This window comes from Dryobates pubescens, chromosome 11 (assembly GCF_014839835.1).
Source record: "Dryobates pubescens isolate bDryPub1 chromosome 11, bDryPub1.pri, whole genome shotgun sequence".
Taxonomy (NCBI): domain Eukaryota; kingdom Metazoa; phylum Chordata; class Aves; order Piciformes; family Picidae; genus Dryobates; species Dryobates pubescens.
The window spans coordinates 23032996-23105084 of record NC_071622.1 but is presented as its reverse complement, the minus strand read 5'-3'; the positions used below and the strand labels follow the sequence as shown (position 1 = coordinate 23105084).

The 72089-nt window shown below is 39.1% G+C and overlaps 1 protein-coding gene across 1 annotated transcript; it reads left to right on the top strand.

The window, feature by feature from the left end:
* Positions 1 to 13121: 13121 nt before the first annotated feature.
* OLFM3 (olfactomedin 3) lies at positions 13122 to 60823 on the top strand. The gene is made up of 6 exons (XM_054165529.1): positions 13122 to 13412; positions 46352 to 46498; positions 48409 to 48564; positions 52697 to 52916; positions 58248 to 58354; positions 59449 to 60823. Exons 1-6 carry the CDS (start codon positions 13344 to 13346, stop codon positions 60124 to 60126), a joined length of 1377 nt encoding a protein of 458 aa, XP_054021504.1. The 5' UTR covers positions 13122 to 13343; the 3' UTR covers positions 60127 to 60823.
* Positions 60824 to 72089: the final 11266 nt, after the last annotated feature.

Genomic DNA, 72089 nt, shown 5'->3' with positions numbered 1-72089 from the left:
ATTACAAACTAACATTTTTCAATGCATGCTTTAAAATATAAAATCAGATAGTTCCTTAGCAGAGTGGAGTGTTAAAACTATTCTGCACATTGAATACTGTAAGGGAATCATCAATTATAGTGAGAAAGATTTTATGAGGAGCACTTTACTGCCTTCTACTTCCCAAACACTGAGAAAATAGTAATTATAAAGAGGCTTTTAAAAAATTATCTCTGAGGAGGATCTATATTGTGAAGTGGTTTTATTGAGATTGCAAATAATAAAACATATATTTAACTGAAATGATACTCCAGCTCAGAAGACATTTGGTCTGCACGTGGTATCAAAAGAAAAATATTGCTACAAATACAAGCAGCAAAGCCAGTGCTTCACTGAATAGTGTGAACAATATTAATAAGAACTTGATACTGACCTTGAACACAAAAATATCCAGTGCTGTATGTCAGTGCAGACTAGTGGGGTGATGCTGACATTAACATTTGATGACCTTTTGGCACTGTTTTTAAGCTGAGCCAAGGTAACATTCAGGCACTAATAATTACTTTATTGTCCTTGTTTAAAATAGAGACATCCAGGTGACAGTCAGATGAAGGAAACAGAAATTAAATAAACAACAAAATGTACTTCAGTTTAGACTGAAAAGGTATGTTAAATATTCATCATGAAGTACTTACATCATAGAATTGTCAGGGTTGGAAGGGACAACAAGGATCCTCTAGTTCCAGCCTCCCTGCCATGGGCAGGGACACTTTCCACTGGATCAAGTTGCCCAGAGCCACATCCAGCCTGGCCTTTAAAAAGTCCAGGGATGGGGCTTCCACCACCTCCCTGGGCAACCTGTTCCAGTGTGTTACCACCCTTATGGTGATGAACTTCTTCCTAACATCCAATCTGAATCTACTCACTTCTAGTTTTGCTCCATTCCCCCTAATCCTATCACTACCCAACACCCTAAAAAGTTCTTCACCAGCTTTTTGTAGGCCCCCTTCAGATACTGGAATGCCACAATAAGGTCTCCTTGGAGCCTTCTCTTCTCCAAACTGAACAACCCCAACTCTCTCAGCCTGTCCTCATAGGAGAGGAGCTCCAACCCTGTGATCATCCTCATGACCCTCCTCTGGACACATTTCACCATGTCCATATATTTTTTTTGTACTAGGGGCTCCTTATCTTTATAATAATAGCACGTTTTTCTATTCTCAGCTGCTGTGATCTTTTGTTACATAAAATGTTAGTTACATAAGGTTCTTATTAAAATCTTTACCAAGTAGCTATTTTCTATACTCTCTGTAGCTAATACTAGAAGGTGGAGGTAGTACAAATCATTTCAAAGACATATATATATAGTTTCAGGATTTCTTAGTAAATTACCTCCTTCTAAGGCATAACATTTTGGATTCTGAAGTATCTTTAACTGGTTTAGTAAATTAACAAATTACTTCATACCTAGCATGACAACTACCTTGTTGCTAGACTGTCAAGAAAGTGAAGAGCTTCAAGTAGCCAGAAGTTGATGTTCTCAGAAGGTCAGAGGCTTAATTTAAGGAAAAGAGGGAGTCTAGTGAGCACAATCTGTCCACTGTCATACTCTGAGCCTAATGCTTCCCTCAGCCTTCACCCAACTGTCAACAGCCAAAAACTGTGGTCTGGAGGCTTCTCTTCCTGCCACTGAGCTTCTCGACAAGTAACCATATAATTCTAGATTCAGAAAACAAATAAACAAAACCTCAAGAAGCAAATCAAGTAATAGTTACTAGGCAAAGTATATCCAAAGTATATCCTAATCTAAACCCCAAAATACTCAACACTTGGCTTCAGCAACCAGTTATCATCTCCCCTGTTCTTTTAGAACAGCTTTAGCCCCTTTGGTGTTGAAACCATTTATGTCCTGCTACAGTTAGGCCTGCTTATTTAGGAGATATATAGCTCCAGTGCAAGAGAGTGAACTCCATCTATAAATGATACTTTACAAGCCTTTTAAAGGCTGTGTACGGAAGAAAAAAGAACAAATTCTTACAGTGAGATACTGTGTTGTACAAGTGGAAGAGACAGTTTGAAATTAATGTTATTACATCCATAAATACATGAGGAACTACAATACCAAAGCTTTATAACGCTTCTGTGACTACTGAAGAAAACCACTTGCCACACTACCATAAACATATAAACATAATTGGAAGACTTTTTCATTTTTTATTCTAAAATTAATTTCATGAGCAAATGGCATAGAGGAAATGTAAAACTACCTTCGAGTACCAAAGACTTGCAGTCTTTGTTAGTGAAAGAGGAAAGAAGGCAGGAGACAAGAAGAGACAGGGGAGAGAAGAGGAAAAGAATGGGTTTATGCTACACTAAATAAACTTTTACACACAATAACTTAAACTGATAGCTGTGAAATTTAAATATAGGCAGAAAAATTGCTTAGAGCCCTGTGACCAGCTTCCAGCTACAGTGACATAGATATGAAAAACTTACTCAGAGAAAGAAAATTTCCCTGTAAGGACAGACCTATTACATAGCAAACTTTCCTTAACAGTCCTGGAAATAATAAAACAGTAGTCCTTAAATTACTGGGAAGCAAAAATGAACATTTCTGCGCTTTGTAACTGTACATTTGCACATGTAACTATCTCAAAGCTAATTCTTTGTTTTAGTCTAGTTTTGAAATTTGGACCAAGCAGCTCTTTTTCTCTAAGTCGGAGTTTATGTTTCTGTATGAAGCTTTCTCAGCTGGTCTTTACTACCTATGATACCACAATCCCCTAATTAGTCTTGAACTAGATTGTGGCAGATTAAACAACTGTAATAAAGCAGTGTTACCTCTTATAAGACTGAAAACTACTTCTTCCAAGCAGATCTTGGAGAAAATGACCTTGCCTTTACCAGGTATTCCTTGCTTTCACATTTACCACAGTTGCTGTGCTTGTTCAACAATGTCACCAGAGCTGAGCAAGAGATAAAAACAGTAGGCAGCAGGTAAGGAAACAGATTGACTATGCTAAATAGCTCTGAACTGCTCACAAAACCACAGGCCATAGGTTGTAGGAGACTTTTCTATGAACGCCGATGAAATTTCTCAGTCTTCCAGAGAATTCTGATAACTAATCATAGTAGGAACATTAGCCTCCAGAAATAGTTTTCTTTGAAACTGTATGACAAAGAGTGGTTAAATGCTATTTCAGGGCAACCATACTACTAATCTCAAGATCACACAACTCTTTCATTCCACAGCAAACTCGAAGGGTAAGATCAGAAGAAAGAATGTCTTCAAAATACCATGGGGCCTTCAAATAATGAGTGATTTAAATGACATCCTTGTAACAAAGTTTGGGAATCAGTGGCAATATAGTTCTAACCCAATTAACAATAAGTCAATATTGTAAAGCAAAGGATAGCCTTGCTGTATGAAAAAGCCTACCATATGTTCTTCAAAAATGCACCCAAGGGAAGGAATAAAATTGTTTCACCAAGCAGAAAGATTCAAAAGCTTCACAGCTAGCTAATGGCAATCATTCCCGGATTTTCAAATCCAAGGTCAAATACAAATTTAACCTTTCATTTTCTTCATAAACTTTATTTTCTACAAATTCTGACCATTAGTAAAACACCAAACATGAAAGCTCTGGATCCGTGTCAGTACCACAACATTCCAGCTTGCTAGAAATGATGACAAGCAGACACGGAATGTTGCCTACAATTCTTTAGGGAGGCAAAACAGGGTGCCCTGTTTCTGCTTTCATTAACATCCTTCAGGGGTCAAAGCTGTATGGGGTTCCCCTCTACATCAGATTAGCAATTTTTCCTCATTATCCTTAAGACAGTGAAGCATGAGTAGCAGCCCTTCAATTAACTTACCGTATCCTGAAGAGCCTACAAGGCTCATTTAGTACCCACTTTTATCTTCATGTAGCACAATAAAGTTACAATCTTTGAACTTTACTACAGTACTAGAATTGTTATAGGGAGTTGCTTCAGGGCATGCAGCATAAGTGTCCTTTACATCTTTTTAAACTAGTCCTTAAATCATGCCTGTGTCTTCAATTTTGAGCACTGGAACTGATACTCCCCACAAACATGCTTACTTCTAGTCCTGTGTGCCTACCAACCACAAAGACATTACTGAATACAATAAAAACAGTGATGTACGATTTTATCCTATCTGTCTTGTCAGGTTAGATGAGGCTTTAAGCAGCTTGATCTACTGGAAGGTGTCCCTGCCCATGGCAGACTTTATACTCTATATATAGGAGTGGTGTACAAACCAGTAAAGGGTCATCTCCCTCTGAAGCTGCTCCAGAGCTAGCACAAAGAATGTTCCTTCAGCAAATAGCCTTGGCCTTAAGTCTGGTTTTGTATCTTACAAGCTGCCACTGTAAATGACTCAACAAGGATCCAGGGACATGGTGGGATGAGAAACAAGAGCAGACAGGGAACCTGGAGCTGATGAAAAACTACAACCCAGGTACTAGCAAGCAGGAGAGATGGGGTAAACCAAGAAGACTGACCCAGGAATGGACACATGTGGATAACAGTCAAGGAAAGAGAATAAATAGAACAAATAGTGGGTGACTATTCTGGAACAACAGAGAAAGCCTTGGAAAGAGCTCACACGCAAGAGTGTGCAAATCACTTAGACTGTTGCATGGCAAATAACTTCATATTTTTATATTCTGGGTATCTACATGCTCTGTCTTGAGATATGCAGAAGCGCTGAATTCCAGCAGCTGCAATTGAAATTAATGGGAGTTATGATTTAAGCAGACTAAGTGGTCATGTAATAAGAAATCTGAAAAATAAGACTTTAGACATTCAATCAGGTACCCAGAGCGAGTGCAAATTCTTTACTTTCAAATTTTTGTATTTTCTCTCTCTCTGTACTTGTACAAAAATTAGGTTAATGGTGCTGCCCTATTCTGCAAGCACAGAAATGCGCAGATTTTGTGAAGTACTCATGTTTTAGTTATGAACATCATTTAGAAACTCATAAATAAATTGCTAAGAAAAAGTGCCATGTTTAAGTGTTGTGTGTCTATGTATGTGGAGGAAAAGAGATGCCAGAAATAGCAGAGAAAAGACTACAGTGAGTACTGTTCCTCTTGCACCTTGAGCACGGAATATGCTCTGTGGCTGAGGAAAGGACCATAATGGGCAGGTATCTGCTCAGGTTTGGCCATTTGTGTTCAGCTGGTCAGGTAGCTGGACTTTTCCCAACTTCTGAATACTAAAGAGTTGAAATCTCAGCCTTCTTTAATGTAATTTCTGGGGTGTGTCTGCACAAATAATTTACATTACACATTGTTTCTTCCTTAAAGTGGTGTTACACCATCCTGAAGTTCTGTGCAGGTTCTTTTTTCCATTAGTAGGGTTGCGGATTTTTTTCTGATCTATCATCTGCTGGTCTACTTGAAGTCTGACTAGAAACTGATAGTTTCTTCACTGTCTCAAGCAGAGTTCATGAACAGAAGGTAGAAAGCAGTGCTATAAGGTCTGCTACATGAGGTATGTTAGAACAGAGTAACAATTGGCCATCAGGGGCACACAGAGCTAAAAATCAACTGTAGTGGCAGCTTGGGTATCTTTTGTAGCTAGATTGTTCAATGTGCTACAAGGCCCTGATACCTAAGTTTGACCAAGGGATCACACGTCAGATTACATGAATAGATTTTTCTCACTCTTGGCAAAAATAAGAGTATTGTGGGAAGATCCTTAGGATTCATAACGAGAGAGTTCTCATCACAGGAGGCAATCAAAGATATCTTCTCTATTATTTCTTTCTTCTGTCTGTCATGAATGTCAAGCATTAAGAGAACCACAATATCCTACAGAGAAGGCAGCTAGTGTGTTAATTACACTAGCTTCTACACTCAGTGCCTCTTGACCCTTTCAGAGATCACATGCAGTGGTTTCTTCATTACTACTGTTGTTGGTTTAAAGCAACCTGTCACTATAATCTCCTCCTTACTTCAACCTGAAAGTGTTACTGCCCGCATCAGCTCTGTGGAATGGATGTATTTCTACACATAGATTGTATGTGCACTCAGCGACATGCTTCAGATACATCTCCTTGCAGCCATGCAGAATGACTTTTTCCAAAAAAACATAGCACAAGCACTTTTAAACTTCTCAACAGATTATCACAGAGCTGATTTATATCTGGGTATTCAAATAAATAAAGGAGGTCTTGCACTTTGAGGAATACCTTTAATGATAATGTGCTTCTTCCATCTTTCCAGGATGTTCCGTCTTTGCTTGTGAGCTTTTTGTTTCTGCACAAAAAGAGGGACGGGAACGAAGGAAGCAACATGATTCTATTTAAATAGCTGCTTGGACAAAACAGTGCTCATGTTTACAGAAGTAAGACCAAGGGGATTTTTTGAATAATGAAGTTACTCAATTAAAAATAAGTTAATGTGCTGGATTAGCAGGGTGTGGGGAAAAGCCTGAAACAGTTACCTGGCAATTGACCAAGAGCTTTGTCTTACAGAACAGTACTAGCATAAAAATAGCTCATGAATCTGAAAGGCTGATTACTAAAAACGTTGTGGGAGCTTTCTTTTTTGGAAGAATATTGAATTAATGAGGAATAATACAAAGGGGGAGTTTCATTATTCTTACTAGAATAATTTTCTCCCCCAGCCTCTCAAGACGGGTGTGATTATGTAGGTCACATATCTAAAATGGCTTTTACGCATATTTATTAAAAGCCACATCTTTTCATGAAGGATGGTTAGCAATAAGCCCTCTTCAGATAGTACTCTCTCTATAGTGCTTTAAATGAAAGCTATTTCCTTGGGGGTTATGAAGCTGTTAGGATGAGCAGTCAGTAAATACAAAAGCAGACATATCTTATTTTTAGGTTATTGTCTTCACATAATAAGTTGTTCACGGTCTCACTCTCTCCATTCCCACCATCATTTTGAATGCAGAGCAACTAGACATGGGCCAGGACTCCTAGTCTGCTCATACTTCTGAAGGGTTACTATCAGACAGATGGGAACACTACACAAACATTTTCATGTTCATTCAAACAAGAATGAACATTTTGATTCTGAGTTGATGTGTTGAATTTTCAGTTAAATTTTACAAATGCAAATAAAACTAAACAACATCACAAACGGAACTGCTGATCAGAGACACTGAATTTTCTTAATTGGCACACACTTTTATTATTTTCAGACAGGAAGCATTTATACATCCTATTTAGTGCTTTTTCTGCTTTAATTTTTAACTGGATTGCAGACATTTTGTAATAAAACATTCCTCACTGGTTTTTATGTTAATACTTTCAGTGAAATACCTGCAAGCTTTGAATCATTGATGCCACCTCTTTTTAGCTATAAGACTGAAATGTAGTTACTTAAAAGAATTGGTGGGAATGTTTCCCATTACACATTTTCTACTTAATCTTAAAAGCACGCATCGTACAGGATCAGATGGTACTAAAATTTCTCACCTTAGTAAATAAAAGTCTGTAAAGTCCTAGTTTATCCAACATACCCTACTGGTGAAGTGAACTGTACTTCATTGCATGTCTTCAGATCTTAAGGCCTATCTATTCACTTACTATACTACCATGTCCACTTACAGTACAAAATAATTGTTTATAATATTGAAGTTTAGGAGAAATACATTCTTGGACATTCTTACATTCCTGCATTCATATATGCTCAAACCTTGATATAAAACCATAGAATCATAGAATGGTTTGGGCTGGAAGGGCCCTCCAAAGGCCATCTAGTCAAATGCTCCTACAGTAAGCAGGATATCCATAACTAGATCATAACTAGATCATAGATAAATAACAATAAAAATAAAACTATGTTCTTGTTAAATTATTAATACAATTTTGTTAACATTTTGTTATATGTCCTGGCTGTGGTATTCGTGTCTGAAATGTTTGATGGAACTTCTGAAGTTTTCCTTCAAACATCAAAAAATACCAAAACTCATTCCATGGCTATTTCCACAACTGATCTATTTTAATCTTCAATGAACACCAGTTTAAATAAAGGGTAGCTGGGGGTAAAATGTTAACCAGACATGAGGAAAGAAGGACAACACACAAGGTTTAGCTAAGCAGAAACATTATTAAAACATCAAGGAACTATTCAGCACTATCTCACACAGCACAGATCATGGTTTATTACTTGACACTTTCCCTTGGTTAGAGAATTGTCATCAGTCCCTTTAGCCACTGCTGAGACTGCACAGCCCTCCCTTTGCAAATGTTGATGCAATACCTTCCTCAGTGTACTGACTCTACTTATCATCCTTAATTCCACTGTGCTCTGGTGGCTCCAGATTCCTTCTAACCAAACTGCAGCAGCCATCTGTTACCTGGGGCTTATGTTACTTGGTATCTGTCACATTCTGAACTACCTTCTCAGCAGACAAGACAGTGCTTTGGGTGGTGTGAAGTTGCCAACCTGCACTTAAGTGGACAGGAGAAAAGCTTCCCATTCCCCAGAAAGGGTAACATACACACACACATTCGAAGCCAGCAAAAATCTCAGACTGATACCAAAGGAAGGATAGGTGGAAGCTAGAGATTTAATGTTATCTCAGACTGAATTGTGTACAGGCTTCACACACACTCCATTTTGTGTGCAGAAACTTACTGCCTATATCATCAGCCTTATACTTCCCCACACTACCAAAACCTGCCAACTAAGGCAAAAGGCCAGAGAGGGTCGTCTTTACCTACCTCTTACATCAATGACCTTTTATACTTTTCTTCCTTACAGGGGCACACGGAAATCTTCATACATCTGAAGGAGTCCCTGGGTCTGATTCCCAAGCAAGAGCTGTCATCTGCCAAAGTAACTGGCATCCTCCCACAAGAATACAGAGGGCAAGAATAGGCAGTCTACAGTTGGGTCTAATACAACCAAAGTGACATTGGATTCACCACTTCTCCTAACCCAGTTTTTCCCATAGGTATTCACACTACTTAGCAGATCCAATACTAGCACAGCCCTCCAGTGATTCATATACACACAGCTGGAACATGTAAGACATGTGAATTGCTTCAGAGTCACAAGCAATTCATTAGCTAAAGCTTAGCTCCTCTGGGGCCATTAAGCATCTACAAGACAGTGAAAAATTAGGTAGATTTTCACATCTCCTAGTACAAAGACATTAATGCTATGTGGCTGCCTACCTTTTGTACTTTCCATTTTGCTTGTAATGCTTCTTTTTGTTTAGTTTTGATATGCTGTCTGTATTTAGGGTATTTAATCTGGCAGAGAAATTGCTCCTAATCTACACAAGACCATATGCTGCACTTAGAGAGCACAGCAAATACAAGTAAGGTGCTTTTATTTAATGTGCAGTGATCTAGACCACTGTTATCTGAAGGAATACCATGCCAACACAGAACATCAGAGAAAGAGTGCAGAGACCACACCTGTTACAGCAACTAGTTTGTGCCTGACCTCAAACACATATCACAGTATCACAAAGGTTGGAAGAAACCTCAAAGATCATTGAGTCCAGCCTGTCACCACAGACATCATGACTAGACCATGGCACCAAGTGCCACATCCAATCCTCTCTCGAACACCTCCAGGGACTGTGACTCCACCATCTCCCTGGGCAGCCCATTCCAATGACAAATGACTCTCTCAGTGAAGAACTTTCTCCTCACCTCGAGCCTAAACTTCCCCTGGTGCAGCTTGAGACTGTGTCCCCTTGTTCTGGTGCTGGTTGCCTGGGAGAAGAGACCAACCCCTTCCTGGCTACAACCACCTTTCAGGTAGTTGTAGAAAGCAGTGAGGTCACCCCTGAGCCTCCTCTTCTCCAGGCTAAACAATCCCAGCTCCCTCAGCCTCTCCTCATAGGGCTTGTGCTCGAGGCCACTCACCAGTCTTGTTGCCCTTCTCTGGACACATTCAAGTGTCTCAATGTTCTTCCTAAACTGAGGGGCCCAGAACTGGACACAGTGCTCAAGGTGTGGCCTAACCAATGCAGAGTATAGGGGCACAATGACTTCCCTGCTCCTGCTAGGACACTTGAGCAGTGTCTTTCTCCAGATGCACACACATGTTGTCCTTCATCGTAACTCCCAACAGTACTTTCAAGCTGACAAATTCAGATTGCAGAACTTGGAACTTATTTATATAGAATTCAGTATCTTCATCCAATTTAGCAACTTCACTTTCCAGTGTACCCAAGTGAAGTCTTACTCCAACTGCTAGCAATATGTCTTGCACTATGATGTGAAGAAGTTGTTACAACTCTAGGCACACACTGGGAATATCCTTCACTATCCAGACAAGCTGTATTCAGCATGCTTCCATTTTGCTACTACTTTGTCACTGGTGCCTGCAGGAAAGCTTTTGATAACTCTTTTCTTCTCTCTCATAACTATTTCACCCTGACAGCAGCAATCTCCGTATTAAGAATTCAAGAAGACACATAATTCATGCAGAATTTCATACATTTTAAGGATGATTATATGCTTTGTTAAAAGATCTCCAGAATCAGGTAACCCCTTGCTACCTTGCGGCATATCACAGAGCGAACACTTCTCATAGGGACTTCAATGGGTTTTACTTTTTCAGCTACATTTTAACAAAACCATTATTTCAGGTGCTAATTGCTAGTGATTCTCACCACTCTTCAGACAGTCTTAACTGACAAAATGACTTGTCAGGTTGCTAGAAGGTGGAGTAGTCTATTGCCTTTTCTTTTCTTTTTTTTTTTTCTTTTCTTCTTCTTCTTAATAGATTGTTAAAATCAAGCTGAATAGAATCAGGTCATTTCATGCTACCCTCTGAAACATGTTTTGGTACCTTTTCATATATCAAACAAATTATTAGTTTGTAACACAAAAGCATCTGAGCGGTTCAGAAGATCTGAAGTTCCGCTTTGTTCAGGGGCCTTGGGAATCATTTGTTTCAACTTGTGTGCTTTAACGCTTTATGGATTTCAAAGACAGACATTGCAAGCAGCATCAGGAGGTGGATAAACACACAGCATTGCTGAAGCTCTTCCAAAAGTTGGATTTTATGATTAATTTACCAGCCCGTGTATTTCACTAGTTTATCTGTGCAAGACTGAAAAAAGGGAAAGGGGAAAAATGTAGAGAAAATGAAGATAAAGAACATAACAGAACCGGTCACTGAGGTACTCTACAACAGATCTAAATACCTTCATACCTACTTTTGTGACTTTAGAATCTATGTTCTTTTTTCATAAGAAACTGTTTCTTTTGAAAACACCATTCACCTTGTCCTGTGGAGAACCTCTGACTTTCAGTGCTTCAGTATTATTACCTTACTCACAAAATCCATATTAATATATGCAGTTGTCTCTTTTTGTTTGGTTTGGATTTGGGTTGAGTTTTTAACTATTATTTTATAGAAAATAAATACTTTGACATCTTTTCTACAGAAAAATAATAAGCATTAGCTCAATTACTCTCTCTTTTTAGATGTTCTTTGTAGAACAAAATTCAATACAGTCTGCATCAGAGGCAGGAGTCTACAAGAGAAGCTCACTCATAATTTCTGTAACTCCATTTTCTTGTCATAAGGAACTATACTTTGAGGATCTATCTTTGAAGAAAATGAAACATTAGATCTTTGAAAAAGACACTGCTGACCAAAAGGAGGCTACTCTAAGTCATCTTATCTTAAAACATAAATTTTGATTCTCTCACAAATTAAAATCTGTTTAGTGTATTCCTAGAAGAAATTTGGTACTCAAAAATATAATAAACCACTGTAGGAAAAAGTGATGTTTGATCTGGGCACATTATGCCAAGGATATGCAATCTTTTGAATAGCATGTCAGTGGAACAACTTCTGCTCCATTTATCTTTCAGCAGTGATCTTACCTCTGAAGACACCAGCCTTGTAAACTTGGTGAGTTTAAGTAAGAAAGCCATGCCTTGTCCATACTTATCCTAATAAACACTCAACCAAAACATCCTCCCAAGCTTGGATTTTTGTTTTCTTTTTTAATACTGAAGTTTTGCTTCATTAAGGATATATTAATTCTATTTTTCTCTTCTCTAAGAGTATGCAGCACCTAAAAGTTCACAGAAGTACTGGCCTTTCTGCACTAGCTGCTGAAAAAGCAGGCAATGTACACCCCAAAAGACCTATTCAAGCTCCTAAATAAGCAAATGAACAAATGTTACCCTGGCCATAGACCATGAATTTGAGTCTTGTAATGGAAAACAACTGAAAATTTAATATACTTTGCCCATGCTAACAGGATGGTGCTGTGGTAACTGTGATTTACATTTGGGGCATACTCAGCTGTGCTGAACGTGCAAGCCTGAGAAAGCCAAATGACATCCCTGCCTATACTTCCTCATCTGTGACTGTAGAAAAGTGACCATGAGCTGCTGTGTAGACAGACAGGAGCCTACTCAGAGCCTTGACTGGCAAACAAACACTGACTACAAATTATGCTGGTTTAAGCAGATAAAATTAAACTTCCAATTGCACATTACAGCACATCCTTGGGAGGGATCCCAAATGACACTCCATCAGCCTTCACCTACACGGGGCTTCCCATCGCAGCTCGCTCTCCTAAGCAAGGAGAAACGACGGTCCCCTGCTGGCCCGCGGTCCAGCTGGAAAGCAGTGAGGTAGCTCAGCCAAAGCCTGACTGAACTTGCTAGGCAGGAGGATGAAAGAGCGCAACCCCTCTGCCCGCTGTAGTTCTCTCAGCTCCCCACAACAGCCTGCTCTTGCCTCCTTCCCAGTGCCACGGTGCCAGGTGCTTCTCCAAGAAGAGCTGCACCAACCCGCCTGCAGCCACAGGGAGCGGTGCCTGCCTGCGCGCTGCCGTCCACGGAGGAAAATGCCTCCGCCAGCCACCGCCGGGGGAGGCACAGCCCTGGATTTGGGTGGAGAGGCACCAGACACGGCGCGTCCCGGGTCGCACCCGCCCTACCCCTGCGGCTGCTGGAGTCCCTCAGCAGCGCGGTGGCGCAGCCCGGCCCCGGCCGCCCCCGCTAACGAGCCCTGCTCCCCCGGGGCGGCGGTGATGTCACATCCGCCGCCCACTTCTCGCGCCAGTCCAGCCGCGCTTGTGCCGCCGTTTCCCGGCCCAAACTTTGGCGGGGGGCTGGCGGAGGGCGGAGAGGAGGGGCGGGGGTGGGACGGAGGAGCGGAGCCGCTCCGGAAGCACGGGCAAGCGCTGTCCTCGCCCGCCCTCCCCGCGCCGAGGCCGCCCGCGGAATGAGCGTCCCCCGGGCGACTGCCGCTGCCGCCTCCACTCGGGCTGTGGCGGGCGGGCACAAAGCGCGGCTGCCGGCGCGGTCGCTGCAGCAGGAGCGGAGTGAATGACCGAGAGGAGCGGCGCGGAGAGGCAGCCCCGGGGTCAGGATGCGGGCGTCCGCCAACATCCTCAATCTCCTGCTGCTGTCCTTGCTGGCCAGCCTCGATCTGTCCAAGGTAGGAGCTGGCCGGGCGCCCCCGCGGACGGCGAGTTTGTGCGGCCCCGCAGCGGCGGAGCAGGACAGGCAGTGCCGGGTCGCGCACGGCAGATGCGGTAGCGGGCGATGCGGCTCCACCGGGCTGCTGGATGGCTCCAGGGAGAGGCGGTGGCTTGCCCTTGTTTGTCCGATGGACCAGGCGTGAGAGTTGGTGGCGGAGACGGCTGGCCCTGGTACCGGGATTTACCAGCTGCGCGGTGCGCGGCGGGGAAGCGCGGATGCAAGCGGTCAGACGGGCTAGGGACGCGGGCAGGCTGCCGCGGGGCCCACGGCATCGGTGTGCAAAGCATGTACTCCCGTACCCCGCACCCTCCTTCTCCCACGACACCCCCCCCCCCCCCCACCCGGCACGACCTCACGCAGGAGTTCTGTAGAGGCACCGAGCAGAGGTGGGCAGGGTGCGCGTGGGGAGAAGCGCTGCCGCTGCTCCAGGCCGGAGCTGTCCAGCTGAAGCGAGCAGCGCTTTACCCGGCTCAAGGCAGAGCGGCAGTTCCTGTGCTAGGTGACTACACCGGTTCGCACGGAGCAGCTAGGCACTGAAACGGGGGATCGACACCCTACGGCTGGAAATATTTTTTTCGGAGCGGAACCGATGGCGTCACGTACAGACACCGATTTCAGTCCCATAGCTCCAGGCTGCTGCAGAGTGCCGCAGGTGACCAAAAGATCACACCTGATACTGAAATAACGAGAAAAGTAAACAATGTGTTTTAGCCATGCAACCTGGTTTGTGCATGTGGCTTAATTTTTTAAAATCAGAATTGCACCCTACCACTTAAAAGCAATAAAGACTGAAACCCCCTAGGCTGGCAGATGCCTGGAGTGCTGCATCCTAGAGATGGGGAACTTGTCACATCTGTCTTTTTGTGACATGCAATCTTGTAACTGTGAGCGTTATCAAAAAGTAATAAGAGAGAAAACATTCTTAAGGCACTGCAGTCCCTTACCAGTAGCAGTCCATACTGGGTTACCAGGTACCAGCTAGCTGTATGAAGCAATGCTCAGCTCTTCTGGAAGGTTTTTATCTTTACAATAAAGCCATTAACTACATAAGTTGATCATTTAAAAACATGTATTAAATTTCCTACAGTACAGAAGGGGTGTTGCTCTTCAAAAAATATAAAGGTAGAACTTCAAAAGCCATTCAGTGGAAATCTCATTTACAGCTGCAGTATTCTGACCACTTTTTAATTAGTAAAATACAGTGACAAAAAAGCAGGAGATGATTTAGGATTAAGAATATTAATTGAATAATTATGTCAGTACTAATAAATAGAGGCCGTTTGACAGTATCAGCTATTGTGATGTCTTGTAACAAGACTTAGCAGGCAGCACACAGGAGTCCCACATCTGCATGAATCACAGCACATGGCAACATTATAATTACAGGTTTCCACGTGTCATTACTCTTTATTATTCTATCTCTGTTACAGTTAGCAAAATTGGTATCACTGTCTATCTACAGAAGAATAAAACCACTAATGAAGCAAATTAACTTCAGCTGGAAGAATTATTCTTTTAGTTTCTGGGTCAGAGATACGCCCCAAAATAACAGTGGGAAGAAATGCTCCATTTTATGTCTGTCACCATACAGTACTGAAAAGCTGGATAAGCCACTGGAATAAAATGGCATAAATTAACTCTTGAAACTTTGCTCCTAGCCCTTTTTGCTGTGGCATGCTGAGCAGGGGGCATAAAAATGGCCTTTTATTCATCATTCTGACATTTTCAGGGACATTAGAATGTTCATTGCAGACTCTTTTCACTTTGTGAAGGGATCATGAGCTAGAAAGCTCAGAAGTCCTTAAGATTATGTGAAAATAAGAACCCTTAATCAAAGTCTGGTGTTGATGGGAGCTAAATTGTTGGGTTTTTTTTCAAAAATAAAAACATGAGATCAAATGGTTACTCAGATCCTTGGTTAAGATGCTGCACCACATTAAGCATAAAAAAGATGCCACATGGCCAATTATAATTTAGGTGTTGGGGTTTTTTTACTGTGAAAACAGACTTCATATGTATGTGAAAAAATATATTAAAATGTTTACAGACTTTTGGGGGTTTTTAGCAAATAAATACAAGTTGTAACTGAAACCTCACTTTAGAAATGGAAGTACTGCTCAGTTATTTATCTTGATTTATGCTAAATTGAAATGGAATAATAATTTCATTCCCTGCAGGCTGGGAAGCAACTATATTATATGAAATTAATTGCAGGAAACAAGGGGATGTTAAATTTCAAGTAAGACTCATGCAATATGCCCATGACTAGACGGGCAACTTTTCACATGCCCTTGACAGTCACTAACTGTTCAGCTTAAGAAAATAAATCACATCAGACATTTCAAAGTATACACAATGTCCTGCGCAATTAATATTCAAGTAGTAACACATTTTACTGATCAAGTACTTAAAATAAAGCCTGGGAAAAAAAAACATCTCTTTGATTTAGTACCAGTGCATTGCTGACTCAAGACTACTGTCCACAGATACTCTTATTCTGACAAGGCTTTTATACTACGCTTGCTGGGTTATTTACTGACAGTGAAGTGTTTAAGTATCGCCATCTTATGGTAAAATATGCAACAAAAGTACACAGAGTTTATTCTTACATCTCTGGAGCACTGAACATTTTATTTCAGCCATACTAATTTACTGTCCCTGCTTTTATATTTCTGTTTGTTTATTTGTTGGTTTGGTTTTTTTCCCTGCTAAACATGATATAAAATACTGAATATTCTTCTTTAACAAGTCACAATTCTCTACTGTTTAATTTTAAACACTCTTAGTGCTAATTACAGAGTATCAGTATTAAGAGACTTATTGAATGTTATCAATTTTTCTCTTCATATACATAGAAAAAATAAAAGAAAATATAATTATTCTTGGTAATATATTTCAGTAAAGTTTTCTTTCCAGCAGGGTGGCTGGATATTTGGCAGGAAGCCAGCTATAGGGAAAGGACTTGGAATATAAAATCCTCCTTTTCTCCTACACTTAAGTGCAGTATCTTGAAAGAAGAAACTATTAACTATTAGGAAATTTCTAAGAGTAACTGCTAGATGGCATCTCTGTATTGCTTTTCTACAGGTATGGAGTTTTCTGTAATGACCACTAGTAGTATGTATAGTAGTCTTCTGTTATAAGGGTTGCTTTTGCTGGTCATCATTTGATAACCACAGTAGTATAACCAAGCAAGCATTTTATAGTGATGCAATGCTGCTGCACATAGAACTGAAGCTCAGCAGGTTTTAGTCTAAATGGCATTTTTACTTTTTCAAACAATTTACATACATCTGAAAAAAATCTTCATTTTTCAATGCAGTTAATGAACTTCATTCTTTTAACTTTTATAATGACTGTATGTCCAACATCTGTTGGGTTGCAATTGTTTGAATTTCACACAAAAAATTCAGAAGACTGCCAAGTACAATCCCAAAGAGAAGCTGATTATTGTATCATTAAGGACAGTTACAGAAAGCAACTGCTATCTGTATTCACTACTTGGAACAATAGGATGGTTGAGTATATTAACTAAAAGCAAATTTGAAAACGGTCATCTACTTTTGAATGCGTAAGCTTTGATTTTGATCATTGTAATGGCTGTTTCTAGATTTTCAAAATCTACAATACTACAGAACTAGCCACTACAATCTTTTTCCTAGACTTCAAGCACTTGTTGGCAGCAAGAGTGTGCTGCTTTAATGCTTCCTTGCAACGCATCTCTATTGTGAGATTTTGTGACAAGAACACTAAGTACAAACAAGGGTTACCATCATACACTATTTTTGCTGAAAATATGACTCATAGTACCACAATGCACTGCAAAATTAAATGGAAATCTCAAATAGCTACTTGGAAACTAATTTACCTTGTCTCCTACAGTATTAGTAATTAGTCAATGTGAAAATTGTGTACAGTTATTTAGCCCGCGCGATTTAAGAATGCTCTAAATCTTTAACTGCTGCATGTGGTTAACTCTCGCTTGGTGTCTGCTCTCCCATTTCTGAGCAACATGATTCAGCAGTCATGGAAGTACATCCTGTTACTATCAATACATCCTGGAGCCTCTCCCAGGTTTCATTCCAGTTATTTTACCATCACTCAAGTAACTTCAGTAAATGGGTTAAAAAACAGAGACTGTTGTTAACACTGCTAACTTCCCCTGCAATGGTCGAGTCATAAGCCAATAAAGGAGGAACAATTCATAAAATATGCAAAGAAGAAGAATCTGAAGCAGAGAAGGTGATTGTCAGAAGTTCAGTATAACAGCTGTTCAAAAGACATCCAGCTATAGCTCCAAAACTGGTGCTTCTAGTTGCATACAGATTTAACACATTTATAAATTTCAAGCTCAAATCCATGAAGTTCATAAGGGGCCTATTAAGAAAAGAACAGGGAGTCCTCTGAGAGGCTCCGATCTATTTGGGGCACTGAAATTCCATTTTTCAACACCATAGCATGACAAAAATGCTTCAAGGCCTCACTTAGGCATTCTCACTAGGTCTTCACTGCAAGCCAGATTAAATTCAAAAGCCCTGTGGAGAGCTTTGCACCAGCAGTCTGGGAAGAGTACTCTCAAAGACCATCTTTCACAAGAACAGCAATCTACCCTACTGCTTCACCCCACAAGGCAGTGGATTTCTTGTCTAAGATGAAACCAAGAGAAAGTGAGGACTGTGTGTGGTAGATTTGAATACAGAATATTTTTGGAATTCTTTTAATCATTCCACCTAAGAACTCTACCAGCAGATTTCTTAGTTCTCCAAGACACAAGAGGCTAATACTGCTACTGCTATTTCTATTTCTAAAGTTCTGACATACAGTAGCAGTACACATTACTCTTCAAAATACTTTGAATGGTCTACAGAAAAACATTCAGGACTTAGAACATGTACTTCCAGAATTCTGAAGGGAGATCAAAGAGCTTAAATTGTACTCATTTAATATACAGATACAGTGTGCACTATTTCCCACATGGTCAGCTATTAAGTGTGCATTTGGTGTACCCTCAGAATAACTTACTATTCACCTGATACGACCTCATTTTCCAAAAAGCAGTTCTTTTATTAAACACCCCCCCCCTCTGTGCCCCTTCAGTATTTTTACTCACCTTTTTTTTTTTTCCTGAGAGGAAATTATCTTAATGCGTTCAGAGGGAGGTCTCTTAAGAACTCTCAAAGTACAGAACATCAATCTTCATGTACTTTGTTGTGGCATTAATAATGTTTTTGTTAAGTTTCCTAAAAAGAAAAAAAAAATAGAAAAAAAAAAGACAATAAATATTTTAACCACTCAGCCAGCCGGAACATTTTCCTAACATTATAAAGAAATTCATTTTTCAGAAGATACAATTCCTTTTACTTCAATACGAAGCTATTTTTACCAGCAGTTCAGAAAGCTGATTCTCTTGTTTATCATATTTGCACCAGAACATATTTAATATTAACCAGAAGGGTGAATGTGTGTTATCCACAAAGACAGAATGTGAAACAGAAGTGTAAAGGTGGCTGGTTTGTAGTGCAAGCTGCATAGAACATTAATTTACAAATGGAGTAAAAATTGCAACTTAACAATTCTGAATATAAAACATTTTCTTTAGCTCTCTGAAGGACACTCATCCACCTGTGATGCCCACTTGATGCCTTTCACTGTCTGAAATAAAGGTGTTAATTTCATTTCTAGGCGCAGGAATCAAACCCAGGTAGTTCAGTTAAGAGAGCGTTTGTCTCCGTTGATGAATTTAAGATTCGTATTATAATGTGGGTGTGATGGTGAAGCCCAAGCAAAGACAATGCCAAGGTTATTTCTTCATGTTGTGCGCAGCACAGTGTCAAGAAATTTATGTAAAAAACCAGCAGGCTGATCTTGCACATAACCTCTAATTCACAGCAATGCTTCCAAGAATCAGTGACGCTTCACTGTAAGCAGGGACTGCAGCCTCAGATTTTTTCATGAGCGACTACAATCTTAAAGGCAACTGACTTACTATCAGTAGCATCATTTATCCTAACGATTGAGACTGGCTCAAAAACATTACTGGGTTTGTTGTCATTATTTTATTCCTGTAATTAAAGGTTTTTAAAGTCTAACTTGGTTCTGTGTGGAATTGGAGAATTCATATTTCTGTCTGGAACAAACGGCCAAGAAACCCAAACACAAAATAATGAAGGTCCCTGTATGGGTTATCTCACCCTCATTCAAAAACCCATCTCATTGGGAACAGCACTAAAGACAGGGCCAATAACCCATACATCACACAAAGAAGGTACCAGCATTTTTCTAGGTAGCTGTGTGTTGACTACAACTAAGTGATCTGTAGTCTTCATCATTGCTGTTCAGCTACTAGAAATTGTTTCCTAATAACATTCCTAATAGAATTGTTTTTGACAATAGGATTGATTAATATCCCTTAACTAAATACACCACAAAATGTGCATACTTAGGGGAGGAAACAGCACAACATGTTGGTGATACAAGAGGTTAATGCTGAGGAGGTCACTGTATTAATGGCTGTTGGAGTTTCATTAGGTAAAGCTTCATGGTGGTATCACAAATAGCATACATTTTTATTCATGCTAGCCTATGCCCTCTTCATAGCAGAGTTTTACTTTCCAGAAAAGCAAAATAACCAACCAGGCATAAGTCATAAGTCAGTAAACAATCATAAATTGGAACTTGAGTTACAGCTGAAAGTAGGTTAAATAGGAAATGCCAGGCCTATGGATATGGAATTTTGTAAACTCCTATCCAACTGCTTCTGCATTTATGTCTTTTCACACACACCAAAAGAAAAACATATTATGTAATTATTCACAAAATATGCACTCCTATTTATTTATTGAAAACTTTCTCCTCAAGAGAAATTAATTTTAATATTCTGACCCTTTCTGAGCCTTTTTCAGACTTTCAAATCACTTAACCAACTTAAAAGCTGATCCAGATAACACAAATACATGTTTTCATCCTGCACTCCCCTCAGAAGCAGCTGATCTGTCTGCTGCACTGCCTTCTAACCAAACAAATCCTTGTAACTGTGACTATAAATGTAGTATTTCTGTTTAATTATTTCACTGAAAAGCAGACATCAGTCAGCATAATAGTAGCTTAAGAAAATTCTGAAAATAAGCAGCCCACTTCACTGCTATGGTTGTGGGAAACTGTTTACATCCTTCTGAAGCTGTCAAGTAGGCTAGAAGGAGGGAGCCAGAACAATTGGAAAAGAGTAAGTTCAGAGGTCTGCAGTTTCATGTACTCTTCTTAAGTGCCAATCGCAACACTGTGAACAGCATATTTTTACATTACTGAAACCCAGAGTTTTATCTAGATTTTCATGACAGCCTTTACAGAACTACTGCTTTAGGGAAATACTTTTAAATGTGTTTTAGTGAATCCTTTGCAAGCATTAATTTTGCATATATGAAATTGCACATGTTATTGGAGTTGGAGTTCAGTTTTAAAATTGGATTTACAGAAATAAGAATGTTTAGAATACATTAATACCTGTGGTGACAGCAAATAGTATTGACCTGAGATCTCATTATAAACCCAAACCTGTCAGACTTGCTTATTCATATTTAATGGAGTTGTTCAGTTCCCTACTGCAATTGTTTTTCCTATTAACTTTGTATAATTTCTTACACGTTACTCTTAACAATTCTACCATCTTATAATAAGATTTTGTGCATTTTCAATATAAACTATTGAGCCTTTTCCAACAAAACACATAGGAAACAGCACAGCTGAAACACTGAGCTACTGTATTGACTCATATACACTACATAGAATAAATTATATTCTCAAAGATGTAGGTACAGCTGTAGGTATAGGCTCTCAAGCAAGGGCAAGAGAAGTTTATAATGAGATCTCAGATCAATATTGGTTTCTGTCATCATGAGTATTTCAGGGCACTTGCACAAGGAATAGTGTCAGGCAGAGTAGCAAATTAACATCTTCCAACGTGTGCTGTTTTCTGAAGCGTAGAGCAGGAAACTCTGAGTATTTGGTAACTAACTCACATTTGCAGAAATCAACTACTGATTATGCCTGCTGTCTTATTACCAAAAAAATCACATAAACTCAGACCACAAAAGTCCATAGCAATATTAAATAAGAAAAAACACAGATACCAAATAACATTTAAATGATTCCATCAATAATATCAATGTAGACACGAATGACAAAATACTAATTAACAAAATCAGAATTGCCAAGTTGTTTTCTTAGAGGACTGTGACCTCCTGAATTATTTGTAAAATGCCCTGCACATATTTAACTCAAGACTGACAATGAATTGAAAGCTTTTTGGAAATATTCAGAGAAAAGGTTTCTGAAAAGCAAATTTAAGCCTGAAAGTTACTTCTGTCACCTCAACTTAGCCAAAGAATTATTTTAAAATACATGTTGTAAAGAATGTTCAAAATTGTGGTCATTTGTTTCCAGGTAAAGTTACATTTCCTGTGAGATCAGCATCATTCAACAGATTATATTCTTCTGAGTTAGCTTTTCTAATATACTCTGGTTTACTTTTTAAATCAGTATAGACAAAAGGTGTTGTTCAAGGTGTCAGTTACAGCATTATATTCACTTTATTCAGCCTGGACGTAAGTTCTACTGTGATAACTGATTTATCTTGAACAGCAGTTACTTAACATACTTTCAGCAATTAATTTACTAAGAGAAGTAAAGGGTTGTGCAGACTCCCCTCACTATTACTCCCAGGATACAGTAAATGTGATATCTTTTTCTAGTACTTCTACTTCCTCTGTGAAGAATGTGCTGTTAATTAGCTAGTTTCATCTGCTTCTCCTCCTTCCAAAATGCTGTTACATTGTACCTGCACACTGCCTGTTGGCAATCTTCAAATGCGTTCTGACTAGCCATGTTCTTTACAGCCCACCCTAACTAGTATGCATTCCTCCTGCCCTGTTCAGTTGTCTTTTTTGGTATTTTTTCTATTGAGAGATTCTGAAGAGTTTTGCTAAGTTTTGACAGATTCCTCCAGTCCCCTCCCTATCACTTCATTTGCTGAGCTACAGTTAAGAACATCTCTAGCCAAATGCACTGTTAACCTAAGGAAAACACCCCAAGATTACAAGAGTTCACATGGTTACGGTTCATACACCATACATGTTTGATTTTACTTGTAAGTCCATAACAGACAGATCTAATAATGTGTTCATTGGACTGGAAAGACTTTCAGCTCTGCTTCCAAGGGCACATATCCAAATTCTGGAACAGTTACTTCAATTAATATCAGTTTAGCGACAATGCTTCATGACAAGCATTGGAAGGGAAAGAAAACAAACCACCACTGCCTCAAGATACCCTTTTTCATATATTGGTTGTTTTGGGGAGGCCATCTTTTAACACAAATCTGCTTGAATAAAGCATTTACTGTAGCAGGAGGAACTAATGATCAGCATGTCTCCTACCACTGGTTTAAACATAAGCTTGAGAAATACCTTAAATAATGTTCTTGGTTATTTTATATTTAAAAAAAAATACATACAATTACCCAATCATTTCATATTTAGACATCAGACATATCACTTTAGTCTCTGAGGTTTTTTCCTGCTGAACTCCTCTTTGAATTCAGAGCATTTTAAAATTGTCAACATGCCGTTAGAGACATCCTTAGACCAACAGAGCACATTTTCCCCATTTCCAGTCATAAAGCCCTTGCACTTCTGTATTCATTAGGACCAATATGCTCAGACCTACAGTCAATGATGCTGGGGGAATTTTTGACTGACAAAAGAAAAGGCTGATTCCACAGTATGTGGATGCCATGGTGCTTGTTCATCACAAAACTCTACTTGAAGATTAACTTACTTGAAGAGTAAGTGGCGGGAAGACCAAGGATAACACTGGAGGTAATGTGAACTTCAGAATAATGCCCTTAAACTCCCAACTGGGGACACAGGCTATGCCACTACTGACTGGTAAAAGTGACCTCTAAATCCAATTCAAAGGTACATGCCAGACCATCTGCACTGTTTATCTTGAGGCATGCCAGAGGAAAACCTTTCCAGGAAACCAGTGTAGTCATGTACCCAGTTGCACTATGGATGTTACCATAACTGGGCAGCATAGGTGTAGCACAGAGGGAGCAATACAAGCTTAAGAACTGCATATATATATATATTTATGCCTGACCTGTACTGGGTTTTGTTCAGAGGCAAGCACATCATCATTTTCACTGTGCCTTTCTTATTAATTTTCTGCACCACTGAGTCTGAAGTGAGAACCAGCACCATAGTATAATTTCTGGTACTTTTCTCTTGCAAAAGTTGTTTTCTACAACTGAAACATCTCTTGATGGCCTCTAGACTGAGCTGTACATACATGCTAGGTACATCCAGAAGCTTGACTTGTTGACTGCCTAGTGGTCAGTGGGCACTGAGACTTCTGAAAGCAAGGTATTGGGAAACCTAGTTAGATAGCCATAACTAGCCTTATATGGGCTTATGGCCAAACTCAGAGCTAACAGCTTGTGAGAACTCCCAAGGGCTCAAAACTCACAAAATCAGAATTCAGTAGATAGAAGCATCTAAATACTTTTTTCCTATTTTAGTTGTCACCTGGCACAAAAATGATTTCTTCTGAACTGTGCCTGTATTATAAATGCTGAATGCATGAGAGACTGTCCTCATAGGATAAAGCAAAAAATCAATGTGGAATGAAGAGGCTGTGATACAGCAGTAGCTTGTGATGGGAAGAAGGATGGCAGCAATAAGGACTTCACAGAATGTCCTAAATAGTGAGCACATTGTGGAAAATTTACTAGGTAATCTGAAAAGTGGAAAGAACAGGCTCAGCAAGGGAAGATAACAGGAAACCCAAATGATACAATGCAAGATTAAAATACATAATTCTACTGGGAACACCCTGGAAACAGGGAAATGTTGGGGGGAAAAAAATAGTATCTTGAGGACTGTTTTGTCTTTCATAAAGGTGCTGACCTATTAATAAAGGAGCATTTTAAAATTAAGACTAACAATACCAAACCAGACTAAGGCTGGGATAGATTTTATTAAAACTACACTGGTGATTGCTTTTGCTGTTTGTCCATTAAGGACAAAACCAAGAGATGTTAGAAGAAATGGTAATGGCCACAGCAGCAGGGCTAGGTTCATTTCTCCCTTGGAACATCAATTATTTGTGAGTTAGGATGTGCCTGTGACTGTGTCACATGCCTGTGACTAGGTCAGCAGACCCATGCCTGTCAAAGATTATCTCTTGCTGGACAAGCACATCAGTGCAAGATGCCTTTGAAGAAAATGAGGATGAAAAAGATCAAGTGATTTGGTATCTTTCTTTCCAAATGCACTGTCCTTGGTATGTAGGAATGAAAACAGAAATAAAATCTTTCACAAATAGTCATTCCAATTTTTAAACAAATGCAGGTTACAGTCATTTGTATACCTTCTCTAGCAAGCAAAACTGAATATGAGTTTCTAATTTGTACTTGCATTTGTACAGCATAACAGAGTTTGCTTACTCGTTTAAGAAATATGAATATATTTTATGGCTTATCAATCCAAAGTAGCTCCAATTTTTAGCATTCATGTTTGTGAATTATTCATAAAATAGCTACGCACCAGGAATTATTTATAGAAATGTTGCAGAAAATAGTATTCTGTCTGCAGACTGATTCTAGTAAAAGAAGAAACTAGCTTTGTTAAATTGTTTTAGATCAAATTATCTGCTGAGCCTTACTATCAACTCTACAATGGAGTCTATTTTTAACTTTGTGATGGGGTTCTCAGCACTTCTGAGAAGAGTGGGATACAGCCTAAAGCATTCCACTGCTGCCTTTTTTTTTCTGTTTTCTTCAGACTCAGATTTAGTCCCTACTGTTGTTCATTGCAAAAGCACCCCAGAGTTAAGTAACGCTTACAAAGCAGTATCTGTTCGACAGAGCGCTGTGGATGAGAAATATGTGCTACTCTTGTACTTTCCAAAAAGTAATGTCAGACAGTTATGAAGGATTAGAGAAAGTAGGCAAGGGATCTCTGAGTGATTGTGTACACCCAAGGATAAAAAGTGGGGGAAATGGATCAGTCACCAAAGACAGAAGAATATTAAGTACTACTCAATGACAGGGAAGAGTAAAGGACAAAGAGGCAATTGATTTTCCTTCAACATGTGTCTGAGAAATGTGTCAGAAAGCAAAGCAAGGAATAAGCTACTTTATATTTGAAACGGAATCCTACACAATATGATTTACAGCTGTTACCAGGGTTTGTCACTCTTTGGCTAGCTATCAGTCTCAAGTACCTTGCCCCAAAGGAAAAAGCTCTTTCCTATTAATTTTATAGTTTCTTGCAACATCATTTACCAGATTTTTGAGGTCATTTATTCACCTGAATAGGAATAACAAATTTAAATAATATATTAAATAATGAGCACATATACATAAATTTATTTTAATGGGAAAAAGGAAGTAAATTACATCCTTGGATTTTAAAAGAAGTTCTCTGTTTTATTTATTTTTCCTACCTACTAAAGATATTTTATCAGAAAAATGCAATCACACTGCACTCCAAGTCCCTGGGGAGAAGAATAATTTTATTTTCTTCTTTCAGTACTGGTTTTCTTTCACTGCAAGAAAAAAAACCAGCAACCACAAAAAGCCTTTTTGGAAGCTTGTTCAAGTTTGGATTTCTTACATGTTCTTGCTTTGCCATTTCCAAAGATTCATGAAAGGGAAAAAGAAACTTTTCATGCTGAGAACTGTAAAAGCCTATATATGGCTTTCTTGCATGGAGGAAGGTGAGAATGGGAATTAAAGTTAATTTCTTCATTAATACCAGACAAAGTAATTGGAATTTAAGAAGATAAGCCATCCATAGCAGATCAATGCAGGCTGCATATTGCTTGGATGATCCTATAAACTTAGAATCACAGAATCAATAAGGTTGGAAAAGACCTCAAAGATCATCAAGTCCAACCTGTCACCCAGAACCTCATGACTACTAAACCATGGCACCAAGTGCCATGTCCAATCCCCTCTCGAACACCTCCAGGAATGGTGACTCCACCATCTCCCTGGGCAGCCCATTCCAATGACAAATGACTCTCTCTGTGAAGAACTTTCTCCTCACCTCAAGCCTCAACTTCCCCTGGTGCAGCTTGAGACTGTCCTCTTACTCTGGTGCTGATGGGAGAAGAGACCAACCCCCTTCTGGCCACAACCTCCCTTCAGGTAGCTGTAGACAGGAACTTCAGACTTCTTCTCCAGGCTAAACACCCCCAGCTCCCTCAGCCTCTCCTCATAGGGCTTGTGCTCAAGGCCTCTCACCAGCCTTGTTGCCCTTCTCTGGACACATTTAAGAGTCTCAATGTCCTTCTTAAGCTGAGGGGCCCAGAACTGGACCCAGTGCTCAAGGTGTGGCCTAACCAGTGCTGAGTACAGGGGCAGAATGACTTCCCTGCTCCTGCTGGCCACACTATTCTAGGCTAGGATGCCATTGGCCTTCTTGGCCACCTGGGCACACTGCTGGCTTGTGTTCAGCCAGCTGTCAATCAGTACCCCTAGGTCCCTTTCTGTTTGGCTGCTCTCCAGCCACTCTGACCCCAGCCTGTAGTGCTGCATGGGGTTGTTATGACCAAAGTGCAGCACCTGGCACTTGGACTTGAGACATTTCAAGAGAACAAACAGAATTAAACTGAGGATACCAGAACTTCTAACAGCACTAAAAAGCTAGGGAGATGAGACAGAATCCAGTCACTGTTATTTAATATCCTTGCCTCCATTTTCCTTCTGCTCCTCACTAAACAAATCCCAAGATGAAATAACAAGATATTTTTTAGACTCTTCTGTCACCAGAGGTTTTCAGAGAGATCAGGCTAAGTCAGAACTCCTTTTACTGCTAAAGAGAAGTCCAACTGCTTTCTGTGCAGTGGAATTGTCAATTGCCTTTTTCTTCTCTGCTTGAAAGAATTTTAACAAGGAAAGTCATGCTGCTATTTACTTCCTGCTCATCACCAGCTAAATAAAACTGCTGCATAAATACTTTATTCTGGTAAGACTTTAAGATTCAAATAAATCAACATACTCCAACAAACACATCCATTATTACAGGTTGCCGTGAGTTGACCAAGCATATATAAAGAGTTTCTTCCCCAACAGATATTAAACAGCATTTTGGAAAGAATAGATCACCCTGAGTGTTTTCATTTTATTTATCTGGAGACCAAACGAATAAAACAATGTCCAGAGAACAAAGTTTTGACATTCCTTAAACTGTTGTAGTTAAGACAGTATCCTGAAGACAATCACTTCAGGTTTACTCCTAGATATCAAAAGACAGAGTTGCATTTCATACACAGAAAGGCCTGTGGAGCTAAACATCATTGCTAGTAAGGATTTTGCTCATATTATTTTTATAAATTATCATGCTGACACTGTTTCATTATTTCTAACTGCAGGACTGGAAATCTAGAAAACCTGCATATGGTAGTTTTGAATTCATGCCTCTTTTTTCAGCTGAGTTTTCAGAGACTATTTTGAACACAGTGCTATAGCAGAGTGTCAAACACAGAATGCTGTCTTTTGTTTCTGGGCACAGTGACAGACAACACAATTTATTTGTACACTTGTGACCAGTAATTGATCTTTGATGAACATACAATATGGAGCAAATCCTTGTACCTTACCTTGTCTAGCTGAATAAGAATGTAAGGATTTAGGTCGCCATAACAGTTGCTTCACATTATTAACATATGAGTCCCTATTCACCCAGTGTTTCATATTTATTGTACATAATCCAGAAACAAAGTACCTTATATGATGTCTCACACGTGCATGTACTCCATAGACTGTGATGTAGTATGAGATGATGTAGTATGGTACTGAGAGTGATGCAGAAGATGTATTTCTATCACCTATAGGGTAACCTTTTTTAAATCAAACCTACAGCTTAGGGGCTAGATTTCAGCAGAAGCAGATTCAGTTACCATCACCAGAAGTTACATTCAGTTCTGCTGCTGTCACTTCAGGGTTTTAGGAATTTAACTGTAGTTTTATATTCAGGACAACACGCATACGATGTAAGGAGTTTATAACTCTTTTTCACTGGGCTGGACTGACTGTGTTACAATACTAGTGCCCTTATATTAAAAAGTCTCAGTCTAAATTAAAATAAGTTTTGTTGCCAAAGAGAAATGAATGGGCAACTGCAAAGACAATGAGAGGGCAAAACAATGTTGGACTTGTTCCAGATTTAACTACTTAATGTCTTTCTGTGAATTAAAATATGGTTGAGGAATGAGCCTGAGCTTTGATAACCTACAATTAACCTCTGTGAAGTAGTTTTGTGAAATCCCACTGAGGAACTCCTATAGAACTTGGGAGATGGCTGATTAATAGAAGCAGTGCTAGGATGGCTTCCACCTCTGTGACTTTCCACAGCATGCCTGTCAGGAGAAACCCTCACACTAAAATCACTCTACTCTTTACTGACCGAACCTGGAAAGATGAAAGTGCAGTAGAATTATTTACCAAGTGGCACAAATTGATCCCTTGTCCTTAATGAAAAATGTGCTCCTAGCCCTTCAAGCTTTTCTAGCTCCTTTCCAGCTGGTCTAAGACTGTTCTTCTCATAAGATTAAGCCTTTGGAAACTATATAGGTCATCGACCTCTAAACTATGCTCTGGGGATACAATTCTTAATGAGCATTAGATTGTTTTACTATTTCATGAGCAGCACAAAGAAAGAATTGTTTCCCTCTTTCCTCACAAAGATGTTAATTATTTTTGTTAATATAAGAAAGTATTTACTGTTCTTGTCACGCTGGCTGGTTTGCAGCGGCAGATTATCTTGGTGAGAGGAAAGGCAAAATTATATCCATTTTAGTACTCCTCCCTGCCCTGAAATACTGTAAAGCTCTTCATGGAAAGAACAGGATTCATTCTTCCTTATTTCCTTCTGCAGTCACAGAGTTGATATCGCAATATACTGCTGAGCTGGTAATGCTTCCAGTGTTTACCAAAATAAGGGGGAGAATGCTGTTTGGGAAATTTCAGGAATGTATACTCCTGTACCACCTGGAAGAGGGAGCAGTCCAGAGTTCAGTTTGGTTTTTAAGATTCCATTCTTATTCCATCCTTGTTTACTAAAGGAATAATGTAGGAAAATTATTTTTAAAGGGACACAGGAGGGGCCTTTGCTTTGTTCACTTTGACACTTCCTTGGCATTTGTTTTATCTTGGTTTGGCAAAATTACATTGCAGCTGTCTGGAAGTGTCACTTAGTCTGTTATGAACTCTGCATAAAGTATTTTTAGATTTGATTTTGTTAAACCTCCTTTGTTTTAGTAAGTTATTTCTAATTGATAGGAGTTACAGGATCCCGAGAGCTCCATTAACCTCCATTATGCCTCTATAGTTTGCAGTCTGAGCTTATATACCAGCACAAAGAAAACACATACATGAATCAGTGTCTTACAGAGAGATTTAAAATGTGTCAATGAACTACTGATTTAAGGAGAAGCTAAGAGACAGTTATCGTATCTGTACTAAGATCACACAGTTGATCTGACTGGTTTTAGTGGACCAGAGTCTAATGGCTAGTTCTGAATGCTGTGTCTTGGGTTCTGTATCAGCTGTATCAGAAGACCTGGTTTCTGTCACTGTGCTGCCCTCTTCAGAACATAGTCCATTTTGATGGTATTTGGGGGGATTTTTTTTCCCATATTTTCTCATATAAAAGGAGAAAAGTTTCTGAAATACTTGGGAGACAGTCAAAAACACACTATGAAAAAAGGAAAAGTTCCTCAAGTACTTCACAAACATTTCTCCTTCCCACTTCACTCCCTCAACCCAGAAGTAAATCTTGCACTCCCTACCTTCATCAGAACTATCATAGAATCAAAATAAACTATAGACAGAAGCTCAAAGGGCATTTAATCTATTTCTTCAAAACTGAACAATGTAACACACTTGCATCATAAACTCTCAGCGCTGCATCATCCTAGAAATACAGTTGGAATTAAATACTTGTGAGTGCTATGTGCTGACAGATGATGCCGTAAGATCTTCTTAAGGGGGAAATGAACAAATTTGTCTCAAACTAACAAATACTTCAGGCCATGCAGCTCTTCCCTTTTATGTTGAAGTCTTCAAAGTCACAAATTTATCATCTAAGTATTACAGTGTTCTCACTAAAACCTTGTAACTACACATTGGGCTATTTGATGGAATGTGCAGGTGGGATTGAGCAGATACAAGATACTGTGCTAAGGAAAAGGTAGGAATAAAGTGATCAACTCAGTGCTGTGAAAAGCGCTGAAAATTACATGTGGCCTGTAGTTCAAGGATGCTATTCTGAACATAACTGGCATGCCTTATGTTCCCTTTAGGCTTTACGCCACAGCTCATTAATTTATTTGTTAGTGTAGCCTCAATTACAAAAGATGATAGCTTACACTGTATTTTTTTTCTAACGTGGTACAAAGCAGTGAATTCCCCTCTGTTTCCCAGAAAAGTTTCTTAGACTACTCATATTTCAATTGACAGGATGTTACTTGTATTACAACAACCTCAGCCGTTCACTGATGCATCCTTCTTTCTACAGCACCATGCAAGATCTGGGTCAGTGTGGGTGTTGCTGTCCTCTGGAAGTGCTGTTCTCTTTTGCACAGGACAAAACACTGTTTCCCAATGCAGAAGGCTTAAGTTACAGCATGAATATAAATTTTGAACTGCCTTATATTCTTCACAATTATTAAAGACTGCCTTTGAAGAGTGACATAACCGGCTGTATAGAATGCTGGAAGGCTGTTATCCTAATGGCTACATTCATAATGCATAAACCAGTATGCTATGTTATAGCTATAACATAGCTAAGCAGTTCATATGCCTTTGGCATAAGTAACAGCTTTAAGTAATGCAGAATTTATCATCTGTCCTTCAGCATCTGATAAATCACATTCTTCTTTGGGGGACCCCTTCCCAACTGTTAGCCCTTTCAGGTTTTACTTCATTTTTAAAGCCTCAGCCACACTGTTTTCTCCAGATTGTCTCAATGATGGGTAATATGTTCGACTGTCATCTCTACAGGTATCTAATTACATTCTTCACATATAGACTGTAGGGCCAGTTTTGTCTCTTTTTCTATTTGGCAAGTTTTGTTTCATCTAATGGTGTAATACCTATATTTTGTAGTCGGAAATAATGTTGTTTCCAATTCATTACATAAGGATAAATGAGGCATCTTGTGAAATAAGCATTAGAATATCAAGTCAGAAAGTATGCATTGCTAAGCAAGATTGGTCTTTGGGGAAATTGGCTATTTCCACCCCTCTTAAAGGCTATTATAATACTATTCTTTTGAGTGCCAAGCAAGCTGTGTGAGAGACTCCATTTGCGCCTTCCTTCCTGCCCTGGCAGCTGGGTTGGACTAGATGATCTTTTGAGGTCGCTTCTAGCCCCTGAAATTCTGTGATTCTGTGATTCCTTAATGTATCTGATGTCTAATATCTCACTTTTGAGTTAAAGCAAGAGATGTTACCATTCTTCTTGTGAATCACTTGCACCTTGTGATTCCTAGCTCTCATTCCCATACTGGTTTCATTAGATTCTAACACCATTGCCATGTCCAGGACAATGTAAACTTGCAGCAACACAGGAACAGTACCTCCTGAATTACACAGTAACTCCTCCAAGGCCCAAAGTGCAAAGAGAAAGAGCATTTACATCTAGATAGTATTTGTAACCTTTGCACATTCAACCTTAGCTCCCCAGCTTTAGCTCTAGAGCACAAAGCACCTGAGGTGAAAGCTGAAGTTACTCATCTTCTACCTAAACTAAAAGAAGTGCAAAACCAGGTTCTTCTGTACATCTCAGACATGTATCGTAACAACAAAGAAACATGAAAGTGACAACATCAAAACATTCAGTTAGGTTTCAGGATAAAACAAGATTACTTGAATGTCCCTGGTTGAGTGTGGGTTTGTACTCTGCTTTCTCAGGCTCATTCTCATAGGCTGTTCTGCTTTTAGAGTAGGGCTTGTTAAACAACTAAATAGGTATATTTCAAGTCTCTATTGATTTCAAATGGTAATTTGTTATTCAGCCCAAAGTATCCATTCATGTTGCTAATAAAGCACTGAATTTATGTAAAGTGACTCAACTGACAAGCTTTCTGTGAATCAAAAAGCCATTTGCAAGCTGAAGACTTGCCTCTCACTTGATTAAAATGAAGCATTCCAAAATGTTTCTTTTTCTGTCAGAATCATTTAACAAAATCTCCAGTGATGTTCAGTATTTTAAATTCATCAGAATAATTTGAATTCATCATGCTACAGATGAAAAATGTGCACGTCACTAACTTTCTCTGCTGAGTTTCCCTTTAACTCATAACTCACCTACATCCTTGGTACACTGAGCAATGAATCAAAAAGCTCACAGCCCAAAGCAGAGCTGAACAACATGAACAAAGGTAATCTACCCAAATCATGCAAGTCATGCCTTGCCTTTAAATTGGTTTGGTTATTTTACCATAATGAGCAAAAAACATTTGAAAAGTGACTTCCAATTAATTAAGTTATTCCAGAGGTGAAATTTAGCACTTCATTTTAGAACTCCATTTAAATTCCTTCAAGAAAACATACTACAAATTCAAGCTGGGTTTTGCTGAAATGCCCTTCAGGAAATGGCTTGTATTATCTGTGAAATGGGCCTATGGTAGTAAGAGAAAAAGAGTTTCCCATGGAGAGAATTCAGCAAAATATTAATGGTCTTAAGCCTCAAGTGGTCATCCCTTGCATCAGAAGCTGCCACAAGCTATTGGCTTACGGGGTTTTATTTCTGTTAACAAAGCAACACCTTTAAAATGATTGGTTATTGACTATCTATTAGGCGAGCTGTCTTGCCATCCCTGACTGCACACTGCTAAAGGTCTGCATTCGTAATTCTACTTTCCTTGCTCCTTTAAACTTTTTCTTCCTCTTTGACCGAAAGTAAGCTTATGAGAAAGAACATAGAGAGAAGACATTTCCCTGCAGCAACCATGTTTTCAAGCTAGACAATATATTTTCACTTCCCCCCACACACACATTACATGTTGTGTTAAACAAACAAACACCTAATTCTTGCAAATAGCCCTATGGCATCCCATCTGGCTCCAAACCAAAGATTTTCCCTAAGGACTTGCTGAGGTGGGTTCCAATCTGGAATCCATTTTCTTCTTAGTTGTGACAGACTGACTATGTGATCTATTTGCAAGGAAAACAATAAACAATAATTTACTAGTCCATCAAAAGTTAAAAGTCAATTAAAAAATTGTGAAATGGAGTTTCTTCAACTTCCCATTTTTGACCTCTGCAATATTTTCTTCAGTATCTTCCTATATCTGCCAAACCATTGCTTTTTATATAGATTTGAAGTCTTTTTATTCCAGTTTAAAATTTGTAACTGATCTCCAAGGCTAACAATGGTGGAACTTACTGCTTCCTTACTGCTGTTTAATTGCCATAACACCACCAGGGCTCTAACAAACTGACTAAGATGTATTAATAATTTTACTTTTATGGTTTAACATCTTAGTGCTGTTCAAAAGCAGGAGATCTGAACCTTGGCTAGGAACACACTAATGGAAAGCAAAAACTCCAAACAGCATTTTCTCTTGGTTAGGACAGATGGCTGCAAAGCACAGAAAAGAACTGTACAGTCCTAATTCCTTCTGTGTGACACCTACTAAGCAGCAGAATGAGAAGTCACACCCCTAAACAGAAAGAGCTCCTTGCCTGCAACCTGCAGGTAATGTGATGAGGTTTCAAATAATGAAAATAAAGCTATGGTAATTTTAATAGCTTTCAAATACTACAAATTTTGAAGCCTCAAAGCAATCCTCAACCTCATGATATTTAGAAAAGAATATGTATTTCACTGTATTCTTGAGTCATTTCTCTATAGGATATTTTGGAAGTACTGTTGAAGGATAGCTTCACTCTGGGCAAACTATTCCTGAGAGATTTGGTGGCTTTCTATGATGAGATAGCATCACTGATGAACAAGGGAAGAGCAAGTGATGTTGACTAACTGGACTTGTGCAATGTGACACCATCCCCCATGACATGCTGATGTCCAAATTGGAAAGACATGGATTTGATGGGCAGACCGCTCAGTAGATAAGAAGTTGGTGTACTGATCACACACTAAGAGTGATGATCAATGGCTTGATGTTCAGGTGGAGACAAGTGATGAGTAGTGTTTTTGGGGAGTGGTACTGGGCCAGTGCCACTTAACACTTTATCAGTGTCACGAACAATGGGATCAAGTGCATCCTCAGCAAGTTTTCCAATGAAACCAAGCTGAGTGGTGCAGCTGACACGCTGTCTAGAGGGACCTTGACAAGCTTGAGAGATGGGCCCATGCCAACCTCATTAAGTTTAACAAAGCCATTGGGTCAGGGCAATCCCAGGCACACATACAGGCCAAGCAGAGAATGGATTGAGAGTAGTTCTGAGAAGAAGGCCTTGAGAGCTCCGGTGGATGAGAAGCTCAATATGACCCAGCAGTGGGCACTTGCAGGCCAGAAAGACAAGCAAATCCCAGGCTGCATCAAAAGAAGCGTGGCTGGAGGGAGGTGGAAATGGAAACTTTTAGAATAGGTACAAAAGAGGCCCACATGGAGAATAGAAAGCTCCAAGAAAATACTGTAGCAGCCTTCTGCTATTTGAGGGGGCCTACAGGATAGCTGGAGAGGCACTGTTTTCAAAGCCATGTCATGACAGAATGAGGGCTAATGACTTCAAACTGGAAGAAGGTACATTTCGATTACACATTAGGAGGAAATTATTAACCATGAAGGTGATGAGGCACTGGAACGGTGAACTGGGTAACTGGCAGTAACTCAGTCATCTCAATTTTAATATATGGAGAAATCAGAGAAATAAATTAACCCTTTTCTTTTGCAGACATTCAAGTTTCAGTAGACCTAAAGAATATAATGATTTTGCTTTCAGATTTTGCTGTGTTTCACTCGATATTGGCAGGGAAGAGAGGATCCTACCCTCATGGCCTTTACAGTCATTTGGATTTAAATGTCCTTGTGTTTTGTCATCTTTCAGATGAGTTTGTTCATGTTTTTTACATTACCTTTCTGGATTTAAAACACATTTCAGGAACTTCCAGCTCAGTCTGTGTGTCCAAAGCTGCTTTAGGTTTTTTCTCTTGTGCAAATACATCCTTCACTGTCTGTATTGCTGTTAGCCAAACAGCAGAAACTAATTACAAGATTTAGTAGAAATCTTTTATTAAATTTCTCTGTCATTTGCTAAGGAGTTAGTTAAATCTCCCTGTAAAATTAATATCAAATCTCAAAAGTTGTGTAAATGCTTTCATTAACCAAAATCTTGGCCCTGTTTTATTAATTGGGTCTAAAAGCTTATGTAAAGCTTCACGAGCTTTGCCTATGAATTTTGTTCTTCACAATCACATTTCGAAGCAGTCCTTTAAAGACTCACTGACTTTGTGATTTTTAATTCATTATTTCCCCCTGATTCAAGCTAGAATGAAAAATGCCTGCATTGAAATTCTTATGGACAGAAATCTTTTCCTCTGGAAATGATCCTTGCTTCAAAGACACTCATTGATGCCTGGCTTCTCACACATTTCACATTTTTCTCCTGTGAGGTAACAGTCATCTCTGCCATTTTAATTTTTATATTATAAACAGAGGATTATGACTGTAAGCAGGGATTAAGTGCTGGAGATGATAAAAAATAGCTTTAAACTGCTGAGAAGACACTTTAAAAATATAGGTTACAGACTATATGGTGAGTGTCAGTAAACAGCAGGCTTCTGGTGTGGTATTGCCTGAGTCTTTGCCATTTATACTGCTCTGTTGTCAGCTCACTAGACCATGCAAAACTGCAAAATTCCAGTTAGCACATAAATTGGGAATGACCTGGTTTCCTTTGGTCATAAAATGTGGCTATAAAAGAATGAGTGCAATGTGACATGATGCATACTGTTATTTTTTTAGAATACTTTGCATCTGGAAGCTGAAATGTGAGCCTTTTGTGTGGGAGAAGTCATTGATCAGTTTGATGTCAGAACTACTTACTGTACTGTAAAAGCTTTGTTCTCTTTTGCTGACAGACTCTAGTATCAGACATTCCACTGCATGACTGCAAAGCAACACAGAGCCCAACCATTTTCCACCACCTCCTCAAATGCTGCAATGATGCTCGGCAACAACTGAAAAATCACTCATTATTAGTCCAAGACTATAGTGTTCCATCTCAGAGACTAGGATTCAATGCCTGTTTCAGAGACACGTGAAAAATCACAGAATCACAGAATATTAGGGGTTGGAAGGGACCTCAAAAAGTCATCCAGCCCATCGCCCCTACCAGAGCAGGATCACCTACAGCAGATCACACAGGAACATATCCAGGTGGGTCTTGAATGTCTCCAGAGAAGGCTCCACAACCCCCCTGGGCAGCCTGTTCCAGAGTTCTGTCACCCTCACAGTGAAAAAAAATTTTCTTCATGTTTCCATGGAACTTCCTATGCCTCAGCTTCCACCCTTTGCTCCTTGTCCTGTCTTTGGGCATCACCAAGCAGAGCCTGGCTCCATCCTCTTGGCACTCACCTTTTACATATTTGTAAACACGAATGAGGTCACCCCTCAGGCTCCTCCAGGCTAAAGAGCCCCAGCTCCCTCACCCTCTCCTCATAAGGAAGATGTTTCACTCCCTCAATTATTTTTGTGCCTCTGAGCTGGACTCTCTAAAGCAGTTCCCTGAGGTCCTTCTTGAACTGAGGGGTCCAGAACTGGACACAATATTACAGATGCAACCTCACCAGGGCAGAGTAGAGGGGGAAGAGAACCTCTCTGACCTGCTAACCACAGCCCTTCTAATACACCCTAGAATGGCATTGGCCTTCTTGGCCACAAGAGCGCATTGCTGGCTCATGGGCATCCTTCCATCCACTAGGACCTCCAGGTCCCTTTCCCCTTCACTGCCCTCCAGCAGGTCAGTCCCCAGCCTATACTGATCAATGGTTCTTTCCCAGGTGCAAGACTCTACACTTGCCTTTGCTAAATTTCATTCAATTTCTTCCTGCCCAACTCTCCAGCCTGTCCAAGACTCCTTGAATGGCAGCACAGCCCTCCAGGGGTGAAGGACAGTACATTACAGGGTGAGGAATCCCAACTATCAAAATTATTGAATTTTAAGTACCACCATTCAATCCACATAGATATACCAAGAACATAGTTATTTAGACTGTCTCTCCATGTTTTATCTTTCACAAGTTTGAGGAAACGTTTCACATTTACTGCAGTGTTTTCACAGACTCTCAATCTTCTGTGCATCACTTCTCTAATCAAAACAACATGGCCTCTCCTAATAGCTGCTAACTATTGCATATATGGATTTTTCTCAGCATTTTGCTAATACTAAAACTCTGTGAAGTGGTTCATCAATCACACCTAAGTCAAATTGATGGTAGAAATGGAAAGATTAACAAGCAGGTAGGTAAGACCACTTCAGAAAGAATATCACCGTAACAGCATTGGAATTGAAGTATGGAGTGGACAACAGATTTGAAAAATTCCTTGCTCAGTACTTCACTGTCAGTGGAGATGCCTGACTGGAGAATGCCACTGTGTACGTACAGATGAGTTGTCGAAAGGGTATCCTCCAGAAAGGGCACATTCCTCTCAGCCTGCTCTCACAAAGAGTCTGGATATTGCTACTCACAAGTAACACTGCAAAGCCAGAGGATTTTGTTGAACAAAACAAGACACAAGGAAGCAAATGTTTTCTCAGTCTTTCTAAATTCAGAGGAGTGGAGTTGAATTGGAAGGGCAACGAGGTACTATCTCAGTCCACCTGCAGCTCTATGAATTTTAATTGCTATTCAGATTGTGAGAACTTCACTTTATACAGTAATTAACCTCATGCAAATAAATAATAATGCTCAGGAACATGATTAATGTACTGACATACATTTTTAAATCAGTGTACTCCTGAGTCATCTCTAGAATATATCACATAAATAAAAAGAGCTCTGCACAGTATAGAACAACACTACAAGGGAAATTCTGACTTTTATGCCTGAGCTTACTGTCTAAATTTAACTTGTCAAAGTACAAACTTAAGATTTAAGATTCCTAATTCACTCTACTTCAAAGGAAGTTAAGACAGCTGAGCCATGAGTATGCAATCACCTGGGTCTCTATCTGCATAAAAGGCAAGGTTTTAGGTAAAGCCTTTACAGCATTTACCCATGCCATGAGTTTGAATTTTAAGAAAAGCATTTTGCATATATTAAATAAGCTGCCATCAGGGTTAAGTGGCTGTTGCTGAACTTCATAATTTCCTTGTTTGTACCACCAGTTTCTTTTTCTCCAAACGAGGTATTCAACATTTTTCATGCTTTTATGTGTGTGTTTGTGTTCACACATTGCTGACTCACGGGGCATTTCCTTGGGTGATACTTTTTATAGTATGGGGATTATCATACTTCAGTTGTGGCAACATAATATTGGCCTGTATTCTCATTTACACCGGACTATTTAACCCACATCAAAATGTAACAGGATCTCAAAATGAATGTATCAGACATCAGAAGAGCCTCTATCTTCCTGTATAATAACAACAATCAATAAGGACATTCACACAATACATTGTATGTATTAATACATTAATATACATTATTATAATATACAACAACGCTTGTAATCTCAAGAAGGGATTGGACGTGGCACTTGGTGCCATGGTCCAGTCATGAGGCCTATGGTAATGGGTTGGACTTGATGATCTTTGAGGTCTCTTCCAACCTTGGTGATAGTGATACCCTGAAAGTATATATTAATAGATTACTGTATATATAAGGTATATACAGTATGTATTGTATCTATATATACTGTATAAATATATTACTGTATATTAACAAAATTATATAATAATACCTTTAATATACCTAGCAATTTATAATGTAATTAAATATTACAGAACTTGTATAGAATGACTCTGCTAACAACAAAGAATAATGTTCAAATTTTAGAACAGCTGTTTCTTTCCAGCTCTTGTTCAGAAAACAACTTCACAGAAGTTCTTAATAGACTAGAAATGTGAAACTGGGAAATTGCAGTGTTATAAAAAAAAAAAAAAAAAAAAAGGCAAATCCCAGAGCTGCAGTGAAACACAGATCAGAAGGTTTTGTTTCTACTTCCTAAGTAGATGACTATTCAGGTATTCTGTGGTTTCTGGGAAGATCTTCGAGTGTGTGATTTCAGATGTGTTTCTCAGAAGAACTTCCTGCCATTTTTTAATTTACCTAAATTACAGCACAAAAGAGTTGCAATTACTTTCAAGTTTAGGTTCCTTACCAGGAAGGGGGTTTGGACATTTCTATAGTTTGGGTAAGAACAGAAATAAAATACAGTTCCAGTAAGTGTTTTCAATGTTCAGAAAAGAGACCTTCTCAGAGACTGTCTCTGTTCCCACATCTTCTCTCACAATACTGCTCTGAAGCAGCTCTCTGAGAAATGGGTGCATGAGAGGAGCCATATTAGATAAATAGAGATTTAACTATCTCACTAAACACATCATGTCTCTGTCTAAGGGAAAGGTGTCACCTATGTAAACAAACTCGAGGTTAGCATTAAAGCTGCAGCAGGACAGGACACAGCTGCCACATGCTTACAGTTCTAGAATAATGGTTTTGCATTTTGCAGTGTAAGCTACACTACTGTTAGTGGCTGGGCTAGGGCCACATTAGAAGACTCACACATGCCTCTACAACCTGCCACCAACCTTGCACTGCAGCGCACATGTGCTGTACAGCTCTTGTGCAGTTACCAACCTTCAGGACCATAAGGATACCAACCGGATGCCAACTGTAAGGTAATTCTCCATTATATAACCAGCCAAGAGCACTAGAGTATTATCTCCAGCAGTGGTCATTAAAGGTGTATCTCGCAGTGATACCATGAATCACATATCAGCAGGTAAACTAGCTGGAAGAAAATTAAGTTCTAATGTTGGTCAGTACTCTTTCACAAGAACCAAGCAGCATGTCATCTGGTTGGGAATAATCATAAACCAACAGCATTCTTTGCAGGAGTTGGCAGTAGAGTGGAATAAAGATAATCAGTAGTAATTATTCATCTGGCCCTTTTACTGTCTTTTGAGTGTACTTTGTCCAAGGTTAAAACAGTCAGGAGGGGACCGATTACGTTCTTCTGTGGAACAGAAAATGTTTAAGAGAAGAAAAACAAAAACAGTAACAGCTGCAGCTCAATGTGGTAAAAACAAATAATTCTGTCATTATTTTAAAGAAATGTCTTGGAACTTGGGGACTTAATGTTCTTGCTTCTGCAAGAAGACAGGGACACGAAAGGCAATAAAAGTGGTGAATGAGTCTTTTTTGTGCGAGGATGCATTCAGAGGGCCTTCAAAAGAACTCAATACAACTAGAAAATTATGCAGTGTTTCCAAATGTTACCTAATCCATAATGGAAATAAATAATGGAGTAACTTGGGGAAAAGATAAATTGCCAGTGAAGTGCAACAGTTCATGAAAAACCCTGAGGCTTGATGTCATTCTAGACAGTTCTGTTCAGAAGACAGCTTTGACCCTGTCTCCACAGAAACCTGAACTCTTGTTTCAAGGACTCAAACACCTCCACTTGCTGTGCCCTCCGTTGTGTTGAGGTAATGCCTGACTGACCTCTCAGCCTCAAAACACCATATCAAAGGTATCTTGCCACAGGGACTCTGTCTTCAGAGAAATATACATAACAGTCACCATCACACAATCCAAGCTTTTATGAAACTTTCCTGAAATACAGGAAATAGGATGAGTAAAACTGCTGTCATTACAGAAATGCAGGAATGCAGCAGCACATCCCCACACCGGCACAACCCTGAAATGTGGCACACACCAGCAGCCATCTTTGCATTCTAATTTTCACAGTAAGGAAACCCAGATGCCTAGCTGAAATTAGTGTACCACAGTAGCTGCTAACTCTAGACAAGCAGGACGCTAGGGTCCTAGAACACACCCCAGAGGGTAAGCACAGACACCACTACAAAGTTTATTTATGAACCCTAAAGCTGCTGTTGACTCCTTTGAAGTCAGTAGAACAAAAGGTAAAGTCACCACTGGCTCTGAAAAGGTATCAATAGTCTAACTTGAATTTGGTGTACAAGCTCTAAGAATTTGAAAGATTGTTTGCAGGATTTTAGTAACTTTAGTAAGTGTGTTTATGATCACACACTGCTATAAAAATACATCTCTTATGTTTCACTACAGGCTTCCTTCATGCCAACCACCAAAATTCCTTAACAAAAATAGAGTCTTATGGAAGCAAATTCAGAATCAAAGTCCATAAGTGCCTCTGCAAAATATACAGTAGTCTATCTCTGCAAACTCTTCAGCAAGTTCTCTCTACAGTAACTGATGTTAGAAATCCTTGCTCAGCATTTCTTCTTTTTAAAATTATTTTTAATAATAAGCTGTGCAAATGATAAAGTCACAGATGTTTGTAATTCATTTGAGATCAATAAATCAGTGAATGTTCAAAAAGGTTTCTGGTGTTTTCCTGGGCAGGCTGACAGTTCTCTCCCTCCTATTTAAAACAGACCTGAGCAGTGATGGGCAGTGGGGGCTTCCTTGTGTTTGGTTTTGTGATTGGGATATTGTATTTCAGACAGGAACATGTACCACTCTGCAAGGACTGAACTAATCAAGTGCTAATTGAGTCTAGCACCTCTAAAGAGGTAATTCACCTACACCATCTCCCACTAGAAACTGCAATGATTATTAGCACAGAAAGGACTGGTTATTTAGTGGTCACATAAGACTGTCATAAGTATTTGTTAGTGAGACCAGAAAGACAAAGGGCAAATAAGGATATGAGTGGCTTTAATGGCTGATTAAATGTAGGTAGCTTGAGCTCCTCTCCTGCTGTGGATGTTGTGTGCTGCAGTCACGCTTTTCACCACCAGCCTGCACTGGGATGATAATCAGCCTCGATGAAAACTCATTAGCTCCACAGCAATGAGTCCTCCACTGCTGAAGCTTGGTGCTGTTCTTAGCACCATGGCAATGATCTCTAACTGGATGTCCCAAACTCTTCCATCTCTGGTAGGACTAAATACCACCAGAATAACCACCTCAGATACTCTAGTAAGTAGCTGTGATGTGTTGCAAGCCATCTTAATGCAGAAGTAGTATTTAAGTGCCAGCAAAAGCTTTAGGTTTTTGCCTCTTTGTCAATCTATTTTTAAGCTACCAATCTTCCTATCATCAATTAATGCATGCTTCTTTTGGGCATCATAAAACTGCATATTGGTGTGTATGTTGTGGTCTTACTATAAAAGAAAATATTTTAAAATAGCATCCTTAAATATTTAAGAACAAATGCCTTCATCTTGAGCATGAAATGCTAAAAATAGAACAGCAATGTAATTTCATTTGTCTAGGCCTTTTTTTTTCATGTTTACTGTTCCAGAAAACTGTACTGCATTATTAAGAAAACAAAAAATCTGGCAGTAGGTTTCTCTGTGTCTAAGTAATGTTATACATTGGCTTCACTGCAATAAGCAAAGGGTCTGATTCTTTCCTATTTTTCTCTTCTGGAGTACAGTTAAGTAAAGCAATTGCTATTACAAACAAAACAGAATTGGTACTAGGAGGCTGGGTACTAGAATTTTAGAAAGGCTGATGATAATACAAATGAAACAAATCATACTTTGTATCGTTGATGCCTATGCACAGCAGCCGCTGCTAATGAAGACCTACAGGAAAGCCATGATTAACCACTCGTGAGAAGCCTAAAACCTGAAGGATACTTTAATTGGACAAGACTGGTATCCATAAATTAAACTACAGTGTCTTTTTCCTGAGTATTTAGTGAAACATTCTGTGTATCTTTTTGTGCAAATGTAACCAGATGTTTACATAATAGTATGTTATGTAAAATGTTAAATGTATATTTAACTATTCACACAGTGTTTTGCTATACTCAGAACTCAGGTCTTTAGTTGTAAATAATGATGCGTTTACTAATCAACCTCCCGATTTCTTCCCTTCAGCTGTAAGAATTGTACAAGGATGTGGGGTCAGGGAGAGGGCTTTGTCTTTTGAGCTCTGTTCTGGTCCCAGGATGGAAGTTTCAAGACAAACTGAAAAACTCTGTTTCTATTTAAGCAACCATATGTGACTGCCATTTGCCCTGTCACTAGTCACAACGGACAGAACTGTCACAATTTTATCAAATACATAAAACTGCAAGTGAAATACTAAATCTTCTGGAGGTATGTGAAGTGAGTCTGTGGCACAGCAGCCTGCCAAGGCAATGGTTAATACTGCTGTGTGTTCCCCAGATATTCAAGAACTAGCATGATTTATTACCATTGCTGTTCTCCACTTGTTCTTTCTTTCCTTGCTTGTTTACTAAGGCTTGTCAGCACTAAGCCCATATTTGAAGAGCAGACTCAGTAGCCTCTGTAAGATTTTGACACTTTGTAGCTCTTTCCCTTCATGGCACAGCAGCTTCTGCTTGAGGTAGGGTTTAAATGTCAAACTACCGAAAAATAACGGGGGGGGGAAGCAGGGGAGGGGGGGAAGCAAAGAGCACCTACATGCACATGCTTGTTTAGTCATGAGGTCTGTGGTGACAGGTTGGACTCTATGCTCTTTGCGGTCTCTTCCAACCTTGGTGATTCTGTGTGATTCTCTGTGACCACTTCTATTGCCCATCCTAATTAATGAAGAAACTCTAATGGCCCAAATGCAGGGAACCACTGGATATCATAAAGAGCTGCAGAACTACCATGTGAGCATTGCTTTGTGCAGGGGTAGCCAACAACCATCCACATGTACTGGGCCTGCCAGTCACTCACTGTGAGAAATATTCTCCCAAATAGCAGCTACTTAGCAAGAAGGTATCTGCTCAGTTAATCAATAAAGTGGTTTGGTTTTGTTCCTTAGATAAAGCCAAGAGAGAGACTCATAACATCACTAGAATATGTAAGTACCTTTTATAACACAGCCTGGATTATAGTAGCTTTACTATAGACTGTGCATGATCCTAGTGTCTCATACATTCTCCATTGGACAAAACTTACGTGAATGAAGTAAAACCAGTTGCTACCAACTAAACGTAGCAGGTATGATGCTCTAGTATCACAAGTTTGTCATAAACTCATATTAAGCATTTCTGTCCTAAAGGAATTATTATCACAAGCTCTAGGTTCCTGAGCATGTTCCTGAACTTCAGCAAAAGTTCTGTTTCCTTGCTCTTACATAACAACACAGTCTAAGCATAAGTTCTACAGAGAATCATGGAGACTACCAGAGCCAACAGACCTTACACTTCACAAGGGTTACCTGCCTTGTACTTCATTTGTTCAAGCTCACCATTTCAGGAGCTGCTCAAAGCCAATTTAAATTGTCTCTGCAGATGTAATTTTGTTTACCTTTTATTGTTCTCCATGTCTTAAACTAGATTCCTTGTGCCCTTGTGCCCATAGAAGCAGTATAATTTGGCACTGACCTCTGGATACACCTTTCTAGCAAACCCTAAGGCAAGTTCAGCGGCCCTCTTTTTACAGTCATCTAAGTTACGACACTGGATTTCTTTGCAAAAGAGGCGAACAATACAATTGTGATTTTTCAGTTAACTCTGCAGCAGAAGAGGTCACTGCTATCCTCCATGCCTTCTACAGAAGACTGACTGTGAAAAGTCTGTGCTCTTTTCTAAACTCAGTCTACAGAGATACTGCACCTCTTTTGAGGTGAGGAACTCTGCAACTTATTCTGCACCAAGCTGCCAGTATAGCATCAATATCAAAGCTTGCCAGTCTAAATATCACTCTCTGTGCTAACACTGAGTACTGTTTTATAATACAAATAGTAATTGATTCCAATGGTCTCCAGACCAAAATTACTTCAGTGGCATCCATTAGCATTTGTGGCATGAAATTCAGTAGTGTATTCTACATTATTAGAAAATAATAATGCACAAGATTGACTTTAAATTACAGTTTAAAATGAAAAAAAAAAATCACTTGTGTCCATTAGTTTTAATTCCATCAATTGAATCTTTTCAATCATCTAATTCTATCGTTTCCTCTCATTCTTATGATGTATACTTCATACATCCCATTAAACAGACATACCTGGTCTCAAAAGGTATGCACAAACTTTAAATGCAGTGCAGCATTAGCCTTGCTTTTCCTTCTCAGTTGTATTTGGTGTAAAGAAGAACAGGTTAGGAATTTCCAGCATTATTCTGTTCCGGTGAAGGACACACAGTTGCCCTGTTTCTTGCTATGATCCCAATCCACCTAAACCAACCAGACACTTCTCAGCACTACCCAGCAAGCCTCTCTTCCCTTTGGTATATGTGCAGTAGAACGCAATGGAGAACAGTTTCCTGACTACTGCATCTTGAAGAGCAAACCTGCTAACCCACATCCCCAGCTGCTTCTGAGCCAGTTCCCAAGGTGTGAGTCAAATACACTCTGCTCACTTTGGTGTTTTATCTTTGTTCTTTTCTGTCCTTGTGGTTTCCATGAGTAAAAAGCTGGAAGGACCTGTTTGTTCTCTGCTGATGGCAAACTGTAACATCCACTTGAAAAAGCATTAAATCCACTAGTTTATGCTGAATCACAAGAAGAAATCTGTTCCTATCCACCCTGGAAACGTGTGCTGGACACTGCTAGAAAACTATCACAGAGGCATGAGATACAACAAAACTGTATGAAAATCACCAATCTAATTAGTTAAGAAACTAGTAAATGTCAATCAGGCAGGAGGAATCTCATTGTAAACATACTGCAAAAATAAAAATATTTTGAAGTAATGGGTTTTCAAAACACATAAACCCCCCAATTATCTTAATTATTTTGTTGTTACAGACTCAGGTTAGCCCCAAGGAAGGGTGGCAAGTTTATAGCTCAGCCCAGGATCCTGATGGCCGTTGCATTTGCACTGTTGTTGCACCTGAACAGAACCTGTGTTCAAGAGATGCCAAAAGCAGGCAACTCAGGCAACTGCTAGAGAAGGTAAGTCTTCAAAAAAAAAAAAAATTCCACCTTTTAATCACTAAACCTCCCATGGAATTCCACTCCTCTCTCTCTAATACATAATGGATAGATAATTGAAGAGTTACCTAATAAAAGTATTTCTTCAGGGTATATCCCCTACCTGTGTTCTCAGCACTGCTCATTATTTATCTGTTTTACTGACAGACACACCTTTCCCAACCCAAGCCACTTATCTCTAGCAAACTGAAGCTGCATCTTCCTTCTTGTTCACTACTCACAAAATTCTTCCTTACACACAGACAGGACTGGTTATTCTGTGTAAAAACAGTTACAAATCTCACCTCTAGCTAGCTACTTGCTGTGGGGCTTAAACTATAGCTTCTGCTTCAATCATATGAGATTCTTGAAGGTCATTACATGTTTCTTATCAACAAACAAGAAGATGTAGGCATCATGGCATCTGCAAAGCAGGCTGTACAGAGAAGAAAGTTCTAATTTTCTTTCAATTGTTCTTCTTTCAGATAATACTGTCTTCATTCTCTTGGTGGTACAGATTTGCCCCAAAGAATCCCATTCTGATTTCCAGTATTTGCTATTGCCCATATAGTAACACCAGTGCTCTGTTATTTCAGTATTTTTCTAGCTATAGAAAAAATCACTCCATTATGAAATACCATCAGATCCCCACAGATTTTACTTAAAAAACTGTGAACTCCAGCAGGGACTTAGTTTCAGGTTATGAGGGGGAGGGCACTGATGAACCATTACACAGAGTAGGAGCTGCCTCCCCTCATGCTGTCTATTTATCAGAGGAAGACTTCAGTCCCCAGAACATTTACCCTCCCAACAGTAAAATATTCAAATAAAAAGCAGCTTTCCTGAATCCATGCACTCTGTAGATCACAATACACTAGTTTCAAACATGAATAACAGTTCAAACATTGCATATTCTTGCAAACAACAGGACTACTGCCAGCTTTGTCAGGCAGCAGGGAGACTTTGGGGTTTGGTTTTGTTGGTTTGGGGTTTGTTTTTTTCACTTGAGCCAAACCTTCAGTCTGGTGTTTGATACATTTATAGCAATCTGCTTTATTCGCATTTTGGGAAAACAAAACATTTATTGAACTAGAATAACTGCACTTGCAGCATGTATCATTTTTATGACTGACAAAGGCTTTGCTTTTATAACAGATAGTTTAATATATATGTAATTTACTCTAGATGATAGTCTTGTCTCATGGTAAAAGTGCTTGCTATAGCTACAAAGTAACTTACTTCACAAAAGTTACTTCAACATTCACTACTCTTCGGAGCGGGGGCGGGGGGGGGGGGGGGGGGGGGGGGAAGTGGATTTCTACCAATGAGACAATTGGATACAATTTCTAATTTTATATCTACTTCAAAAATCATGAATGAACATCTAAGGATGCAGACAGCCCAGCTGATCTGAATTCCCTATACTGAATTATTACATAAATGCCTACTAGCAATAAAAATCACACACTTCATACTAAGCAGTATCTCCAGTCCTCCATCCTGTCCCTCCCAAAGTGCTTGGGAGGGAACACACACTCTGCAGTACATCCTAAAGAACAGCACATCTACTACAAGTGGCAGAGTAGATTCCATTGCCTAACAGCCTTTTTTGATGATGCTGCAAGGACATCTCTCTACCTCAAATAAGCTATTCCAAATAATTTATGGCTTCACGGTCTTGCTCCCAATAGCCCTATTTCAGCCCTGCTCCCCAGGTTTTGTCCTGTCATGCAATTATGGAATTCAAGACTATCCTGTGGTATAAATGACTGACAAATACAGCACTGACATGAAGTTCAGGCAATAAAATGTGCTTAACTATGTAACCAGGAAAAAAATAAAATAAGTAAAACAACAAAAAAGTGCATTTAGAGAGTGTTCTTCTTTAACAGGTTCAGAATATGTCCCAGTCCATTGAAGTTTTAAATCTACGGACTCAGAGGGATTTCCAGTATGTTTTAAAAATGGAAACACAAATGAAAGGGCTGAAGGCCAAGTTTCGACAACTGGAAGATGATCGGAAGACGTTAATGACAAAGCATTTTCAAGTAGGTTTTATTTTAACAATAACTTTGAAAGCCTGCTGAAAGCAATGTACTTAGCAGCAATGCATGGACTGCTAAGATCTCATCTTGAAATGCTCATACAAGAGCAACATTAACAAGAGAAGCCTAACAAATCTTTTTTAATGATGATAATCTTTTGCTCTGGTTAATTTAATTTTAATAGGGAGTAACTATTAATTACTAAGTCATTAGAGAAATGTCACTGTAAACAGATTTCTGGTTTTTTCTCTATCAATGTGCATGTCATACTGAGAAATTTATGTTCATTCAAGCTTCAATAACAAATGGGAATATCCAATGGGATGAACAGCAAACAACTAGAGAGTCCTGCACTTCTACTGTTGCCTGACATTTACTGTGGTTGAAGGGAAGTCTATAATAAATCAGGTTATTGTAATTTTTGTCCAGTACAATTAAGATCTAATTTCATGTCTGAAAGTTTTCTGTTTTGAACTTGGGATGGGGAGGAAAGCAATCATTCCCAGTCACATTCCTGTGATTAGAAAAATACTTCCATAGAATTTTAATGACAAGGAAAAACACATACCAGTGTTTTTGTGAAGAAGGAAGGTTGCAGAGATCACAAAACAATATTGTGCATTCTACAAAAGCTGTCTGAAGTACTCTTAAGGAAAAGAAAATTAACAAAAGCACATTGAAGTTCTTTAACTCTGATAAAATGATACTTTTGAGACTGCGAGATATTAAAGATCTAGAAAATACATGTTGTGGATTACATTATGTTAACCAAATACATAGTCTTTTAAAGCATTTATTGAAGTTCACATAAAATGAAATTAATTTTCTAATTGGTGCTAAAGTTAGATAAGCCATAGCTAAGGGGTCTAACTTATTTTTCAGAGAAACTGAGTATCCAATGTGTCTTAATGATATCAGGAATTAAGTAAACTAATCACATTACTGAACTTGCTATCATTCTTAGTTTAGATTAGAGTTTGAATATATACTTCCAGTTAGTTTCAGGTAGTAAAAAAAATGTTATTACTCATCCCTGCAACAACAACACACTTGATTAACGCTTTTCTGTATTCCCATTATAATTTTCCTTGGGAACAAAATATCAAAATTTGAATGTCTGACACATGTTGTCAATAGTGGCAAATTTCTGCACTACTCTAACCTTTTAAATATTCAATACTTGTATTGGACTGTCATTTAACTTCAGTTTGACAGCTTGCCAGGAGTATAAAACTGATTTCCAGCCAATCAAGTTATAGAGTAATTGAAAAGGTCAACATAATACAATAGGCTGCTGGCTTTCTGAAAGTTGATCTACTAAAATTGCAGTGCTTTATCTTTCCTTAGACAAAGAAACTCATTCTCCCCACAGCACAACCTCTCACAACAGCAGGCAGGAAATACCAGCATACATCTACCACCCATTCATATTGCAGTACAAATTCGTTCTTGTACCACTCATCATAGCAACAAGCTAGGAGTGTCAGCAGAAACCAGTAAAATTATTCATCACGAAAACACAAATCTTTATTTGTGTATTTACTGAGATGTTTCTGATGCTGTGGTTCCATGTTGGTGAGAACCAAAGAGCACAAATTTGTTCCAGATCATGTTTAGCATAATGGTCATACTTCAGTTAAATCAGCATCAGCCAAGGAGGAGACAGCTGATCACCATGAAAAGTTACAGCAGCTTGGTCAAATGACAGCTCATCTAGCATAAATCCTGTCAGAAATGAGTTACCCCCACTAATTCCTTAAACACGTTTTATCTTCCTAAATTCTTACTGGCTTTACAACGGTTTCCGTCATGGCTTACCCATGAGTTTTGGCAGTTCACTGGTCTTCAGAAACAAAGCCTCAGGTCAGAATTCCAAAGCTTTGGCTTCTGGAGCTCTGCTCTCTATATCACAAAGTCTACTCTCCTTGTCATCAAAGTAACTGTTCATTTTAACAGGTTTAAAGCAGACCCAAGTTTAGTTTTTAATTAGAACAGTATAATAAATAAGTTTTCACTGTAGACAAAAGACTTCCCACTTCTTTCTGTTTCAGCAGTTCTGCTACTATAATGTAACTGGAAGACCCTTTGAGAAAAGAACTAATAGAACTCCTAATACTGTCAAATCCATTCATAATTACATAGCTGCTTATATTTCAAAATACAATTTGCTAGCTATAAAGATGGCCTGCATGCAAAGTAGATTTCCTAACAACAAATATAAGTATTTATTTCAAGTAAATAATAAATCAAATATGAAAGCAATATGGATGTATTAGCTAAATGGTGAAGAGATACTGCAGGCTATCTTAGAACATGTTCAGGAGGGAAAAACACAGAGGTAGATCTTCAAGCACCTCAAATGCTGACCCTGCCTATCAGCTTCTTTCACAAATGCAAAAATGCATTCAGCATCATCACTTTATTTATTTTGGAAACATCCTACCCTCTTTATTGCATACTAAGTAAAAGTGATGCAGCAAACTAAACACCTGTCTTCACACATCTTGGTGACTACACTAACCTCTACACACGTTTACTTCTGCACCTGTTCAGCTTCCATTTAGTTCTCTTCTGCTTTCTCTTTTAACCTGCTTGCTACTCCAGGTATTCTTCAGGACTTACTTTTTAACCCATCCAATAGCCTCTCCCTGTGTGCCCTCATCTGTACCAAATCTCTATTGCCACCTAATGCTAGTACCTAATACATCTTTATTTCCATCCTTGTCTTGTTTTTTTCATTCTTACATCTCCTCACGTCTCTGACACTTGCCCATGAAAGTCCCTGCTGCTTCCTCAAATTACAAAAAGACATACAAATCTCTGTATACAGATGATACATCAGGGACAACCTCTCTGCTTTCCAGTAAAGCAAACCCTTTGGACTGTGAGGATTTTTCTGTTGTTGTTGTTTCTGCAGAATAGTAGCCAAACAAAAAACAACCTCAAACAATTAGTTTAGATTTAACAAAGCCCTCATGATTAGTGCATTTAAAGAATAACTAAGAAATGAAAGAAGAGCAGCCAATATAGGTTACAAACCGAGACAAATCTTCAGCAAAAGTCTGAGAAAGATGCAATCTGAGATTCTGGAGTGGAACCTTATTTTATTTAATCAATGTTTTGTATCAGGATTGGCAATGCAACAACAACAACTGCACAAGGCAAAAAAACCCCAACATTTGTGGTAGTCTAGAATATAGGACAGCTAAGGAAGTTCAAAGGCACTTAGTAATGCAGCAGGATGATAAATAGAAAGTGCAAGGAACCAAGGATTCTAGTTTCATAAGAAAGAGGTATATACAACTGTGGACAGAACAGAACTAGAGAGTGTTCAACAGCCATTTAGAAAGTAACGAATTCAGTACTTCTAAGGAGTGAAATAGAAATTAGCAGCTGACCAACAATGACAGCATTGTAAAACACCACTGTGTGTTCAGGCATAATCACCTTCTCTCAAGAAAGACACGCTTAGCAAGGATTTATATCCTCTGAATGGAAAGCCAAACGTTCAGCAGGTTTGGTTCAGATCACTTGCAGTTAATTGTGTATTTCAGTAGGAAAACTCTTCTCTCTTACATTTTATCTACTGCTTATGACCATTAAGTCTGAGGTTCCTAAGACTTTCACAATACACTGACAATAGTAACTAAAATCAGCAATAATTTTCAAGTATCTTTTCATAATCAGGCATAAATATTACATTAAAAGGAATTAAGGGATTGAACTCTGTAATGGTTTTAGTGCTCCCACACACTTTTCCCTCCAGCCTCCTCCCTTGCCTCTTACCAAGACAGGGAGGGAAAAAAGGGCAAGGAGTTTTTTTCCAGTTGACTCACACAGAATATTTACTCCTCCACTACAAAAGTATCAGGCTACATCAGTGTACATATGAAACGTAAAGAAAGGGAACGGGAAAATACTGCCCAGAAATCCCAAAAACAAGCAAAAGACACTGGTACTCCCAGGACTCGGAAAGTGAGAGAGAGACCTAGAGTACCCTGTCCAGGATGGTAATGCCCTACAGCTGTGAAATGCCATAAATCCATGATTTTCTAGCAAGGAATATCAGTCTGTTTTTCAAACCACCCCAAACTCCTTTAAACTGCTCTGACACACATTTGATTGCTTTTAACAGGATTTGAAAGAAAAGATGGATGAGCTCCTGCCACTGATCCCAGTTCTGGAACAATACAAAACTGATGCCAAACTAATCACCCAGTTCAAGGAGGAAATTAGGAATCTGTCTACTGTCCTTACTGGGATTCAGGAAGAAATTGGTGCTTATGACTATGAGGAACTACACCAGCGTGTACTCAGTTTAGAAACCAGGCTTCGAGACTGCATGAAAAAGCTCAGTAAGTTAACCATTTCATGGCAACTTTGGTCCCTCAGCTGCGTATTTTTAGTCATCTCTCTACAGAAAGATGATGGTCTCTTTTTGCTTGATTGATGAAAGATTGCATTATATTCTGATCCATGCCACCCTAATAAAAGTCAAGAGTAAGTGAACTTAAGGCCAGTTGTATCATTCTAAGTTTACACAATTGTGTCTCATAATGATCTGCCCTACTGTATACAGAAGGAGTTAAGAAGGAAAATTGTAATACACAGCAACTTTAAAATCTAAGAGTTTGACAGCTGACTGGAGAGCTACAGATGCTCTTTCAAAAAAGCTCGGGCAGGCATAGCTACTTGAGCCATCTTTGGGATCTGTGGGAAAAAATAGTGGGAAGTAAACTAGAATCACATTCAAGATGCTCACATCATAACCCTGTCATCTCACTGATACCCGAGAAGCTGCTCTGACTATCATCTTTAGAGTTGTAATTCTGGCATTAAGAGAAATGTGCCATTCTCCAATTTGCAATACAACAGAATTAAGCATCACACATAATTTAAGGGTACAGAGCATGGGTTTTATAGGAAGCATTGCAACAACCCATTGTGAGACTGAGCCTCCATCTTGGTTGCTCTCATGGCAGCCTGAGTTAGAAAAAGCAAATACTGAACATCTCTGAAATACAGTGCTTGCTTGGTATCACTATCAAAACTGAAAGCCTCTATCAGCATCAAGTATCACCCTTAACTTTCATTATCCAAAGATATTCATAATCACAGTGCCGTCTCCCTGCTCCCTGGCATATCTATACATTCTGAAACTCCTGAATGGTTTCCTGTAGCAGTCTGGATTGCTACAGCCAACAATCCAGTCCCAGTAGGAGAAGTAAATAATTTGTAAATTAACTCTGAACATGAATAAATTATAAATTCCAAGGTTCAGCCCTGTGATAAGCATCTCAGTTATCAATTGTGTGATGGTTACTTCTAAATACTCCATGTGACATGAAATATATTAGTAACTTGAGAAGCAGTGCTTCTTTATTTTTGTGAGGCAGTGGAATGAGAAAAATCTAGGTTAGGTTATCCTCTTTAATTATTTATTTTGAATCTCTTTATTTTAAACTAGAAATAACACAATGATGATGGGCTAAAATACATGAAAGACTTCTTCAAACAGAAATTTCTTATGATCCTATTTTCATCTCAGTACACACACATAATAGCATATTACTGCCTTGGCAGGAGGCAGGCAGGAGAAAACGGCTGCATTGCAATACTGCAGTAAGCAAGAACATTCCTATAAATAGACAGTATTTTCCAATAGTGAATCTTCCACGAAGTTTATTAGACACCAAAACGTCATCAGTTTATCTTCAATGAGCATCTTGTTTTCTTTGCCTTTACAGCCTACTCTTGTAACATTCCTTAGTCAAGTGACTGCAGTATAAAATACATTTTGTACACTAGAACGAGCTGCTGCACTCACAGGGGCTATTTCTTGTGTTCTTCATGCACATTTCCTCTCCTATCTATCTTGGATTCCTGCAGCACATTACACTTCTTTTGATGTACTGCTGTAAAAAGACCTCTATTAAAAATATGTGTACTAACAACAGAGATAAGAAAATTGTATGAAAGATACTGTATGAAAGATTATTATAAATTATTAAAAGATATTTGGCCTTCTCAGGCTCTAATACAGATTTCTCATCTTTACTGGCATTATTCCCTGGTCTTAGATGTTTACATTACTTTTATGCTTGCCTACTAATGGACTGGCTGTACTTCTGGAGTACTCTTGTGTGCCTTTTAAAATAAAACCAGCTTCAGTTAAGCTTTCTGTGAGCAACTCCTGAAAACTGGTACTGTGTGTTCAGATCAGCAAGCATAAAGAGACACAGCTTTCATGTCTGGACCTTCCTCCCAGCCACATTTACCATGATGGAGACCCAGCTGTGATGTTCCATGCCAGTCTGATATCCTGTGGTAGCAGAAAACTGACTGGCCCCAATATGCCACAGGATCTGGCTTGAGTCTTCACAGATGTTGTTGTGTTTCACAATATAATTACCTAACCATTGCATGTAATAGTCATTTTCCATCCTTCTCCCTAGCAGGTGTTTTCCAGCAATATAATGCATTATTTATATTGTCCTGGTCACTTAAAAGGCATCTTCCATCTGCACTGGCAACACTTTCAACACTCATTAGCATACAGTAAGCAGTTGCCTTACTTTCACTGAGGTTTAATGATTACCACAGTAGTTGTGATGACTGAAACTTGCTCCTTCTCTTTGGAATAAGAGAAAATTCAGGGTGAAGCTGCTGAGAAATGTGACCACGAAACTTTTAAAAGGGTACATGCAGTTAACATATACAGTTATGTATTTATGGGTCCTTTGCTGGCAGCCATGCAAGGCACATGCATTTCAAAGAGAATGCAGGTTGCCCACTATGCTTGGGACCTTCCTGTTCTTGCCATAATGTGTGTTTAGGAAATTGGAAAAGAAAAATGTGGACAACATTCATAGAAGCCAATACTCCTCCAAATTTTGCTTATGAAATATGAATAGAGTAGACACATTGGACTCATTTGTAGCTACACCTGACTATAGTGCAGAATCTAAACAATGTTTTACAGAAGCATTTTTGGTTAGAGGAAAGTAGAATATTCTGTGCAACCGTAATTATCTATCTGGAAAGTTGTGAGAAACTACCAGAAGCTGTTCTGAAGATAGCTAGAGATAGTTAGTTGATTGATCTGGTCTCTGTAATGCAAATGAATATTGATAGCTGCCATATATACTAAGTGAGTGTATGATTTATAGAAGGACTTGCAAGGGTAATAAAACCTAAACATTCTCTTGAAGTGCTGCTAAGCATCATTATTCTTTGTAGGTTATTCGTAAGGGGAAATGAAGAAAGTAATTTTTTCGGTGGTTACACAAACGGCTTCCAAGTATTCACTACTTGCACTGTTCTGCTTATGGTCAATTTCATCACAACAACTATATTGTGAAGGAATGGAGAATTAGTTCTTGCCTCACAGATGTATGTCTGTTGTCCTGCACAGCATTATACACAAAGCATTATATTCTAGTTATTAGAGCTTGACAAGAGGAAGCCCCTGGATTCTTCTGCATGTGTGCAATTGCTTGCCATATAATCTTTTCCTTCAGTGTTCCTGAACTTCCTGACATTCGCTAGTATGGAGAGGTATTTGACCTACCTTTTCCCTAGCACCTGTTCCTTCTCCTATCAAGGAATTAAAGAGCAAAGGTTTACTAGCAACCTTTACTAGAAACTTTTGATGCAGTTATAAAAAAGGCTTTCAAATCAAGCATAAGCCAATTTTAACTCTCAGCCATCTCACTGCTATAAAAAATTCATAGACCAGAAGTATTTCCCATTTCACATGACAGTTGTCTATGTTCTATTTCCCTACATACAAAATGAGCCACGAAAGTGTTAAGTACACGATCCTGCCTTTCACTGTATTAGTTTCACCATTCTCTAGCAAGAAACCACAGCATGCAAGGTCAGTTTTAATAGATCCACACAAACAGTTGTAAGAATTTGGGCTGGGATTAGACCAACACATTTGACAGTAAAGTAGACAACAAGAAGCTGTTTCCAGTGCTGGTGGAGGAGCAAAAATAATTTCTTGCACTGGACACAAAGTTGAAGGTGCTTATAACCACACACAGAAAACTCAGCATGCTTTGTCAGTGAACTGTACATTGAGTTTTACCCTTGAAAGAGTTGTTGTTCATTTAACTTTTGTATCAAATGCAAAGTCAGGCTTGGGAAAGACATAAGGGAATTATCTTTGTCAAGTCAGTATCAGAAATTATTTCAGTGTTAAACAGATTGATAAACCGTGTATCATAGTAATGTCATCAAAATGCTGTGATATCCATCTGGAATAAATGGGACTCAGCACACAAATCTAGCATCAAAAGACTGTAAGAAACTTCATTCCTATTACACCCCACTTTACTAGCTGTGAATGAAATCCCCACAGGCAGTTCACCCCCTTCTGACTGGCTGAAACAGGCTCACACAATACATTCCTTGCCAGTTACAGAAAGCAAAAAACCTGGATGTGATGTAGCTCTCTCCTTTTCACCAAGTAAATACACTTAACAGCAGACACAATTTTCTACATTTCCCAGATAGAATTATACAATAGAGCACAACCATGTATCATGGAGGAACACTTATTTTTACATTGAAAAAAAAAAAAAATAATCACTGGGTCACCTTATTTTTTTTTTTACACTTATGGAACATTATTTCTTAACAAACTTGCTATTTCGCACAATCACCTATACATCCCTGTGTGATATTAAACCTCTTGGTAAATATATTAATTCCACTAGGGGCTTGTTGCTAATAGGTATGTTATTAATGTCCCCTAAAATATAGATTTCTGGATTGTTAGGAAGGTCAGTATTCAAGATCATATCGACTTTCATTATTTCTGTGTAGACAGTCTAATACGAGACAGACTAATGGATTAGAAGCCAAGCAATACAGCCAAGTCTGCTGAATAATTCTCATATTTGTTTTCTTAACTTCAGACAGACCCCTAGTACTGGAACAGCTACGTGTGTGTAACCACAGAGCAGCCAGACATCCATTTTGTGTACAAGCTCATTTCTTCCTGTCTGTGCTTAACAGAATCACAGAAACATTCAGGTTGGAAAAGACCCTCGGGACCATCAAGCCCAACCGATAACCCTACTCTACAAAGTTCACCCCTAAACCATATCCCCAAGCACCACATCCAAACCACCTTTAAACACATCCAGGGCTGGTGACTCAACCAATTCCATGGGCAGCACATTTCAATGCCTGAACACTCGTTCTGTGAAAAAACTCTTCCTAATGTCGATTCTAAGCCTGCCCTGGTGCAGCTTGAGGCCCTTCCCTCAGGTTCTGTTGCTAACTACCTGTGTGGCCATCACCAACCTCTCCATGACATCCTTTCAGATAGGTGCAGAGAGCGATAAGCTCTCCCCTCAGCCTCTCAGCCTCCTCTTTTTCAAACTAAACAGCCCCAGCTCCTTCAGTCACTCATGCCCAGAAAATGTAACTCTGCTTCAAAATATATCAAACCAAAAATATACACAAGGGTTTTTTTATTTGTATATTTTTACTTATTTCTATTACTACTCAATATGGAAAAGCTCATGTGGTGAAAATGACAATCCTTCTCCAACACAGAAGCATGAATCCCCTGCAGCCACCATTTAGTTTAGATCATTTGGACTTGTGCTTTTACTGATGTCATGAGAGTTGAGTAATTATTTGCACTAATGCATTTGTTTTTCTACTTTCAGCATGTGGCAAATTGATGAAAATTACAGGCCCCATTACAGTCAAGATATCTGGAACCCGATTTGGAGCCTGGATGACAGATCCCTTAGCATCAGAGAAAAATAACCGAGTATGTTAAGACACTGACTATCTGTGTGTCCTTCGGGAGTTTTACTTGCTTTATTTTCACCTTTAAAAAGTTATTTGTCCCCTAGCAGGTTACACCCACCTACTTCCCTCATGTTCTCTGTTAAACATCCTCAGAGAAAAGGCAACAATGTCTCTGTGAAAAATAGCCAAGTTAGCTAAGCACCACTGTGCCATTTGCTTGAACTTTTTCACGGATGGCCTACGCCTATCTGAACTAACTACATATTATTTTTTTCCTCCCATGTTTAATTAAAGTTGAGTTTTTAAGAACCCAAGTAATATAACACAAACATCAACAGTTTTCCCCAAGAGCACAACCCATAATGCAGCAGAATCAAAATTTGTATGGATAGGTCCAGTATAAGCTGTATTCAGACCATCTGCAATCTCAGATCCAAGTGATATTATTGTTTGGATCTGCAATAGGATCTTAAAATTTGCCACAGCTTTGAGCAGGTGCTCTCTCCACCAAGGGGCTTTTGAAGTCAAAATACTATGTTTCATGTGTGTGAGACCCACAAGGTTAATCTTTTGAATGCAGAACAAAAACAAGCAAAGGTAATAGAAAAGGCAACATACAAATGTTAGTAACTAAAGATTTGTGTGCAGCTATCCTCTGCCTGCCATGCAGGTTTATTATTGACCCCAGGAATCTCAGGAGAGCAGTAAACTCTGTTGAGCCCAATCTTGTCCTGAGGAAGTTTCTTCTGCCACCTCAGAGTGCCAGTGGCTACTCCACAACAATGCCCATGGTCCCCCACCTCCAGCAGCACCTGCTTCCCTCTGTGGCCCCCTCCCATATAGCCTGCAGCCCTACAACCTTCTCCCCAGAAGCCCCCACATTCCCTACTAACACTGTAGTTAGCAAGAGTCTTCTTGAGAATGCACCTGTATAGGTAAGTTCTTATTCAGAAAATCAAGAGTTCCTCATGTGACTGTAATGTACTTGGATAGCCTGTTGCAAACCTAAAACCTTTCCACCTTTTTCTGCAAGCTATCCATCATGCCATATCATGATCATGTACTGCAGCTTGTGTTCCAGATGTTTACTCCCAATCTCTGTTTTCTTTCCAGGTCTGGTACATGGATAGTTACACTAACAATAAAATTGTCCGTGAATACAAATCAATTGCAGACTTTGTCAGTGGGGCTGAATCAAGGACATACAACCTTCCATTCAAATGGGCAGGAACCAACCATGTTGTCTACAATGGCTCCCTCTATTTCAACAAGTATCAGAGCAACATCATCATCAAATACAGCTTTGACACTGGGCGGGTGCTTGCACAGCGTAGCCTTGAGTATGCTGGCTTTCATAATGTCTACCCTTACACCTGGGGTGGCTTTTCTGATATTGACCTGATGGCAGATGAAATTGGGCTATGGGCTGTCTATGCCACCAACCAGAATGCAGGCAACATTGTCATCAGCCAGCTAAACCAGGATACTCTGGAGGTGCTGAAGAGCTGGAGTACAGGCTACCCAAAGAGAAGTGCTGGAGAATCCTTCATGATCTGTGGCACCTTGTACGTTACTAACTCTCACTTAACAGGAGCCAAGGTCTACTATTCTTATTCCACCAAAACCTCCACTTATGAGTATACAGACATTCCTTTCCATAACCAGTACTTTCATATATCCATGCTTGACTACAATGCAAGAGATAGAGCTCTCTATGCCTGGAATAACGGACATCAAGTCCTGTTTAATGTCACCCTTTTCCACGTCATTAAAACTGAAGATGACACATAATTTTCTTCCCCTTCCCTTTCCCTCACCTCTCCCCCTCAAAGCAGTGTCATTTGTGATAAACTCTAAAAGCATCCATCTCTCTCAGTTCCTTTTAATTTACAATTCTTTTTTCATTAAGGAGAAGCAACATTTTCTACCATAAAATGCATTTCAAATATGGCTGAGCCTGTTGGAATTAAAAGCATCTTAACTCATGATTCTATAAGGTCTGTAAAGACCTTGTCTTGAAAGCACTAAAGAGAACTTAAGTGGCTAAGGACAGTTTTTAAAAGATTATGATCTGCCTTATTTTAGAGTCAGAGACTAATGGTGGCTTAAATGCATGAATGTCTTTTTCTTACCTCATTTTTTGTTTTAATCTATTGCTCAATATCAGGAAATATTTTTGGTAGTGTCAGACACATATTGCACACTGTGTATATATATATATTAATTTTTTTTTAATTTATTCCAAAAGAAAGATCTATCAATTTAATTTACTTGGACATGGAGTATGATTCATTTTGCCATCACCCAATTTCAGATGTGGTGCTGTACAGTATGTTTTTAAATCTCTTGCAAACATTTTATCAACAGTATGTATTTCTACCATTGTAACCACCATTGTGCAATTGTATCTCTTCACTTCTGTGAAAGTAAACTAAGTACTATTTTTTATAAAATATATTGAAGCTTAATTGCAGTCCTGGCTATGGGTCAATCAAAAGTGGCAAAACTCGAAGAAAAGGTTGTTATTTCCAAGAAAGACCAACGGCTTCTCAGGTGAATGATCCCTATTCTCAGCTTTGCTTGGTAGACCCATTCTTATTTGCCATTGATGCTTCCTGGCAAATTTACAACTTTGAAGCCTCATGCCAGTCCCAGCTTTACAGTTGTTTGCCCTGCCCAATTTTTGTCTCATGCTGTTGGCCTTTCTCTCTCAATCTCAATTTCCCCTACTCTCTTTCCTTCCACTGTTTTACTTCCTATGTTTATGCTCACTGCCTGATCTGGGCTTTAGAAAAGAATCTGAAAGCAGGCTCTGCCCATGCCTCCAGACTCAGCATGTGAGCTCATCCTGTATTTGTGCTGTTCTGTGGCAGTGAGGAGCGATGTTACAAGTCAAGCTGGCTTCTCCTGTCTGCCTGTCTCCTCATTCATAACAGAAGAATTTTATCTGTTAACAAAGTTCTCCTCTGGGATGAAAGCAATCACAGAGCATACAAAGCAAGAGGGTCAAAGCTCACATGATCAGTGTGGCACGTGGTAGCCCCCATGTTGCTTACCCTTGCTAAAAACAGCCACAACAAGCCAACCTCTTGCTAAAAGGTTTGGGATTTGCTAGCAGTAATATTGCTACTTACAGTCAAAACTGATGCCTGTAAGAAACTGAAAGGTACATAGCTTGCTAAACTGGCCAATTACAAATTGGGAAGGGGGCAATATTTTATTCAGAAAAAGGAACAAGGTGCTATTTATCTGTGTTGGCATACATAGGGAGAAACTACCATTAAGATCTAGTTAAGTTGGGCTGTCGCATAATGGAAAAAGACAAGAATCTGAAAAACTGGGTGGAAACTGTGTTCCTCAAAAAACCTGAGATTCTCGTTATGAATCGAAGCTGGACTCATAGAAAAGCAAGAACATTTATGAAAATGGTCCTATTTAAGAACAGCCAAAAAAAAATTAAATACATAAAAAAATTGACAGATCTATTTTGAAGACATTTGATTTGCTAATTCTTCCAGCATACCAAGCTGAGACCACATTTACAAGTCTGCTTTAAAATATAAGTCCATGTAAGCTGAACAACAAATTGTCTTTTTTTTTTAAAAATATATATTATATAATATTATTATATAAGTATATATTATTGCAAAATGAAACTATAACTAGGCTTTTAAAAACTGATAACAGATGAAAACCCCACCAAATTACATTACAACATGACCAGAAAAAAAGTTACTCCCCTGCTTCCATTTCCCCCTTCCTGCCTGACTGAAATGAGAGCTGTAATCCATTACAGTCAGTTACACAGGATTTGCAAATGCAGAGTTCAGCTGGACAGATTAAGCCACTTCACTCCTGTAACCAGCCTCCCTGTATTGACAATGGAACGTCCTCTGTGACTCATTTATAAAAGGTATGACATAGGACAACATCTGGCCACAAAGAGGGTTCAGAGTTTTATCAAAAATCCAAAACCAAACCCTAAACACCCCCCACCCCCCCAGTAATTTCACTAAAATGGAACTTTTTCACAAATAGAACATTCTTAGAAGCAACAGCCATTAAGACTGAGAAATTAAACTTCTTCCTACTCTATCATCATAACCTAGACGAATAGTCTAGTAGATCACTGGACATGAAAAAAACCCAACAGGTTGCTACCATATTTCTTGATGTGAATTTCATACTGTGTAATTAGCATGCATACACCAGTACAAGTTGCTAACAGTTCTTACAGTAAGACTAATCTCACCGGATTTCAATGCCATTTAGTTAACCATTTAAAGGGTAACAGATTCCTGTTAGTCAAAGGAAAGAAAGAGACTACTACAGGGTGCTAGAGATGGGTGCATATGAGAGGTAGAAGAGGCAACTTTGAAGAGTGATTTGTCCTGCTGGTGAAGCTACTGTGATACAGCATAGAAGTTATACCTAGAGAAATCCTTTCTTTCTAAATTAGTAGCAATGGGTTGGATTCCAATACATTTAAACATAAAACAACAACTCATACAGCATCAATACAAGAAAACAGGCTGAGACATTATCAAGGAAGTACCACTGCTTCCCACTAAAGAGAATTCATTTTTTCTGTAAGACAGTGTTACCACCTGAATCTTCCAAACTGGAAATTCCAAAGTCATATTCACAATGCCTCAATACAAGCAGATATGTCACCAGCTTTGTCTTCTTAATTGAGCACACACAAAAATCTTCATAATATAGCAGCAATCTACATACAAATCAGTAAATAAAGTTTTATTCTCATAGTTGAAGCATAGGCTGTTTGTTACAATGAGGTACTTACGCTATACAGGAAAAAAATAATCTCCTTAAACATGAGAAAACTGATTGTAGGGCCTATTTTAGTATCTTAATGAGACCTCCTGCTTCAAGGGATAAACAGGTAAAAGGACCACGCCATTTCCATGCCCCAAACTGAATTCTCAAATTTCACAGAGCTGTGCTACCAGCAGATGTACACAACCACAAATCTATCACAGGAACAGAAGTCTGACAATCTACCAGGCATGCCTCTCCTGAGGGAGCCTAAGGAACATGAACAATACAGACTGAAAAGCTCTCAGCTTTTTCCCTGTAACAGGCTAACAATTCCCTACCACAAAACAGGTAGAACAAACCTCCGCAGAGAAAGCTGCTGAAACAGTAATAATCTTTTATAGTCCCCTCTGGCAATTTTTTCCAGTGAGTAACTACCAAGTCTATTGTTATGCACACAGACTGTTCAGCCTGCCCTCTCTGTCACAGTTTGCTAAGCATACCGCCGGCAGAGTGACTCAGTGGAGCCTGCTGGCACTGTAGTCACTGCTAGCAAAAGAAGGTATTTAATTTGAAAAAATGAAGATAAAATATTTGAATGAGCCAGAGTTGTACAGTGTTTTAATCAGATTATTTGTAGTTAAGAGCATTCTTTTCTAGACAAGCTCAAGGACACTAGCTATCACTCAGCTCAGCAGGCTGTATCCACAGCAAAGGAAGAGAGAATCTTTGTTTCAAACCACAGCCTGAATAAATTCCTTACCTAGCAATTTGTCATAATAAACAACTGCTACGAGAGTGCTAGAGTAGAGATAAACAAACCATTCACAGCAAATTACTCATCCAGTTAATTGGTTCCTTTTCTTGTTCAAGAATTCCCAGGGAACCCTCTTGATTTTAATGCTAGTTAAAACGCTTGTCCAGATGTCAAAATCATTTGGATGGATGTGTACATTCAAGCATTCCCTGCTGCAAATCCCATGCTACATCCCCAGCATTTTGGAAGGAATACTGACCATTTGGGCATCTTTTCCACAAGTGGCCAACGAGGGCGGCAGCAGCAGTGTCTTGGAACACAGCTAGATCTCAGCCCACAATTTCCCTACTGCACTAATTCTGAGGAGACCAACTCTTGTTCCTTACATTCTGTAACAACTGCATCCCACCAGCAGCTCACACACAAAAGGACTCAAGCATGCAAAGACCAGCTTCCACAGATCATAAGATTCTAGTCCTGAAACTCACTTTCCCGCCAAGAATAGAGCATCTTATTCCCAAAATAAAAAGCAACACTCATTTGCTAGGATGAGTTTTCCTCAGTAATTCTCCCATACAAGACCATAAACATGCACATCAATATGCAAGCAAATAAATTAACTAGAAACTAATCCTAGAACTACAGAATAATAAAGTTATTTCTCCCCCAGAAAACAGATTGTTTAGGTTATGCAAATACCATTATTACTGGGGTTTCTGCTGGGAAACTGAGGAGACTGTTAGCCAGCACCAGGTTGGAGGTACTATAAAACGCTGATGGTGCAGTATTGGCTCTTGCTGGGCTCTAAAAACCAGATGTACTACATTGATACAATAGCTATGAGCACAGACTCACGAAAATGAGACGTGCAGGGGCTTTCTTCAAACTGCAATGAGAACATCCACCTGACTAGTCCAGTATTACGATCAAGTAGCACTCTTATAATCTGTGAACTCCTGCAGACTTTCAGTTGCTGTCTACCAGCGCATTTAATAAGCACTTCAAGACAACTTCTAGCCTTCCACATCTCTTTCCTCAGAGGTCTCTCACTTAAGTAGCACACATTGTGTCAGACAAGCCGCAAGGGTGATGAACACAAGAGACAAGTCCTTTCTGCAGCTCTCATTCTATTCAGCAGGCATTATTCACAAGTACAGAGAGTGGCCCCAGCTATCAAAACACTGTATTTCCTCTGAAACCACCACATGGAAGAAATCTTCACTCTTCAAATACAAATCATGTTTACTGATTTTATATCAATAGGAGTTGCACAAGGTTCTCGTAAGTCTTCAAGGTTCTTAAAAGTTAAGGATATGTATCTCTATCTCTGAAATAGAGGCAAGGAAGAAAACTCAGATCTTCTTTAGAGTCAGAAACTTCTGCTTGACTCACACAGCTTGCCAGTTGAGCAGCAGAGCCTATGGAGTTTTCCTCTATCTACTGCTCTAGTCCAAGTAAAACAGACCTAAATCAAAGCCAGCAGCAACTCTCCACAGCCAGTTGCATCTTTGGAAGCTAATGAAATCTTTCTCACCAACAGTTTTGTTGAGCTTTACACCAGCTCAGAATTTTAAGCCCTATCCACCTCACAGCAGAAACTGTGTTCCTAGCATGGTGCCCCTACAGGTAACCGAAGACTCTTCTGGTTCTGGTAATCAGAAGATGCTGGAGTACACACACTTACAGCTCTCCACTGACAGTCCAAGTGAGTTCCCAAGGGCCCCCACACTGCTGCAACTGCTCATTTATAGGCAAGTGCAATCTTCAAGTATTGTAACACTCTTGAGGTCCTGTGACAGATACAGTTATCTATAGCTTTATATGCTTTGTATCATTTAGGATTACTTTCGTTCTTCATTCAAAAGAACTCACAACACTAAAACTTCACTTACAGTGGCGTTAATAAATGTATTAAAGTGATTTGTAAATCAGTTATGTAAAAGAGCCCTTTAGGATGAAAACATTTATTGTTGACTTACTACTAAAGCAGCCACTAATTTCTGACTTCTGTAAATGAGCATTTGCTCAATATTCTCTAGTCCTGTCTGTTCCCTGTGGAGAAAACAACTTATTTCACTTACTAGTTAGTCCTACTATCCCAGGCAGTGAATCCCTGGACGCTGCTCCCTTCTGCAGTTGCCTGAGTCCAAAGTGGGTTGCTTAAGCAAGGGCAGTCAATTTGCAGCCATTCATTCCCAGCCTAGGGCAGTGTGATTTGGTGTAAGCACGTGGGAAATCTTCTGCTTTGAGTCTCACTGCTAGGAGTTTCTGTGACAATAAGAAAAACACATTTTTGTGTAAATAGGTGTCAACTGCTATATGTGCTTTACAGAAAGTTATATATCAAGTTAGCTTGGAAGTTGACTGCATGACAAACATCTGGAGAGGAAAATACCTATACAGAAGAGTTGTTGTTTTAAAGTAACCCAAAAGACATATGCCATACTGTAGTACAGAACTGTGTTACTCCTTAGATTTTCTTAAACTTCCTGAAATAATTCTGTTCGTTTCACTCACACAGCATTAGCCACATGTACAAACCACTCCAGATGAGTTTTCTTTGCATTTTTAATTCATTTGTTCTAATCTTCTTGATCTTCACCTAAACCTGACCCAGCCCCTTTCATCTTACAGTGTAAACGTTAATGAACAACACTCAGATAGAACTCAAACTGCACAGGGGATTTATTGCACAGCTTCATCTGGAGAAGGCCTAAATTTATTTTCCCAGTTATATATAATTTAGCTCTAGTGTGCCCATAAAACTGCTTGCAAGCAGTACTGATTGTATATCACGGGTTGTTCTGCAGAAATAATTTAAAACATATTCCACATTACTTTCTTCCCTTTTACTTATTTTTAAATGAAATATTTTTTTCATATATGCAACAGTCATACATATTTTGTCCCTTCTGGATCACAGCCTCAAGGTGGTCAGCAGGACTTCCATCTCCATGAAATAAGGCACCACAGTAATTGAGTATGCATCCTGTCAAAGGTGCTTATGCCTACTGAATTAAACCCCAAGTCTGTGTCACACCTTGCAGAGAAGCCATTTATTTAGGCTTCCCTCATCTGAGTAAACAGGCTTACTGTCACCTCGAAGGACACTGCAGATTAATAGTCACTCGGGATTGTCACTGTTAGTAGCACTTTGAGAAACGAGTGTCTTTTGGACTAAACGACACTGGAGAACTGCTTTAACTCATTATTACAGCTCTAACAGTAGCTCAGTCCTGAAGAAAGAGCACAGACCACCTGACATTTCTGTATCAGCCATCTCCTCAGAATGCAAGGCAATTTACTGACACTAATTAACACAGTCTCCCACTCCATCGGGAAAGAAAGGAAATTTCTCCAAATACCATTCTTCAAACCGAGCAGTTTGGACAAAGAGCAGCTCAGCTTAAGCCTAACAGGTTGTTTGGCTCACCAGGAGTCGATGTCAGATTTCCAATATTCCAAAGTCAATGTTATCAGTCCTTAAGTGTCCTTCAGAAGCAAGTATCTATGCCCGAAGGTTCAATTCCCACACTCATACTGGTTTTTTAATGGATTTTCCTTTGTTTTCCTAGTAAGGAGGCCTTAGTTCATTGGCAAGGTATTAACTTTAACTCAAAGAGTTTCAGGCTCAGTGTCATGTATTGCAGCCATGGCTGATAAGTTCATAACTACAGCAAGTTAAACCCTGAGAATGGGTTAACCTGTCTGTTTCTTACAACATGGAAGTGAGGGGAAAGCAACACACAGAAAAAGTTCCGGGTTGAGATAGTGAGATAAGGGTTTAATATAAATGAGATAACATAAATGCACAATTACCTTAGCTAATAATACAATGCACAATCACCTGAGCTTAGCCTCTTTGTAGAAAAGGCACAGCAAATGCAGGGGGGGCAGAGCAAAACAAAACAAAACTAAAAACAACAAACCAGCATAAAAGAAACCCAGCAGCCACCCAACTCCCACCTGCATCGCTGCTGTCCCTGCAGAAAAAAAGGCAACTCTCAACCTAGAACCCAAAAGCAGCCACCAGAACAGGAAGCTTCTCTTGTTACTATCTGAACTTCAAGCCCCATCATACTTTGCTCCAGCCGGCACTTTCCTTTTGAAGTTGGCATGAGACAGGATGGTTTTGAATAGCAGCAGCAGATTTGAATTCAGCCCATGACAATGATCATAGCTTGTCTGTCATGGTTAATTGCCTCCAAATATTTCTGAGGGAAAAAAGGTCACATCTGTATTTTTATGCTACCTGTATTTTGCATAAATGCAAAGGTCTATCTTTCCTACAGACTGACTTACAGTAACTCCAGTACTGCTAGACTTGACTAGTTTCTCTTGATCATGACAAGGATTACCCAACCCAAGATGCTCCCATGGCAGGCCAGTGGAAGGGATAGGGTATAACCTCATGCATAGCCTTTACCAGAGCTCTGCGCTGACCTACACTGCTGAACACAGGTATTCAGAAAGCACACTGGATACCTATACCTAAACATAATTTAGGTGCTCAAGCCTCTGTACTAGCTCTCTTCACCTCAGAGCACAAACCTCACATACAACAGCAGCTCTGTTCACCAGGCCAAATGAGGAAAGAAAACATGATCATTTTATGTGCTTTCACACTCATTTGAGAACTGAAATAGGACTTGGGAGATTCACAGACCACATCCTGGCCCTACGCCCAGGAAAGAATTTCACCCTGAAAGACTAAATTGTACTCTTAGGGAAAACGTTAATACACTGTTATTCTAATAGTATGGCAATATCATGGTACAGAAAGAAAAATGTTATCATATACACCAGGGCCCCTATCTGAAAGACAACAAATTATTACAATAATTAAAATTATCCCAATGGATTGTTTCACAATACATCCTCTAGCTCAATAGCACTCAGAGTTATTCAACAAAATATACTAAACAAACACCAATTCAGTTGATGTTATTAGTATTTACTGAATGTCAATATGAATGACATTTCTACATAATTGTGGCACTGGTTATTTATGTACCATGTAAAAATAGATATTTATGCCATTTAACTGGCTCACCAAAAAATCAGAAAATCCTATAATTATGAACATGGCACACAGAGTATTTTCCATATGAAAAAACAGAGTAAGAAAACACATGGAAGTAGAAATGTTTTACATCACAGTGCAAGATGACATTTATATTAAAAGCATAAATTAGACATCAGCATATACCACGCATCAAATACATCTGGATGGAAGAGCTACATAAACTTCAGGTTTATGTTTCATTTCCAAGCACAGAACTGATTTTACAGAAAATACAGAGATAGATGCAATCTATACAGATACACGACTGTACCCGAATTCTACACGGCATTTACAGCCATGTCTGGAGAGAATCTAGCATCCCTGGGAAGTCACTTATACACTGACTGAAGCAACAACATCCAGAAGAGAATCCAACAACATGCACTATCAGAAAAATACCCCTCTGTTAGTCAGACTCCTTGAAATGGAGATAATTCTACCTGGAACAATGTTTGTCATGCTATGCAGGTGCTGCAGCCTGCCAGAGATAGTGGAACCCTGGTGACCTGGCAGCTACCACTGTGCAATGCAAACAGTAATATATTAATCCTATGGAAAATGCAAAGCTCTCTGCAGGTGGTCTTGAGAAATTATAACACCCCTCCTTTACTCACCTGAATAATCAAAGGAATTTTTTTGAATAAAGCCAAGCAAACTGAACAGTGCAACAAACTTCGTAAGATAACAATCTGTGTAAAGAGATTCTGTCTGACAGAATCAGCCCTGTTTGCCAAAGTTCTACACCACTGCCCAGTTAGTCCCATTTGATGGCACAAACTTAAGAAGAGGGCATTATTTTTCCCCATTTGTCATCTGACCTCACAGGAACTAGGTGAGGGAGATGGGAGAAATTTATTATGGAAATGTCTGTAAATGAGCAGACAGCTGCAGTGAGTCTAGAAAAGCTAACCAAGCTTTTTCACGACTCTTTTTCTAATCAGTATTCTTTTGGGACACCATACTCATCTACAACTAAATAGGGATTCCTCTGGACTGCCAAATAACCCATTTAAATTAGCATACATTTACATACACTGACATGCAAACTGGCCTTACTGTCATGTTTGGAATCAGTCTTGTCTGAATCCACCTATGAATAGCTGAACTGACACCGCTGGGCCCACTTCTGTAAAGTTTCTGAGCTGGTTCTGGTTCAGGTTCATGAAGTTACACACAGGAGGGTTTGGTATTTGAAGTAAATAGATTTTATTGGATATCACGTTAGTAAATGCTCTATTTCCATTTTTATATAATCAATATTGTCCATTAATTTTAAAAGAGGCATTAAGGAACAACTGCTAAAGAGAGAAAAATTTTAAACCAGTGAGAGCTGTAAAAGAATTGACAGGACATTGCTGGACTCAGAGACATTAAGTTACTCCTCAGTTCTGCTTCACTCAGTCCTAAACTGTTATATTCAACAAGAAGCCCATATTGACTGGAGTCAGTTTTGAAGAAGTGTAATGGTCTGGGAGACAAGAAAGGTCAGATTAGGTGATGCATTATTTAAACTCCAACTGCATGAGTCTCCAATATATTTAGATCTAAAGCACTTCTCCACACTTTTGGGTGCATTCTTCCATTCAGATTTAGAAAGACCGAACACGGAGCAATACTCCACAAAATATAAAAAAGTCAACTTCAAGACATTGTCCCATTCATTTGTCCTTTCCTGAACTTATTGAATTAGCAATGTAGAAAGACATGCACTTATGAAAGTCGCTATGACTAACACTTTGTGATTTGTGCTTTTCAAAAGCAGATAATAATAAACAGTGGCTACTCTGGGTTTCCTTTTGGTAATATGTATAAGACTGCAGCATTTCATCAATTTTTAACAATTTGTCCTTAACACAACAATCATTATCTTTGATGTTGTGTTGGCTACATAATTTACTTGGAAAAATTGTACAGTGATTTCTGCTTTGTCAATGACTGTTACAGACTTGGCACAAATCATGACTGCAATTACAAGTTTCTACAATGAGGAAAGTTTTACATTCCATTATCAGTAGTAATAAATCCAGTTTAAGAGCTTCCCATCTTTTTCTCCCTGTTTCCACCTCCTTGCTGCAACTCACAGCCTGTTTGACCTGATACAAGTGTTTGTGGGGTAAAACTGATAAATGTTATTATTTATGGTTAAAAAGTTTTGCTGTGGTTTATTTTTTATTATTTAAAAAAGGGTACAGACAATTAGGTAAGCTATTGCCACACAGACTGGGGAAAAAAGCCAAAGTGTCTCACCAGGTAGAATGCAGTAAGCATTGACCTGAATTAGAAATTAAGTTAAACATGCTTACAAAATTGGATATTGAACTGATTGATAGAATACAGATCCTGATAGACCTCTAACTTGACAATAGTAAAGTTAATATTGCACAAGCAATATAAATGTTAAAGTAAGAAATACAGAAGTACCAAGTACAAACAGCAGGATGCAGCAAACCGAGTTCCCTATTTTGGGGAAAATTTAAGATGAAGTTTAAAAATTGCTTCGGTAAAACAAAAATATGTTGCAGTGGGCACACAGAGCATGGTGAGCTGCTGAGGCATTTGGCTGTGTTTACTCTTTGGGTAAGGACAGAAGCATTAGAGGGACTGTCTGAATTACCTCACGCTGGTGATTCTCCTGTCCAGCTCTGCTTTACCAAGATGCCTACCTGAAAAACAAACCTCAGGCATACCGAGGGGATGTAGCCTGTCTTAGTATGGCTTAACGAAACACAAACAGTCTGGAAAAAATACAAGCTGTCTAGATAATCTGGACAGACACCAGCTACCGGATAACCTGATGTTATGCTACATCTTATGAGTCAAAAACTGGCTGTTTACTCACTTCAGTGAATACAGTGGTGCTTGTAATTAACAGCCATCTTTCCTAATTGCCACCTTTTTATTTTACAAATACACAAGAGTGAGTTAGAGGCCTTCATACTTCCATTTAAATGTATTAGCAGAGAGAAAAGTCCAGTTATTGTCATTGTACTTTTCCTTTCTTCATCCCAGAAGGTACAATATTTTCTTTGTTCAGCTTCCAAATGTACAAACACTTGCCTTTGTAAGTATTTCTGAGGTACGTGAGTTCTCTTCTTTCTAAAGTATCTATCACTTCTTCAAGTATTTTCTTGATTAACTGATCCAAGCCCATCCATC

Bases quoted from the DNA above. Each gene is read 5' to 3' on its own strand.
- OLFM3 (XM_054165529.1), top strand. From the start codon at position 13,344: ATGCGGGCGTCCGCCAACATCCTCAATCTCCTGCTGCTGTCCTTGCTG. The intron at 13,413-46,351 runs GTAGGAGCTGGC...TTGTTGTTACAG, and splicing joins CCAGCCTCGATCTGTCCAAG to ACTCAGGTTAGCCCCAAGGA. The intron at 46,499-48,408 runs GTAAGTCTTCAA...CTTCTTTAACAG, and splicing joins TCAGGCAACTGCTAGAGAAG to GTTCAGAATATGTCCCAGTC.